General features: G+C 41.7%; 6 protein-coding genes across 11 annotated transcripts; 2 read left to right on the top strand and 4 right to left on the bottom strand.

Moving 5' to 3' along the window:
- Nucleotides 1-24,275: 24,275 nt before the first annotated feature.
- emx2 (empty spiracles homeobox 2) lies at nt 24,276-28,732 on the bottom strand. Of its 2 annotated transcripts, none has more exons than XM_032507345.1 (3): nt 27,927-28,732; nt 26,575-26,755; nt 24,276-25,269 (listed from the first exon to the last, which is right to left on the bottom strand). In XM_032507345.1, exons 1-3 carry the CDS (start codon nt 28,312-28,314, stop codon nt 25,098-25,100), a joined length of 741 nt encoding a protein of 246 aa, XP_032363236.1. In that variant the 5' UTR covers nt 28,315-28,732; the 3' UTR covers nt 24,276-25,097. The 2 variants fall into 2 exon arrangements, with proteins under 2 accessions (XP_032363236.1, XP_032363235.1); XM_032507344.1 differs by having other exon boundaries at nt 24,276-25,265; nt 26,570-26,755; nt 27,927-28,725.
- A 2,143-nt stretch (nt 28,733-30,875) lies between these two features.
- Nucleotides 30,876-39,818, bottom strand: eif3s10 (eukaryotic translation initiation factor 3, subunit 10 (theta)). 4 transcript variants are annotated; one of them, XM_032507331.1, is made up of 24 exons: nt 39,565-39,818; nt 38,854-39,044; nt 38,612-38,748; nt 38,247-38,410; nt 37,598-37,797; nt 37,131-37,339; nt 36,872-37,043; nt 36,575-36,679; nt 36,320-36,418; nt 36,105-36,221; nt 35,781-35,966; nt 35,209-35,556; nt 35,004-35,108; nt 34,815-34,928; nt 34,581-34,703; nt 34,212-34,365; nt 33,714-33,895; nt 33,043-33,152; nt 32,753-32,963; nt 32,642-32,692; nt 32,515-32,581; nt 32,254-32,383; nt 31,998-32,149; nt 30,876-31,736 (listed from the first exon to the last, which is right to left on the bottom strand). In XM_032507331.1, exons 1-24 carry the CDS (start codon nt 39,611-39,613, stop codon nt 31,573-31,575), a joined length of 3,540 nt encoding a protein of 1,179 aa, XP_032363222.1. In that variant the 5' UTR covers nt 39,614-39,818; the 3' UTR covers nt 30,876-31,572. The 4 variants fall into 4 exon arrangements, with proteins under 4 accessions (XP_032363222.1, XP_032363220.1, XP_032363221.1 ...); XM_032507329.1 differs by having other exon boundaries at nt 32,642-32,963; XM_032507330.1 differs by having other exon boundaries at nt 32,515-32,692.
- Nucleotides 39,819-41,557: 1,739 nt separating this feature from the next.
- dennd10 (DENN domain containing 10) lies at nt 41,558-45,533 on the top strand. Its single transcript, XM_032507338.1, has 10 exons — nt 41,558-41,791; nt 41,876-41,930; nt 42,271-42,467; nt 42,581-42,660; nt 42,770-42,918; nt 43,217-43,328; nt 43,436-43,536; nt 43,667-43,774; nt 43,881-43,975; nt 44,048-45,533. The coding sequence occupies exons 2-10, from the start codon at nt 41,885-41,887 to the stop codon at nt 44,213-44,215; spliced, it is 1,056 nt and encodes a 351-aa protein (XP_032363229.1). The 5' UTR covers nt 41,558-41,791; nt 41,876-41,884; the 3' UTR covers nt 44,216-45,533.
- A 552-nt stretch (nt 45,534-46,085) lies between these two features.
- On the bottom strand, nt 46,086-50,271 carry sfxn4 (sideroflexin 4). 2 transcript variants are annotated; one of them, XM_032507341.1, is made up of 14 exons: nt 50,062-50,271; nt 49,839-49,904; nt 49,691-49,747; nt 49,561-49,587; nt 48,424-48,478; nt 48,111-48,136; nt 47,980-48,033; nt 47,827-47,889; nt 47,662-47,736; nt 47,481-47,571; nt 46,773-46,888; nt 46,614-46,699; nt 46,420-46,537; nt 46,086-46,343 (listed from the first exon to the last, which is right to left on the bottom strand). In XM_032507341.1, exons 1-14 carry the CDS (start codon nt 50,098-50,100, stop codon nt 46,266-46,268), a joined length of 951 nt encoding a protein of 316 aa, XP_032363232.1. In that variant the 5' UTR covers nt 50,101-50,271; the 3' UTR covers nt 46,086-46,265. The 2 variants fall into 2 exon arrangements, with proteins under 2 accessions (XP_032363232.1, XP_032363233.1); XM_032507342.1 differs by having other exon boundaries at nt 47,662-47,730.
- A 265-nt stretch (nt 50,272-50,536) lies between these two features.
- Nucleotides 50,537-55,511, top strand: prdx3 (peroxiredoxin 3). Its single transcript, XM_032507343.1, has 7 exons — nt 50,537-50,780; nt 52,298-52,409; nt 52,922-53,063; nt 53,268-53,403; nt 53,624-53,727; nt 54,915-55,080; nt 55,367-55,511. The coding sequence occupies exons 1-7, from the start codon at nt 50,745-50,747 to the stop codon at nt 55,415-55,417; spliced, it is 747 nt and encodes a 248-aa protein (XP_032363234.1). The 5' UTR covers nt 50,537-50,744; the 3' UTR covers nt 55,418-55,511.
- A 186-nt stretch (nt 55,512-55,697) lies between these two features.
- tm9sf3 (transmembrane 9 superfamily member 3) lies at nt 55,698-69,133 on the bottom strand. Its single transcript, XM_032507333.1, has 15 exons — nt 68,905-69,133; nt 67,658-67,853; nt 67,389-67,511; nt 64,627-64,787; nt 64,257-64,334; nt 63,618-63,749; nt 63,195-63,361; nt 62,803-62,897; nt 62,530-62,660; nt 61,687-61,826; nt 60,143-60,211; nt 59,903-60,049; nt 59,640-59,723; nt 59,430-59,506; nt 55,698-57,272 (listed from the first exon to the last, which is right to left on the bottom strand). The coding sequence occupies exons 1-15, from the start codon at nt 68,998-69,000 to the stop codon at nt 57,205-57,207; spliced, it is 1,764 nt and encodes a 587-aa protein (XP_032363224.1). The 5' UTR covers nt 69,001-69,133; the 3' UTR covers nt 55,698-57,204.
- Nucleotides 69,134-69,708: the final 575 nt, after the last annotated feature.

Below are 69,708 nucleotides of genomic sequence, written 5' to 3'. Positions count from 1 at the left end.
AAGGTTAAACTCAATGCACCTTTATTGTTTCAGTTATGAAGCAACGGTGGAAGTCATTTTGTGTCTGTCATTTCTGACAGCAGCGTTCTCATCTAATAATCCCTTTATAATCCTCCACCATTTAAACACATGACATTTGATTAAATGGTGGGGGATATTTTCCCATCTAAAATATTGCTGCTGGGTGCAAACCAGTTCTTTCCTGTCAATTTTTTGTTTTAGGTTCGAATTCATCTGCTGAGTTTTATAAGTGCCCATAAACGCTAGAAGGAGAGATTTCTCAACCCTTTAGAATGCCATCCGTATCTTCAATTAAAGTTCAAATCTGGCAGTGAAGTTTCCAATAATGTTGGTTTTATTCTGCCATTGTGGTTAAATACTAAAGCTCTTTGACAGTAGCATTTCTCAGCTGTAATGTCTTAATGTGTTGTTTGTTTTTTCTATGAAAGCTCAAAGCACCAAGAGCACTTTTTCCTCCTACATACCATAGTCTTTCTTTTTAACAAGACAATTAAGACGTTCTCAAACATCAGTCACTGCAGGCTTTATTGGCATTCATTTCTTCAGGGTAGTACAGCAGCCTCCCAGAGGGGCTGCTAAATCAACCTTAAGACCTAAGACTAGTGCTTTAACCCCTTGAGTACCTCTCTCCAACTCCTCCCCCTCTCAAAGCCTGTCCTTTAGACATTTACTAATAAACAACAGGTCAGCACCTGCGATAGCAGGTGATTTATTTGACCCTGAACAACCATGACGAACGCGCCGTGGGGAGGGGGGCGCGGTGGAGGTTAAGGAGGGGAAGATCCTCACCAGAAAACCAGCTCCACAGCCCCGGAGGCCTGGAAGTCAACGCCCCCACTGTAAAGCACTTACTGCTCACTTCGTTCTGCTTCTCATCTGACTGTTTTCTTTATTTCCCTAGTAAAAGACTGCAGAATCGTACCAGTTTATCACCATGAGCTCATAAAAAGCCTGGAGGATAAAATAATCACTTATACGGCGGCTGGTTGGGGGGGGGGGGTGGCTACATCCAACCACCTCCCAAATAACTACACCCAGTCTCCTACCTGCCAGGCCAGTCACACAGGGCCACCACGTCGTGGACCAATGATAAAGGATTAAAGCATGTTTCCCCTGCATCTGTCCAATGGATTGAGCTGATCAGACAAGGTACAGTGCAGGATGTTGTCCAAGGACCTAACTAGAGCAGAATTATTGAGTAACAGGAAATTAAAAAATTCCTGCAATGCCGATCCACCACTCAAAGCAATTCTTTCGCAATCTGGCCTGCCCCCTTTCTGAACTTTAGCCATTGGGGGTTCTTTTTTTTGTTGTTGTCAACGACAAAATATCTCAGAAAGACAAAAAAAAAGCAAAGTCATAGTCCCTTTGCTTTTTTTCATGCATATTTATTGTTATATGCAACATAACAGTATAACGTGAACTAGATTCACATTCCCACCTACAGGATCCCAATGGGGCAACATTGAACCTGAACAATAACACAGCTCCCAAAAGTTTAATGATTGCATTTAGTGAGATTCTAGGTTGTCTGGTTCATCCATTTGGGGTGTTTACTTAGTTCCTCTTGCCAAATGCAGATAGCTCTCTAGCTGTTAATTCCCTGCATAATACATGGGATAAAGGCCTAAATGTTCCACCGTTCCAAATCTCCCCTGAATAATTACACTGAAAGTGTATTCAACATTTATGCCTGTTACAGACTGATCTTTTTCCAGGAATTACAGGAAAAGGAACTAATATCTCACGAATCAGACCTTCATCTTACCATGTGGGAAGTTTCCGTTTGAGTCAGGAAAGTAGCCATGTTACCAAAGCCACATTGTTTAATAATACGCCAATCACAGCAAGCATGCATGATTGGATGAACATAAAATGCCTTGACTGTAACAGTCATGTTCAATCAGTCGGATATTTTCTTTTTACATGAACAAAATCAGACAAATGGAAAATGATTACACCATGAAATGACCTCTGAGTTACTGATTTTGTTTTAATGTGGGTGTTATTATGAGTAATGTGAACACACTACACAACCAGCTATAAGTTAAAGCAGTCAACGTCTGTAAAACTGTAAGTAGGTGTGAAGGAAAACTGAACAGAAGTATTAAACTGTGACCGCAGGCCCACGCCAACCTTTTAGACTCAGTAACGTCAACCTTAAACCCGCATGTGAAATATTAACAAACGGAGGAAAAATTACAGGTGTGCTACTTTAGATTTCAGCAGCATGTGGCAACAGTTAATGCAGCACCACTAATGTGGCTTAGCTGGCTGTTCTCATTAGCAGGAGGGTTGGGGCGCAGGGTGATGGACAACATCCAGGCCTATTTGTTCAAGACTTCAGCGCACCTAAACCCTACATGAGGATTTTTTGCATTCACTTCCTACTCCGCCAAAAGGCAGTGCAGCTGGAATCACGTACATGCCCCATCAGTCCTCTGTTACCTCATTTTAACCCTAAACAGATCAGGGTCATAAAGTGTGCGAGGAGTTCATTTGTATTAAGGATCTGAGAGCACCAGATGGGCGGGGTTTACTCAACTGGAAGAGTCCAGACAGCGTCACAAAGTGTTTAATTCACAGTTATTTTCTGTAATAGTCAAAACATTTTGGTAGTGCATTGTTAATGTTTCATCTCTCACCTCATCTGGCCTCAAGAGAAGCAAATGGCATCATAAAGGTCAGAAGATGAAACATTGACACTAGAATAGTCTATTATATGTGTGCTGCAGTAAATCTTTAATTTTAGAGGCTACATCACTTACAGCACCACAACTGAGAAAGTCTTGGGAGTGTGTTTCCTCCTCTTTGTTAATTGTATTATTCTCTGTGGTGGACAGTTTTGGAAACCTTTTTCAGAATACACATTTTTCACTTCTTTAATACAGTATGTATAATTTCACACCACTTGCCTTGTATATTATGTTTGGAAACTACAAAAAAAGGTATTACAAGCTTAGCCATCGCTATGTCCACAATGACTTTAAACTTTCAACAATAAGAAGTAAACACATTTTAAGTTGTTGGCAAATGTGTTTGTGAACAGTTTTGTACACATTCTGCAGATACAGAGCAACATTAGTATGTATGTCGATTTGTGTTTCTGGCGCCTGAAGAATGTAAGTCCAATATTTACTCTCCTCATAGTTCTGTTTTAGTCTCTTTTACCCAGCGGCTACATGCCCCACTGTGTTCACCAGCAAGTTGCTTACTTTGTCCTGTTGCTGTTGAGTAGAGAATGTACTAGGGGTGCACAGTTCAGAAAATGTTCAAAATTGATTTTCGATTCAAAAACGATTCTCAATTTTAAAAAACATTCAGTCTGTAAATGTAGTTACTTTTCCCATACACACATTACAAAAAAAAAAAAGAATTGATTTTTGGAATTCTATGAATTGATTTTGAATCGGTAGAGCTTGAATCGATTCATGAATGTGAATTGAATTTTTTTTGCACACCCCTCGAGTGTACTACTACTGAGCCGTGAGACTCAATCAAAACAGTAAAGTAAAGGGTCGTGAAACCAAAACAATGAGGTGAAGACACTAAAATGCAACATAGAGCTGCAAGGAACTACAGAGACAAGTTGACCATGAGAGACACCTTTGACATTACATGTAGTCCCATTGACCCATTGTCAGCTTTAGGCAAATGTGACTAGATGCAGGTCTGCTCCTAAACATGACCTTATCTGTGCTTTACAATTGTTCTTAAACGTTCATTTCAGTCACTTTTAGATAAGCAGAAAGTTAAATTAGCTTGCTAGCAAGTCAAACTGTCCAACAATATGGGAGCCTCAATGACACCAAAAAGCATTTACTATAGTGGTGTATACCTAATGCCTCATACAAAGCATAACTGTGTTTGGCGCTGTCATTTACATTACAGCAACCTCAACCTAATTTTGTTCCATACAAACAATCATTTGGATTAATTGTCCAAGAAAATCTCCCGTACACAAACACAACAGTGAACTCCTGCCCTGATGCTTGTGTGTATGTATCATGGTAGTAATGCATGGTTATTTTTCTCTCTGTCACAAATGTGAAGACTTGAGTGGAGTGTGAGTTGTGTTTGAAAGGTGGTGAACCTGCTGAGGCTCTTTAATTTCCCCCCTCTTCACCGGCATGAGGGATGGTTCAAAGGGTGACTCTGACAGGGCATGTGATCGCTCTTCCGTCCTTTATCTGCCTCCCCACATTAGCACGTAAATGAGGCTGCACTTTGGGTTTGGGGAGCTGAAGCGTGCTCAGTGTAAACAGGAGTTGTACTGTTATCATTATTGGACAGATTTCTGACATCCTAACACCTCCGTTTCATTAACATTCAAAAGAGCTGGGATTTTGACACTGCCTCTGTTTATACAGATTTTTGAATACTTTGCAGTGGGGATTGTATACAGAATACAGAATACTGTATACATAGTATTTCCACTGTTGAGTGGAGCTATACACATCCATGTTGGCAACCCAAGCATTGCGGTGTAGACTGATGATTTTCCCACTAATGCTGAATGTTTAAAATGTTTCTTTGCTATACCTTGAATTTAAAGGCTACAGTCAAACACTAAAGATGATTTGGAAGAAATGATGATCACCTGGAAACCCTGCTTTTAGTGTAAGATGGCTCCAACAAATTAGCTCCAGTGCTATATTTCAAAGCGGCTTGCATATCGGTGTTGATGTGTATGCTGGAGTGTGTTCTCAGGCCTACAGTGGGGTGACTGCCGGGTCCTGAAAGTCCATTGTGATTTGAGCAGAGCTTATCGCATGGGAGAGAACTGGCAGCCTCTTAAAAGGTATTATATGTGCTCTCGTTCTCCTTCCCTCTGTCTGACAGGAGCCCTTGGGATGAAAGGGAAAAGCAGTGGAAAAAGAGACATCGGTTCCCGACATGGGGAAGTCTTTGTTTCTATTCTCTCCATTCCAAGTCTCTCCAGGAATCCTAATTTCCACCATTCACCTACCTATCGGCAGATAAAAGCTAGTTGAAGGGGGGGATTTCCTCAATTGAGACAGCTTGTAACCAGTCTGCATAAGGGGGGAGCCGCACAAAGCTCTGGAGTGAGAGGAGGTTGGAGCACAGATTTCAAATCGCTTTGAATTGGAACACACTGGTGAGCGAGTTGTTCTAAAGGACGTTTTCACAGAGGCTGATTTGAAACCTGGCTGGGACATCTCTGAGCTAAGAGTTTGGATAAGAACAGTGACACACAACATGAGATCTCCACAAATTCTAAAATATTCCCAAGAAACGAAAGCCCAGTTGTTGACACTGCTTGTGAGAGACTGAGCGTACCATAGCTTTGTTTAGCATTATGTTGGTTTCTTGAAACCACTCTTATTAGGGCTGTTGTCTTTTCTGGGGGGGATGGTGCTTAGATGGTAATGTCCAAGTTCAGGGAATGCCAGGCCTGGCAGCTGACGTCCTTAATGTGGCTGCTTGGCATTAGAGTGAGGGAGGGGAAAGTCCATGCCAGTCTCTGGGGAGTGGGAGGTGTTAACTTCTAATGGCTTTCTCTGCCACAGCCCTGACATCTGCAGAGCTCCCAGCAAAAGAGAGTGAGGCCTTTTTGCAAAATTAATGGAGCTGAATGCATCTCACAGCAAGGAGAGGGCTGGATTAATCAGCACATTAAGGGCTAGCTCCGGATTGGAAATAATTATTGGAGCTGACAAGGTGCAGAGGTGCCAGTGCCAGCTCCTTTCAGGAATGCCTTTTTAAAAAGCAGTTTAAAAAGCCTTCAGATGTTGGCATTATCTTGCGTGACCAAATTAGGAGCAAATGAGAAAAGTTTATCTGGCCTTTTGGAGTATTGAAAGAGCTTAGGCTTTATAAATTATACAGTGTGTGTGTGTGTGTGTGTGTGTGTGTGTGTGTGTGTGTGTGTGTGTGTGTTTGTGTGTCTCCATGCGTGTGCGCAAAAAGGGTGCAGATATGTTTTCTGTAAATGGCGGGGGGGGGGGACGTCGGCAATGAGAATTATGGGCAAATCCCTTTTCACAAAACAAACGCCATAGGTTTCAGATTAAAAGTGTGGTTTGTTTTTTTTCTAGAGGGACCGCACAAAACTTTAAGGGGGATTAATTTAAATGGGTGCTTGAAACTATCGTACTGTTTGTGCAAATGAAAAGTGGATGTCTTAACACCCTGAAAGAGCCAGACGGTAAACTGATTACTGTTGACCACCCATGAAAAGCATGAAGAAAGGGGGGAGAGAAATTATTTAATAAGCGGCATGTTTTTCTGCCTTTCAGAAATAATCCTCTAATTTTATACATTTTCTGGGGAAGTGATTGAGCATGCGTCGCAGTCATTAATATTCTCTACATTTTAGACATCCTTTAGATAATAACAGCTTCCATCTGAACAGGATCCAAGTGATGCAATCCAAGTCAAAGATAAGACCTAGTTCCATCCAAATTTGAACCATTGCCATTTATGTCATGTATTTACATTTGTTCAAAATGAAGGCCCACTGTGGCCGGGTTGGCTCAGTGGTAGAGCAGGCGCACAACGTTTGTACCTAGGTGCAGAGGTACAGGGTTTGAGTCTGCCCTGTGATGATTTCCTGCATGTCTTACCCCTTTAAATTATCTTTAAATAAATAAAGGCCCACAAATTAGATATTTTAAAAGTGAGTTAATGTGGCTATTTGGATAATAATCTGCCATTTGTATTTCAAAAATCTATCATAAAAAATAGTCTTTGGTGTCAAACTTCTGCAGGATTTTCTCAGATTGGGACAGGTTTTTTTAATGGAAGACAACATCTCCAAGTATTGCAAGCTAATACAAAACAGTACTTTATGGTCTGGAACTGCTCCCTATAAAAGCTTGAGTGAATCAAATGACATTTAGCTGCAGATACACCTTGTTATTCATAGACGTTTGATACATTTCCACTTTTTAAACAATGTTTCGAATGCTACCTGATCCGAGCCTTTCTTTTGGCTATTCTGCATAAAATGAACATGGCCTTAGCCCTGAAAGTAAACAGAATATGACCAAATAGATTACCAGCAATAATGTTTACATCTTCGTGGTGGTATGAAGACAACACCTTTGAAGAGAGGCGGCACATGACATCAAAAGTAACTCTGTGAGGAATGCCAAATGTTTAACTGACTGTTTGATCTTTAAAGCCCCTCGATCAGATATGTAACCTTGGATAGAGATCTCCATTATGGCTGTTATTCTCTTTTATCAACAACGGCTCTCCAGGTAATAGCATCGCACTCAATGACAAATTGGAGGGGCTGAGTGGCAGCAATCATCTTTACAATCGCTGTTCCACTATAATGAAAAAATCGCAATAGAAACTTTAACACTGTGAAAGATTATGATGATTACTTCAGCCAATGTTGATGTTATTCTGTTGTCTCGAATGTCGTTGTCATTGTTGTCCTTGGCCGTCGAATTACACAAAGCATGACTACAGTCGAAACCTAGAAAATAGGTGGATTTGCAGATGCAATCAGGTTTGTGATACACCCAATTGAAGGGATGCAAATTTGATTTAACTATTTCCATGTATGGAAAAAGATATTACTGAAAAGGCACGTAAATTGAAAAAATAAATAGGAAAGAGATCATCTTAATTACCTTGAAATTAGACTCATATTTCATGAAGTAGATATCAGGAATTGACATAGGTTACAGATTTCAGTTGATTTCCATAGATTACATATTGTATTTTCATATGGCGTATCAGGGATATTGTTTGTTTTAAGATGTGGTAAATTATCCAACTAAAGGGGTGAAAATACTATACAACTGAATTACTTAATATTGAAAACTAAATCACTTTCGAAAAGTGTGTGTGTGTGTGTGTGTGTGTGTGTGTGTGTGTGTGTATGTGTGTGTGCGTGTGTGTGCGTGTGCATGCGTGCGTGCATGTGTGTGCATGCATGCGTGCCCTGTAGGCACTGTGGGTGTAATGCTCAAGCTTTTACATTTGTGAAATCCAACAGGATGATTAGCACCTGTAAATGTTGCGTTAAGTTTTCCCCAAATCCATGTGTGTATGATTGTATTTCTGAGACCTTACCTCGACTCCGTTGCCTCCGGGGCCGAGACTGGGGCAGGGCTGCTGTACTCTGCACTAACACTAACTACTGAAACTAATTATCATGTTGAAAATAATTCTAAAATAAGTCAAATGAAATTCATGGCCTGATGGTTCTTGGAATGAATTATGCCTTAAGGAAATGATGACAAACTTCACAAAAGTGGGTGTTTTACGGGAAGACATTTAGAGCTTGTCATTACTGCCTGTCCCACCTACTATTTCCCCCCTCTGTCTACAGAGCAACCCAGTCTCTGTCCCGCAGTCACAGCCCCGGGCACGGCATTGTGGGTGGTGTTTGAACACACCTCTCTCTCCTCTGTTCAAAAGACATTTGGATCCTTGGAATATTTACGGAACCCTTTTTGATCTCTTTGCATAGATCCAGTTGCACTTAAAACAGAAGTCGATGGATTGATTTTTGTAATGGATTAAAGAGCTATGAGAGTGTTGTGTCTATAAGAGAAAAAGGCTCTTCTTGATGGTTTTTTTTGTGATGATCATTGTCATGTCGTTGCGTGAACAGAACAAATCAATCCCAACTCTCCATGTTCACACATAATCTGCAGCCTGCTAGGTAACATCCCAGACTAAATGAATTATGTGTAACAGGAAACATAGAGAATAACAAAATTGCAGACATTGTACAGTATCTACAAATAAATTAAGTGTAGAAAATAGTTTGACCATTTTACTGATAATCAACTGTTTTTGCAACATCTACACCTCAGTTTTCTCTGTTTTAATAATCACTTCATAACACCTTATTCCTCTCCTAACCCACATCTCCTGCTGTGTGATCAAAACGTGCAAAAATGATATGAAGAAATACAACAAATAGGTGTATATGCATGCAAGCCCTAACACAAAATCCCTGTGAGCCTCACAATAGTCTGCAATTAAACTTTCTTAAAGCTACCAAAAGAGATGTGATGAAGGTCAAGGGTTCTAGACTGGCACCATGGGTGCTGAGGGGGTGCTGATGGTACAGTATGGTGGAGGAGCAGAGCTGTGATAAAGGGCAGCTGCTGGCGATTTAATGAGGGAGCAGGGGATGCGGCCCCCCACCGCAACTCATCGCCACTTAATGGCACCACTAATCCCTGCAGCGATGGTGCTGTACACACAATTGGTCTGCCCTCCATGCAACAGCAACACTTTCTCACACCCAGCACCACCAGTTAGCTGTTCACAATCACTATGAAATACTGCCTCTCTCAAAAACATTGACAAAAGCAATGATGAGCTGGCTGTTGTTTCTTGCTAGGACCGCCGCTTCATCCAGTTTATAACTAAAGACATGGCTTGCAGGTGTGAAGGACTAGACGTTGTGAGATGTGTCCATTATTTTTCACTGCAAGACCCTCTTGTGTACGACTGCTGTTGGCCACATGCTGCTAAAGTGCAGGGCAATGAGCGTTCATACTTTCACAGGTTTAGTGTGAAGGGTTGAGACTGATCTATCCCCAACCTTTGGTTATGTTCAGATGCTCTTGACGTTCTTTAAAAAAATCTTAATCAGCCCAGAGCGTGAAATGTGATCTACGAGCTGCTGGTTCACTTTCTTTTCACAACACTCTGCTATTATAAAGCGGATAGTCCTCTGACCTGTTAGCTTTGCCAGGAATTCTGTCCTACATTTTCCCTCGCATCTGTTCAACAAGAGCCTCAAGCCGTTGCTAAAACACCAGAAATGTGCATTTACAGGCCTCCTTTAGTTCCCTTGTCAAACGCAATGATTTCGCTTGTTTATATATGGCACGAGCAATTCTCCTGTCTATATTTGAACAGAGTCTCAGTAGGATAGCTGAGAGAAAAGAACTTGAATTTCTGGTACGGCTCACCACTCACACACACATAACGCATCAGCCCAAATTCTTATCCCAAGCAGTTACAAAGCACAGATGGAAATTGATTTGCAAGTAAAATTCTAAAGCATGAAAATCCAAACCACACTTCCACAAAAATATTCCACATGTGAGTTTGGTGGTCTCGAGGAGCGAGAGCACTTTGCAGCGTCACAGATCCTGAAAGCTAATGTGTCTAGCCGGGATGTCAAAGCAAGCATGTTTCACTTGTAAAACATCTCAGTATGTTAGCATGAAGTGCCCAATAAACATGACTCGTAAAAAAAAAATATGCATGCAGAACACAATCAGTTTCATTTCCCTACTGGGAGCTTGTCTCTTTCAGGAAGAGAGATACGTATTCCCCTTGTCTGGATAATAATTTTCCGATTTTTTGTCTCACAGAATACACACGTTCTTTGACTTAAGTTGATACGAAAGTCTCAGTGGATTTTTTGCTCCTCAGTATGTTTTTGTTTATGAGCAGTTACCTCTTCCTGGGAATTCACCCTGTCATGTTGGGACACAGAGGGCATTTTCTTCATAGTTCAGAGGACATGCCCATACATGTAGTGCTGCCCACCTGCCCAACACACACAAGTTCTCTTTTTTATAACACTCACACACACTATCCCTCCCTCAGCCTTGGATCCAGATGTGCTGTGCTCCCGGCACAGTTTGAGCTGCCAGCTGAGGCGAGAGCATTACTGTGGCAAAGAGCAAAAAGGCCAGATGAAACAGACAGAGGGGGATTAATGCTCTCCTCCCATTTTTATTGGGAACCTGCATTTTGCAACCACTCCCCACCTACAGCGGGACCGAGCCATTATGCATTTACAAACTGGCTAGTTCCCGACTTTAATAAAGAACACCGTCTTAATGCTAATACACCACAAACATGTATCTTCCACAATTATTGATTTAGACAGCATTTCATAACTGATTAAATTCTGTGTTAAATCCTTGCAGCAGTAAATTATTGCTTATGATTATTATTTATGATATTGTGGTTTGTGGAGACATAGCCGACTGCTCTGGATCTCAGTGTTTTATGGTGCAAGAAAGCAAAGACTTTAATCATTTGGGCTTTATGAGTTCAACGAAAGCTCTTGATGGCAAAGATGAATCTTATACTGCGTGAAAGGAAGACGCAGGGCCAAAGAGTGCAAACCTAAAGGGGTGGTGCTTCATATTTCTCTTCAATAGGATTATGGGGGATTTTGTACACAGACACCTCTCAAAACCAAAAAAGGGGCCACGGTGAATCATATATGGAGTGCTGGAGAAATTTTTTATTTGTTTAGTTTTTTTTTTTTTGTCTGGTGTGTTACATTTATTTTGTTGTGATAGTGTAATTAAAAAGACAAGGGCTGGAGTGTTCAGAACTCGATGGACTTCATGCACAGCTGCTTTACAGGCAGACGGGAAAAAAACATGCAATTTATTTGCATTTGGAAAAGATTTACTGGTGAAAAGACAAACCAATGTAATCTTTATCCCGTGGCTGTGAGTGCATATGATGAGCCACCAGTGAAAACAGAAATGGAGGGAAGCTCTCACTGCGATTGCCCCCATCAGCCTTGACAAATGGAGCCGCAGTAGAAAGGCCTCTTTGAGTGAGTTGTAACTTTCGGCAGCCCCTCGCAGGTGTGGTAGATCTTTCATACTCCCAGTCCTCCTCCTCCTCTGCCTCGACGTCCTATCTCTGGCCTCCATCAAAAGTGAACGTGCTGCCCCAGGTTCAGATTAACTCCACTCTGACAGACCAAAGGCTTCCCCTCCTCTTGCCCCTTTCCACCTCGGCTCACACATCTCCTACAACAGGGGAAATTAGGGCTAGTTTAGCAGATCTTACAGCACCACTAAACACCGCCCCAGATCGCTCACTGATTGCCTGGCTCAATCCATTGTGTGCCCCCCACCACCTCCACTCCCCTTCGCTTATCTTTGCCTCTGGCCAAAAGCAGCTTCTCTACTCTGAACCCACCTCCCCTTACTTACACACACACACACACACACACACACACACACACACACACACACACACACACACAAACACAATCCTCCCTCCAGCTTGACCAGAGAAAATATGTTACTAACTTATTGTGGACAGTCTCACAGCAGGGTCAATAGATAATATCAGTTCGGACTTTTGCCATGTCACACTGTGTGCTTTGTGATTTTGTAGAAAAAAACACTCAAAGTTAATGTTTCTTTTTATTGTGGATTACTAAAATGGATGGTTTGCTGTGTTTATGACAAACTTTAAGAGCTGCTTTACAAGTTAATTTCCCAGGTTATTCCCAGACTGGCTGCAGCGGTGACAGATTTACCTGGGTGGCCGATCGCTCTAAACAAAGTGATTACCTATCTGTGATAAACAGTGGAACATTAGTTATGGAGAATATACAGAGGCAATAGGGTACTTGCTTGAGGAAAGCTCCATTTTCAAATTAAATCTCGCAAGACGTATCATTTAAAGACCCTTTTAAGTATGACTCTTGCAGCAATTATGGATGATCAACCTTTGTGGCAAAATGCTTGGGTGAGACCTATCATTTGTCTCTCTTGTCAGTTTCCTGTTTTCCTGAGCAACTCCCCTGACCTGGCTGGCAGGCCCTCCTGCCCTGAAGAGCACTTTCCCTTTCCTCATTCTGCATTGGGCCGGCAGGGAAGAAGGGAGGGAGGGGTGGAGGTTGGGGGGGGGGGGGGGTCTAACTCAATCTGACCCATTGCTCAGGTCAGTGAGCTGCTTACCGGGTCTATCCAAACATAGGGGCTTGTTTTGCTAAAGCTGTGGAAAGAAGAAGTACCCTCTTAAATCAATGCTTTACTCAGAGCTGTGCAAGGTTGTTATGCGTGAAACCACAGGAGGCAGAGCTGGCACACAACCAGCAGCATGCTCCTCTCCTTCGTTACTCCTCTCACCATGAAGGCGAAGAAAAAAAGAAAACTCTCCTCTGTACACGGCCCAAAACTTTTTCAACATCACGAGCTGTATTGCTGCATTTTTAAAGCATATGAAGTCTGTTCAACAATTTCCCTCCAATTGCTATGATGCACTCAATTGCAACAGCATTTTCATTTAGGCCTTACACAAGCGTGTGCTCTTCCTATGACAAAAGGGAATTGCACTCTAAAATGCATCCAGCTGTGTGTACTTATCTTTTTCTCTTGACATATTTTCACCAAAAAAACCCCGTCCAGCCCTGATTTAATCATGACGCTGCAGAGAGACCAGACTGAGCAGCACACATGTATGTTTGTTGTGCACAGACTGGAGCTGTTCAGGTATCATAAGATCTAAAGAGGAATGCAGAAATCGGCCAGATTTATTGTTCTTGTTTGACTAAGCGTTTGCGAAGGCAAGGAAAGAATTGTTTCCTCTGGCTTGAGGAGGCATTGAAGGCAACTTTGATGTAGCCGTAAGACTTCTCAGGGCAATAGCCTGCCTTGTTACAGAGAAGATCAGATGCATTGCACACCATATAGGTGAATTGTCATTTAGACTGATTTACATGAGCGCCCAAAGGCACTTCTCTCAAACTGACTCAAGGGTCTGTGTTTTCAGCAAGGCTGTTATGAAGACTTCCTGGAAACAAAGAAATTCACATTATCGTATGTCTTATGTGCAGTTATAACTTAAACACCTGTGCGAGGTATGTTCCCAAACTGAGGTATCACAGGTGACTAAAGAAGCACGGTAAACTTGAACCCAGGTTATACTTTTGATAAACACTGGCCACTGGTAAAAGGCTGTGGTTGTGACTGTAAACAAATGCTCTAATTCACCATAATGGTTCTTTGGGTCCAACGCTCTGGGAGATGCAATGGCCAGTCTCAGTAGCTTAATTATCTTTCTAATTTGTATTAGCACTGGCTATCCTCTCAGGGATAATTATGTATCTTGTGTGTGAGCGAGCTTAATGAGGTTAACTTAAGTCTTTACATGGAATAAGGGTTCAGTCACCTTATGAAGAGAAAAAAAGTCCCACCGCTGCTGATTGCTGTGTTTTTCGCCTATATAGATGATGACCATAAAGCCTTGCTAATCCCAGTGGTATGCAGAGGTGCAGTGGCCTTATTCTCAGAGGTAACACCAGGCAGAGGAGGCAGGAAGTTAGTTTGTGGTTCTGGTTGAAGGAAGGTCAGTTTAATCGGTTGAGAGGAGCGCTTTACAATAGCTAAACCTCGGCCATGTTGACCTGTTATAGATCAAAATCAAAGAATGTTCCTATCAGATCAGTATAGCCTCGCTATCATTCACCGCGTTGCCTCCACTCCCCCTTCCAGTGACATTTTCAAGAAATCTCAGCACTTCTACCAGCCGAAAGTCACTGTGCACTGAAGTGAATCATGTTAAGCAGGTATTGATAAGGCTGATATAACTCTAGCCTGCTCCTTGGTATCATCTGAGTTCCCAGAGTCCTGTGATCATGCACCGTTTCCCTCTCACTTCATACATGATATACTGCGCACCACCAGCACAAAGAACTACATGTTTTCTCTTATGACTGTGAGTGTAATCCACAGCTAAAGAGCCCTCATTTATTTGCTGCACCCCTCCCATTTTTGCTTGCTCAATACTTAGCTGTTTTTACTGCAGGTTAGGAAGGGAAACCATCTTATCTGTGACTGGGGGGATTTATTAGTGCCAAAAAGATAATTGCTATTCATAGGCCACTGGGGGTTGATTTACAACCACTAATATTTAGGATTCCTCAAGCCGTTTTTCATCTTTTTTTTTTTTTTTTTTTATCTCTAGCCCTGCCTGCAGCGAGGAGGCGAGAGAGGTCAGGTTGGACGATGAGGGATGGGCCGGGCAAATTTGGCTGAAGACTAATGTGTGAGGAAGTAGCCAACATGAAAAGGACTCGTCCACGTAGGTCTATCTGAAGCTGACAAACACCTGTTGTACTTAACTTGTAATGAGTCTGCAGCTCAGACCTGTCTTGTGTCCGCGGGACTGTTCCTACGAGAACATTAAATGGCAATAAAAGGGAAACATTATGAAGAAAAGTATTGCTTTAAAATCTACTCGCTTCTGTTCAAATATAAAGAACAATATTTTGAATGACCTCATCAATAGCTATACATTGAGCATGACCAAAACCACCCCTCATGTTCTCTATTTACCTTTTGGCCCTTTTCTTACAAAACTTGTCCTCAAAAAGGCCATACCTTGTTTATGTTGATTATATTACCTGAAAGACAGGTAGCGTTCTGCTTTTTTGTATTTTTGTTTTGTAGTTTGGGAAGGGTTGGTTGGAGGAGAAACAGGAAATGAAGAGTTTTGGGCCTGTCTGTCTGCGCTGATCCTCCAGCTGACCGGGAGGCAGCGAGGGCTTCAGCGAGAGCACTCAGATGTGAGGTCACGGGTTCAAAGCCCAGGTGTTGTGCCTCGCAGCAGGACACTTCCCAGTCTAAACAGTGTCAATGATTTTAGAGAATGTCGAGGTTAACCCGAGATCAAAGAGATCCACCTCTGAGGGGGCTTTTTCTACTGTATCTGTCAAAGACATCAGTTTGAAAGCACCCTTATCTGCTCCTATCTACTGTGTGTGTGTGTGTGTGTGTGTGTGTGTGTGTGTGTGTGTGTGTGTGTGTGTGTGTGTGTGCGCGCATGTGTGTGCATGTGTGTGTGCGTTTGTGGTTATTTAGGGGTAATAATGTGCTCTTCCTTAGTGTCTGAATACAGCAGCTGTACATTTTCATATTCACAAATCCAAATTGCAAATTCAAGTAAATCTCACCACGGTTCTATCATGTTTTGGTGGACTAATGGAATTCTAGATAACTTTAGATAAGAGCTAAACAATTATCATATTTCATTTTCAATTTGTTGTCCAAATGAAAAGAGCGTATCAGTGGATGTAAACTGTGATATTACAGCACAACAATAAAAAGAACCGGAGAATCCCAAGAACGCCCAGCTACATCCTTTTGATTCCCATTTCATTGATTTAATTTCTCATCCTTAAGAGATGTCACTTTGTCTGAAAATGTATTCATCCTGCATATGTGACTCTTAATAACGCTAATCTTTTTGCCAGAGCAGAAATCTCATGGAGGGATAATCTGAGATAAATATAGTTAATTGAGGCCAGGTGAACTTTCTTTATCAGCAGCACAGTCAACCAATCTGAAGTTAATGTGATAATTAGAACGGAGATGTCTTCACTGAGAACAGAGCGTGGTCTTGTTCCGCAGCCATTTCCCTCATATTATATCTGATTTCACGACACATCAGGAAATCTATAGCAAATTAGTCGGGTAACAAATGCAGTAATGTTTTCCCATATACAAACACGATCATCTGGAAGCAATAAGCAAGAAAGACATCTACAGTTCTACGAGCATTTGTTGCTGATCTTAAATGACATTGCAAATATTTAACATAAATGCTATAAGTGCAACATCAACAAGATGTACCCTCTCTCTGAAAGAAAACAGATCGGAGAGGAAAAAAGAAGAGAAAAAACAGGCCCTCCTCTTTTCCTTTCCTTTCCTGGTGAGGTATGAAAGGGTGCTCTCTTTGGCCATACATGCAGCCTGTGCTCCGCCTGACCACCATTAACACCCCTGAGAGACCACGTCCTAATTACTGATTCAGCCTGACAGAATCTCCTTAATTACGAACTTCATTAGCCTGCAGGACTTTGTTTTTCTCCAGGAAAGGAGGGAGCAGGGGACGGCTCGGGCCAAGGTGCAGTGGAGGCGAGGGGTAGGGGCTTTAGCGCCTTGTTCCTCCATGCTTTTCTTTTTTTCTTTTTTCTTTTTTTTCAAAGGAGATGTTAAGACCTCAGTCAGAGATCTAATTAGATTCATGGTGAGAATCAGACACCTTTTAACTAGCCTCTGGAGTCCCCGTAAAAGGACAGTGAGATCCAGGGTAAGAGAGGCACAGAGAATTAAATGGACCTACTACTGCCTTTCATGTGTGAAGTGGTCTGATTTGCCATGTCCTCACCTCGAAATACAAAATAACCTGCAGCACTCACACACCGTGCTGCCATTATACCTCGCTTATAAACACATAGGACTGCCCGTGGGGGAGCGGGGGGAGGACAAAAGCTACAGCAAGACGATGTGCGGTGGCTTTGGCTCTTGCAGCAATTGGACTTGAAAAGACGTATATTACCATTACCTCGTTTATATTTTCTACACTCTGTTTCTTCTTACTGCTGTTTTATAATCCCGAATCATTAATTTGAGAAAGTGATCCACACCAGTGCAGATCATCACACACCATCAAAGTTACCCGCCAGTCATTTCTGTGGCTTACATGCATTTAGAGTTCATATGTTCACACTGCATCCACTGATATGGTACACAGCACTTTAGCCACTGAGCGTTAGCACCAGTTACATTCCAGTGAGGCGGCTGCTGATGTATAATGGAGAGTTCCCAACCATCGCCGGTCCAACTTCAAAGTCCCTCGGTGTAGGAGAAGTGCTGCTGCAGCGGCTGCATGAGGAGTAATTATTTCACCTTAAGCTTACATAAACCCTCCACAGGAAGTTATGCTTGTTATTAATTAGGAAGGCGGCTCTCAGAAACTCCAATTGAGATCGTTAGACAATGTTAGCATCACTCTCCTTCAATGGCTAAGCTCTGCCGTGTGGAGGAAGAACATCATGAGTGAATGAGAGTAAATGATTAGCAAGTATAATTTGGGTTAGTTTCTCTGTGGAGGTGTTAAGGTGTTCACTGGCCCGTAATAGATGTCACAACCTGAATTACTACTACCAATCATTTACACCGCCTGTCAAGCAAATGCTCCAGCTCTCAGCAGCCATACTGAAAGCCCATGTTCATACTCGGAAAAAATAGCCAAACAACTTTTCTTCTCTTCCTACTTTGCTGTGTTTGGATGTCAGACACATCCGCACACGTTTTGAACACGTGGCCGCACTGCTTTTATGAAGGAAAAGTTAAGAACATCTGCCGCCAAAGGAAAGAAGGAACACACATAATCCTTTTCTTACTTCTTCCGACCTCATGCACTGTATATTACCTTCATGTTTTGTATCCAACTTCATCTCCGCTGGAGCTGCAGCCTTCAGCCTTCAGCCCATATATAGGCTCATGAGACAAAACCACTTCTTTATTTCGGGGCTTGTGCTGAATGTACAATCAAAATGTTTGTCGCCTCAACCCAGGACATCCAATTTTCTTGAAACAAACCCACAGACTAGTTTGTCGAACGGCTTTTTTTTTTTTTTTGCTTGAAAGAGCACAGAATGCAGAGATACCCGCAAATGCATATGCACACACACACACACAAGAGATGCCCACGCAACCCCCACTTAAAATATTGTTTGTGAATATTAGTCATGTGGAAACCAACTCCCAGCGCCTGTTGTGCAGGGGGAGGATTGTATTATGACAGCACTTACCAGAGAATTGGCACAGCTTTGCATCAACGCCACAAATATCTCCAGTGTTTCATGAAAAGCTAATGAGAGTTGGCGTAAGAGTTGGGTCAGCATTCATGGAGACGCTGCGTGAAGCTGTGGACAAGTTAAAACTTCATGAATTATCATGTCAAATCATAAAAGGCCTGCTTGTGTTATGAATGTTGTTTGTTTGTAAATTAGGCTTCACAGAGAATAAATCTGGTCAGTGTTACTTGTCACTCAAGTTTATACAGGGACATTGTTTTATTATTTAAAAATAGAAAATAATTTTAAATAGCTAGATATAAAGCCTTACATATGTGTGCAGTAAGCAAACTTTGCAGTCTGAGTCTTAACATAGTGAATGATAATGTATATTTTGAAAATTATTTCTATTATCCACAATTGTAATACTCTTTCATTGATTGTTAATAAAAACTTTTGTTTAAAGGTCCTATATTGTATAAAGTAATAATTTATTGTATAATTATAAAGCAGATTGAGGTGACATATAAACACTGTGGAAGTGTCAAAATGCTCAGTCTACAGAAATAACTGGGCTTTTTTGGGAGGAGGGCTTAAAGAGACAGGTGCAAAAAGAGAGAGAGGGTAAATACAGGTATATTCAGATTGCTAAAAAAATAATGTTTTGTTTTTTTACTTTGAAGCATGTAAATATGTTCTAGAAACCCAAAATACATGTGTAAACGTATGTCCCTTTTTAGAAAAGTTAAAATGGCAAAATAGCACCCCTTACTATGTTGTCAGGCAAGTCTTTTGTAACTCCATGCAATAAGTGTATGGCAATTACGTTATCACTGTTTGTGTTAATGTGTTGTTTTTTATGTATTGTTATGTCCGTTTTGTGTATTCTAATGGTCCATATATAGTGTGGCATTGCCAACTATACTATAAATGCTATGGCATGGTTCATTGGGCCATACTTGTCCCTAAACATATAGCAATACATTTTGTGCAAAATCATGTGTGGAACTTATCACAAGCACTGGAAGAACAAACTAATTAAAAATATGTGCTATAATAAATAGGATTTACTGGTGTAGGGTTTATGTTTCACTTAGTCATCACCAATCTATTATAAAACCCTTAAGGAAAAAATCCTAAGATCTTAAATTACATTTTAAATATACTGTATGTCTCAGGCTCATTGACCCATTGAATAAGAGAAAGCAATGCACCATCTACTGTCCAAGTGCACACTCCCTGTCCTAGAAGTCCACCACCAGTATTTTATGCTGCCTCACTTTCCAGACACTAAGCACTCAACTGCCTTTAGACTCAGCCAACAGAAACTTGATATTTCATGTTTTTTTGGAGGTCGATTTTTCACCCTCCCGGCTACCAAGAGGGGGAGACACAGCGAAGCTCACAAGGGTGCAAAGCAGGGACAGAAGAACAGGTGCCCACAATTTCACCTGTCTGTTCAATGACCCACACACCACCAGAGACGTGGACTAAGGCTCCAGTTTTAGATGTAAGCTAATGTCATTGGATGGGATCATATCCGGACATGGAGCGACACACAGCATAGACAGCAGAACTAGTAGCCTTCATGTGGGTTTCAACAGAGCAACGTATTCCTCCAACATCTGTAGCCTGCAGCAGGTAAAAACTGGAGCTTCTATAAATCTATGGTATTATTTTTAAAAGTACCTGCTGGTTGAGCCATGGCACCGGCCAGCAAGCGGATAGACCCGTATCAGTGCTGATGATGTGGGAGGGGACTCGCAGGTCAAGAGACACAAAATAGCTCAGCGGGCACATGTGATATATTTAGTGAGGCCATTGTTTGTTTTATTTAGGGAGCGAATTGAGGATTTTCCAAACTGCAGGGCCCCTGAGGTATTTTATCAGGTGTACAGTCCACCATATGTTACACATTAGTGCACTGAGGGGAATGCTGGTTGCAGATACAACCTATAAAATGTTGGGAGTTTGGAACGCCAGTGGACAGGGGGTCCACAATTGCTCCCTTCAGAGTTGGTGCATATGTGGGAAACACTTATATGCAAATTAAACTGCATCACTATACAGCCCAAATCCCCCCTATCATTAAAGAAAATAAACCTTAGGAATCTATAGGCTAGCAGCTGGTCATAAGAATATTCATGCCTTGGAAATACATGTTTACGGTTGCAGCCGATGAAATAAAATAAGAGGAAAAAACTTTTTTAGGCTTCCCAAACGGAGCTGTGGGCCAAGTTCAGGGCAGATGCTGGAGGTGTCTCCGCAGGGCATCATGGGACAGAGGCCGAGGGCCGACAGAAGGAGAAAGAGGCGTCTGTGCAGGTGGAAAAACGTTTAGTGTTCCTAAACCGCAGCTCTCGATGAATATTTCATCGTGAAATGGCCATTTGTCACTTGTAGGTCTGCGACATCTCTTGGTCATACGTTGTCTGTGTGCTGACCTCAGTGAACATGGAGCACCAAGGCCTGCTGAGTGAGACTGCGTGTGTCTGTCAGAGAAGCTTGTAATGTGGCTCTTGGCTTCGTTCATCTATTAACAATCACATTTTGGTGCCAGGCTCTTAGTGTGTGTGTGTGTGTGTGTGTGTGTGTGTGTGTGTGTCTACAAGCTGTAACCCTGCTCTGAATTCATTAATTGTGATGGAGGATAAAAAGGGACACTTAGCAGGCTCATTAGGGCAGGGACAGCAACATAGGCTAAATACTGTATTCAAATGAAGCTTTACATATATTATTTACATATTACTGCCATCATTTGATTTTTGTTCCTTTTAAACAAAATATTTACTTGTCTTTTGTCTTAAACCCAATTAAGTCAAGAGTTTAGGCTTTAACGCGAACGATGTATGTCAATGAACGCAGCAGGCCGATGTATGAGGCGTTTAAGATCCCAATGTGAGTGTCTGTGTGTGTAATCGTACATTTGAACGCCCCATCTCCTTCAAAAAACTAAAGTATAAATAAATCAAAAATCCATAACAGAAAAAAAGAACATGTAACTAAAATGATTAGCTACTTGGTCAGTCCGAGTCAATAAGTGCTGACTGTTCCCGATGGCGAATTGGAAAATTGCTGCGTTTGGAAAACATAATCATCAGAGCACATCATGGCTGCAAAGGCCCCTCCCTCGTTATTAATAATAGAGAAAGAAACGGAATCCGAGGCTCCGATGTTTAATATATTATTATGTAAGCTATTTGAAGGGTGATTGTATAGTAATTGCTCATTAGTCTTGTATATTTATCGCTGTACCTTATGTCAAGGCCAAGGGAATTGTGTGGGCTTCATTCTCTCGTTTCAAGGATCAGTTTCAGAGGTAATTTGTGAAACCGGACGGATCAAGTTAGTCCTGACGTCGTTTTGTGACAGGCCCTGCCCGGCCTACAGGTGCCAGCTCTTTGAAAAATAAAACTAGAAAGATGACATGGTCACAAACTATCCCCAGACATCCACTTCTCCCAACTTTAGAGATTTTTTGCGCGATCAATTATTGACTTTTCAGCACTAATACCCCCCCAGCCTCTATCCACATTAGTGGTGTCAGCGGACGTAATTATACCTACTAATTGCAGATTAGAGGTTTTGGGTCAGAGGGGTCACTTGATAGGACCGACTACTCTTTTCAGTGACGGCTAATCATTTCACGTTGCAGACTAAATGTTTCATGCAGCGGGGCTTAGGTCCAAAATGTCCAAACTGGCTCGGTCGTGAATATTTAAGAAATAATCCAACTGTTCAGGAGCTGTGATGATGATTTACGGAGAGTTTGGCCTCTGGACGGACCGGAGCAGCTTAAGTTTAGATAAGCGGGTCACCAAAGGGCCCCACAGCTGGCCCTTAACGCACAGCACGAGCGTCTGGAAGAGAGATCTGATATGTGAGGGCCCACTTCACATCATAACACACACACACACACACACACTGTTTGAATTTTGTCCTAAGCGATTATATTCATATGACCTTACTCTCAAATTGCGCTTGATTGAGCCAAGAGCTGGAAAAAATGGCGCGCTGAATTTTAAAACATAAATATGTTAGCCAAGCTGTGGTTTGCAGCAACCACGCGCAGTGCAATTCCTTTTTCGATCATTTTGGATTATTTTGACGAAGACTATATTGCCTTACAGAAAAGTGCTAATTCGTTTTTTAAATGCCTCTAAGACTCACATAAAATGAAATATTTGGGTGGTTCCTTCCGAATAAGCATCCATTTAGACAGTCGGCCGTGCTCTTAGTTTGGTAAATGGGGATATAAATGTTTTAGCTCAACCTAAATGATCAAATCCGTAAAAAGAACAATGTATATCCATAAACAAAGCTGCCGCTACATTAAAAAAAAATTTAAAAAAAATAAAAGAGAGAGAGAGTGAGAGAGGGAAAGAGATTTCCAGGTTATAAACAAATGCGTTTAAATGTATCAAATTGTGCCAGGCTCTAATGAGCAGCCCGTCCTGTCTCCTGTGTCCATACAGGCGCACAGAGGGGGGGTGGGGGGGTGTGCGCCAAATTTGTTTGCGGCGGATCAAGGCTCACTGCACTTTCTTTATCTTAATTCCAACTTGAAAAGATATAATTATCTAGTTTGAACAGGACTGCTATCAAATCCTTCTTTAGAGGCAGGGTAGGGAAAAGCTCGAGTGGATTGTGAGGCTCTGAGCCGCTCGGTGTTGCTCGAGATAGGAGTAATGAAGTTGTGGAGTCCGGAGATACAAAGGGCATTAACCTCATTAGCATGAAACCTTTTCTTCTAACTATTGTGGGACCCTTTCAGTCCTATAATCCCCCCTATTTCAAAGCTGGGTTTGTAATAAAGCTTTTAGGTTGTTTTTTTTCCAAAGCTAATGGTATTCTCTAAAGATTTTTATTGCTGTTATAATCTATGGACCGATTAAGAATTCCCTATATGCCATGCCCCCCCCACCCCCACCTGAACCACAAAAAAGCTTTAGTTAACAATTAAACATAGCCTACACATGCATCTCGCACGAGAAAACACTAAAGTTAGACTTGTTACGTATTCACAAGAAGGAAAATAAATCATAATCCAGTTTAGAGTTGTCTGATTTTTTTTTTTTAATTGGCTGCATTGTTTTGCTTTTCTGTGCGTGTCTGTGCGTGTGTGTGTGTGTGTGTGTGTGTGTGTGGTGTGTGTGTGTGTGTGTGTGGTGTGTGTGTGTGTGTGTGTGTGTGTGTGTGTGTGTGTGTGTGTGTAAAACAGAGAATCCTATCCTGCTGTAAATAGCATCCCTTAAGTTTAGCCTGAAGGAGGGCTGTAATGTTCCCGTGCAGACCCCAGCAGCAGCTTGCACCATGACGCAGCCTACAAGACAAGGTTTTAAACAAAGATCCCATTTTGCGGCACATTGCAACCTTCCCTTATCGCGTCGCGAGGGCTAGTCAGATTGGACTAAATTATTTCCAACCAGGCCCCTTTGGATCCGTGGATTAAGAGATTAAAGTGGACCACTGGGCAATGCATCCCCTTTCCCCCTCATATTACCCGCATGATAATTGCCCCAAACTGATTTGCACTTTCACAAAAGCTTGTGGAGACTCTTTGTAGCGGGAGCGGAGCAGCCCCTCAAACGCACCACACCACTGCAGAAAGCAGTGCAGAGCTGCCGGAGGACACGCGGCTCCCGGCCGCAGCAGCAGGCTCTCTCGGCGGCTTCTCACGTTAAAGTCTAACGGTTCCCGTCCATCCCAGCTGCTCTACATAATCAAAAGCCTTTACGTTTACCGCGCGCAACATATTGATAAAACTTTATTGACAAAATATTGACAATTACATACTTCTTGGAAGTATAATGTGTGTTAAAATTGTAGCAAACTTAACACAAACACAAACATTATTTACAGTCTGTAAAAGAGGGTTTAACAGAAACATTAACTTTTAGCATTTCTGTACATGGAATACGCTCAGTGCTTCTTCTTCTTTTTTTTTTTTTTTAACTCTCAATGCTTGCATTTAATCCTTGGTGGCAACTTTCACTGGGGGGGGGGGGGGGGTCCTGATAGCAGGCTGCGTGGGGCCACAGCGACACATTGGTAAAAGCTTTAGGTTAAAGGGATGTCCTGATACCTTCCCTTTACGCTCGGATTTACTTATTAGAAAGGGGTTTTTTTTTTTGTAAATCGAAATTCATTTTTTGTTCTATTTTCTTAAAAAAAACTAAAAAAAAAAAAAACACTATAACGCAGCACCGCTACTTCATATGTTTCACAATCACTTTTACACGAGAATCATTAATTAAAGACTGCACACTTTGTAAAAAGGAAGAAGCACGACATCTCTGTTTGAAAATAGAGTTCAAAACGAAATTGATATTTTTTTTTTTGAGTAAAACTTGTCAAATTAAAACAACTACCAGGAAAAAAAAAACTATACCATGCAATTCAAGTTTTACAAAAGCATTTGGTGTTTTGTATCTTGACGTGGAAACGTTTTCGTTTGTTGAAAAAAAAAAAAAAAAAAAAAGAAGAAAAAAAAACCTTCTGAAGTGCAAACGTCCAATATGAATTGGAGAAAAAAACGAGGTGGTAGATGGGAGATTGTAGTGGTGGTGGTTGGTGCGTGGAAGGGTTCAGGTGAGTGGACTGACAGACCCACGCGGTGACAGCAGTGCCACCAGTCGGGTTTCTCTCACCCTCAGCTGCCGATCTCCGGAGATCAGAAATGTGACATTGGCTTTTTACCCCTCACTGTCTCTCCAGGCCTCCTTTGTCCATGTCCTCCTTCCCTCTGACGCTTAGAACAGAGTCTGTTTGATTTTTAATCGTCCGAAGTGACATCGATCTCCTCTGGGCTCCCCTGTTTAGTCGCCATCCTCCACCGGTTTATATGATGCGATCCTTTCTTCTTCTGCTGAGACTCCGAGCCCTCCTCCTCCAACTTCTGCCGCTTGAACTTCGTCCTCCGGTTCTGAAACCACACTTTTACCTGAATAGAGGGAGAAAAGAGAAAGGAGAGAGAAAGACAGGAAAAAAACTGGATCAGTTTCATGAGATAAACCGCGATTGAGCAGTGCGTAAAACCACGCATAAAAGGCCCACTGTTTTTGTAGCAGTGCTAAATACAAGCAGACAGCGGGGACAGGAAGGTAAACCGGGTCCTGCAGTGGTGACCACAACGTCCACCTTAAATAAAGATCAATTATATCCTCACGAAACGCATTCAAATCCTCAAATTACAATGGTTGGTCTAATGTGTAATATTAATTCAAATCAATCGAGAGAATATTTAAATCGCATTTGGGCTCACAAGCCAAAAAACTTTGGATGCGTCAACTAAAGTAGGCTAGGTCAGAGAATCCCCCCCCCCCCCCCCCCCCCCCCCCCCCCCACACACACACACACACACACACATTTTAAGTATTCTGCCAGCAAGTGAACGTTAAAAGAAACACAAGAGTGACATCCATGTCACATAGTCTATTTAACATATATTTCCACGCAGTCCTTTTAATGGCCTGAGCTGTGGTGCTGTGGGGAATTAACAACATCTACATCGATAAGTTGTCTGCTCCTGCTTTGTCACTGCAGCCCTTTTAGCTCTTAAACGGCCACTGAGGTGCGTTTAATGAGCCTTCAGTGGGCCAATTAAAGCAGGTGACGGTCCATTTTCCCCCTCAGTCCCTCCAAAGGCCCCGCCGTCCAGGGCACACACAGCGGACAAAAGACAGCGGCTGACGGGCTCAAACAGCATCCTAAATATGGCAGCCCGCCTCGGTCTTTGTATCGCCAATCCCATAAAATGGTTAACTGGTTAATTTGCCCTCCATTTTGAAAGGCAACATTCTCTCCCCCCCCCCAAAACAAAGTAATCCAACCCCTCCTAAAATGAGGTTAGGCCTATACAATGACAGTGGATTCGATCCAACAGAAAGCCCCTGTCTTCGATTGACAACACGCATTTATGGACCCTGGTGCGTAAAAAAACCCAGCTGATTATTTTAAATGAGTGTTTATTCTTTGTTGTCATATACGTTGAGATGCTTCTTTTTTTTTTTTAGCGCGGTCTGATTTAAAAAAAGGCTCCATGACGCATGGTGCCACGTTAAAATATATAATAGATAAATATATATTAACAACATAAGACTGTAACGTGCAGTCACGCCAGAACATGGCACAACGCACCAAGAAGCAGTCCGCAGCATTTCAAAATAAAATGCACGCATTGCCCAGGTGAAAGACAGCGATGGGGGGGGGGGGGGTTCGATGTTGAGGACATGATGGTTTTCTTACCTGAGTTTTCTGTGAGGCTAAGGCTGTGGGCGAGCTGCTTTCTTTCTGCTCCCACCACGTAATGGTTTTTCTCGAACGCGTGCTCGAGGCGCAGGAGTTGCGAGGGTGAAAACGCTGTCCGGATTCTTTTGGGCTTTCTGGCCAGCGCGTTGTGCAAAAGGAAGCTCTCTGGACTCGTTTCGTTACCTGGAATAACGAGCAGAAAACGAGGATCCGTCATGACCTTTCTTTTCTTCTATAAGATATTAACATCTCCATAACAACCAGCAGGCCCGCTCACAGCAAAATGGACCCATGGTACTGGGCAGCCTGGAAACACGGCATGATAATAATAACCAAAATAATAATTATAATAATACAAATGTCTGAGGAGAAGCTGGGCACAAGTCAACAAATGAAAATAAGTGATCGAACCCGTATTTATTATAAATAACTGCCTATGGAGGTTTTTTCGTCCTACGTGTGTGAGACCCCCGCATGAAGGAGAGAAGGACACAGCCCAGCAGAGGACTAATCCTCGGCTTAATTCAATTAGCTCCAAAACACAGAATCACATCAGGTGAAATGGAAGCAGCAGGAACATGTCTAAATAAACTGCGGCCACACACATTTTAGAAATGAATTTCGAATGCATTCCTACAAAATGTGATGAATTTGCTTTTATTTTTCAGAAAATAAAACTAATTCTCACAAATATAAATACCCTAAAATGAGCGAAGAAAGGCAAAAATAATGAACGAATTTTCTTATTAACAAGTCAACGTAATTAATAGGCTACAATCTAAATTACCCGACATTTGACCCATGTCAGCCTTACAAAATGAGCTAAAGGCTAGTCAACTAACCACCCAACATGTTTATTTTTAATTTTTTCTCCTCTAAAACAAAATTATTATTTTTTTAAAATTTAATTGTGAAATAAGTCGTATAAACCGCGGAGCAGCGAGATCCATTTGGTTTGTTTTTAAGGCATGGATAGAGATGATATAGCCAGTGCTAAATATAACCTGCAGGACCAACAGTGTATACACACATGTCAACATTTCTACTGGTCTTTTTTTAGCCTGAATAGACTCTCCAGGCAGCAGACAGCTACAGAAGCCAAGGCAACAATTCCTTCTTTTTTTTTACTCGAGTTTTTTTTTTGTAAATTAAGAAATGAATTACAGGTTTTTTTTTTCCAGCGAAATAATCCACTAAATAAGTGTCTATTTTGGCCTGAGAATTGGAGGTGATAGGCATTAAAACTGCTCCGCTACAGCTTCACTCATCCTGCTGTCAGACACGTCTCTAACCGCTCTGCAGCCGCTCGGCGTGTTTCGTGCGTAAAAGAGACGAATGATTTCTCACAACTTACCTTGAAATCTGTGACCCAAGTACCTATATCTGTGTAATAACCAGGGGTAGAAAGTTGACGGGTCCCTTTGCTGGCTGGCAAAAAGAGGGTGCGGACTGTGTGAGGATGAAAGCGGGTGAGCAAGAGCGTGCGGCGGGGCCACCGAATGCACCGGGACAGCGGAGTTTTGCTGATGAGAGACCGCCTCTGCGAACACCAAGTCCGGGTTCGAGTAGACGCCCCTGCCGCCAGAGTGAAAGCCGTTGAGGAAGGGGTTGATCTGGCCGGAGTTTGCATAGCTGAGAGCCGCCGGCCTAATGGGCTCCTCTGTGCGGGACACCGGTACGGGATTATCCTTCGCCACTAAAGACTCTATAGTAAAACACCTCTTGGGTGTAGGTTGAAACATGGTCTGATAGTCCAGGTTCCCCAGTTTAAGTTAAAGTTGTCGTTGGTGTTCTCGCTTAAAAAATACTCCACAACCAAGAAAAGAGGGGGAAAGTTTCTGCGCAGTAGAATAAGTTGGGAAAAGGCGGCAGTGTCGAGGAAGCCAAAATAAAAAGTGCTCGGCTACTCCCAGACTAATCCATGGATGTGATCGTTTTCCTCGCCGGGTTCGTGCAGGCAGATTTGTTAGTTCATGAGCCTAATTAGCGCTGCAGTCCCATAAACAGCTTCCTCTGAAGGCTGTAATGGCATGGTGATTGGTCGCTGCTGCTGCTGCTGCTCGCCTTAAGGTGGAGAAGGGGAAGACGCTTAAAAAGTGCGTCAATGGGAAGCAGGGGCGCGGAGAGGCGGACTCGAACGCGCAACACGGAACGGATTCGTCCAGAGAGGAGCTCTCCCCCCCCCCCCCCCACACACACACACGCGTGCACACACACACATACCCACGCGCACATATCTCCAGGACATTTAACATACTCATCTGAACCAGTAGAAAAGGCTCCAGGTAGCCTGCTTATTTGCATTTAATGGCTATGGCAGCTTCAAACTGATTTTTAAGGGTGGGGTGCGCGTACTGGTACTAGCAAGTGATTATTTGTTTAATTATGCACAACAATGTTGCTCCATTAAAGTGTATTGTCAGTGCTGTGCGCGTGATTAAAATGCAGCACCAGTTTAATTGGCTATCAGTTGGCCTTCGTTTATTTCTCAATTGTGTTCCTGTTTTTAGTTTTCTAACTGGATTTAATGTCGAGAAACCGTTCTGGTTTCGTCCCTGCTCATTTTCATTTTTTTTCAGATTCTATTAGGATAACTTTCAAATTGGAGACTCTTAATTTCTGCTGGATTGGGCTGTTTGGGAGCCAGCGGACACACACACACAATCTTTAGCTCTATAGATGTAGAGCTTCTGTTGTCAACACTGGACTCCGCGTGAACACTGAACATCCGAAAAATCTAAAGCACCTTCCCACTGATGAGTCGCTGTGTGTCAGCCAGTGTTAGTCAACGCAAAGGGCCCAGGTGTTTATTAGAGAAGCTACCTGGGACTGTGTGTGTGTGTGTGTGTGTGTGTGTGTGTGACTGAGAGCAGTAGCCGTGGCCGCGCACCGAGGGCCTTCCTAGAGAAATGATACCCAGTGATGTCTCACCGTGTTAATCATCATGAGGCTGCTTAGAACTCAGACATGCAGCCCTGGAAATCAATAATCCTGTATACGGGTTTTAAATTTTATTTTGATATATTTCTATGTTTTTCTTTGTTTGCATGTTTTTGAGTGTTGATGGAAATTTGTATAAAAGGTTATCAGATGTCAGAAAATTAAAGAGATGAGACTGAATGGTAAATATATTTATTGAAGTGTGAGATTATTATTATTATTTTTATTATTATTATTATTATTAGGCTATTATTATATTGTTGTTGTCGCCAACTTGTAGTCCAGGAAATATACTTGTCCTTCCAACGCTTATGGACCAGTCTAGCTGCTGGGTTTATTTGTGCGGGTGGGTTAAGGGTCTGTGTGGAATTAAATACAAACCAGACTAAACTGGGTTTGCCGAGCTGTCCGAGCACCAACAGCTGGCCAGCCCATAACACGCCCGATCAACGTGGTAAAAACGTGTCAGCACGTTGTTTTCGGTTTTATTAGGAATCATTGGGAGTTGGCAGTTTTTTATGTTTTATTTGAACTCGCTCAGCCAGATCCTTACGGTAACGCCTTTTATTTTGTATCATCACCTAATAAATAATAAATATCACTCAATGTCTTACACATGACACATATTATCTGTAGGCTATTACTATTATTTTCGTTATTAGCCTCATTATTTTTTATGGTAGCCTACATCGTAAATTCGTCAACGTAAGCCGAACTCGAAGCCATTTGTTATTGTTAATAGCAGCCAATATTAAGAAGTTAATCAGGGGTGAGATTTTTTTTAAAGCCCAACATGATGTTACTGGTTTGCTAAGTGAGTGCACACCGACCGCTGTCTCCTGAGTTTTACAGTTAGCTGCTGATCACGGTGGGTGAACTAACGCTCCTCGTCCCCTCCACGGAGCTTTACCGACCTCTAGTGGTTACACGGTGCTAGTGTAGGAACACGGTAGGCTACCAACACTCCGGGGCAAAGTGGCCCTAAAGGAAGAGAGATCCAGCTCGTCCCCAACAAGATGAATGGTTGGGTTTTACTGAGGCAGCTGGAGCTAATACCAAAACTCTTTAAGGCTACCCATACAGTCCCCAACAATTTGGAGTTTTACACAGTTTAGTTTGTCAATTTTATTTAATATGGACTGCCACAGATACCGGAAGATATTTTTTCATCTCAAGTTAAACGCCATGTTGTGTGCCCCATCCGTTTATCCCTCTTTATATATAGTTTATGGATTATCCTCTGACCCCCAAATTGGGAGCTGCTGTCTCAAGTTACTTTTTTTTTTGTACACCAACCATAAACTGATAGGTGTGCTGCAGTTTGTAATGGTGACATAACATTTGAGACAAATGAACGATTAGGTGGTGCGCAAACATCTTTATTAATAAAGGCTTTATCTGTAAACATGCAACCTGGTTTGACAGCATTGATTGCTGCAAGAAAGAGCCCCACACTGGATATCAAGCGTGACCAATGGAATACTCTAAGCATGCACACCAAGATGGACATTCCACTAGTTCTTTAACAGGTTAAGAAGCATCTGAAATATTAGATCACAGAGCAGAGATTACATTAGCATATGACAAATTCCTAGTCATTGTCATTACAAAAGTTGTTGATTTGTGGCACAATATAATATCCATGAAAAATTAGAAGAGACGTTGGTGATGCACTGAGTTTGTATTGAGAGATGTAGCGGGTACATTTGGTTTTCAGTTGAGTCTGTTTCACTTCATGTAAGATAACCATTCAGGGCAGTCTTGTTTACATTTGGGATGGTTGAGACCAAATGCACACAAGTTCATTGGTTGAAGGTTTTTTGGGTGGTAAGGAGACTGGTTCAAAATGCTGAAAGTCAAAATAAAGATAAAAGGGAAAAGAAATCCCCAGGAAAACTACGGTCTACAAATATTTATTTCAAAAGGAATAACGCATGAGTATCAGAAGCGTGTGGCCATAAATTCACCACTGCGGCTTACTGGCTGATGGGCTACCGAATATTAGTTTTTTCATAACCACCTCTTCATTAACCGAGCCAATTGGATGCCGAGGTTACTGCTCAGCGGCGGACAGTGGTCCAGCCATCATCATCGGTTTCGTTCTTGGTGCGACGAAGGTTGTCTTTGTCAGCACGCCATCCCTTTTCTCCGTCAGGCTCAGGATCCCTATCGCGGCTTCTGGGCTTCTCCTCCAGCTTCTCCACACCTCCACGACGCCAGCCTCCTAAGGAAACATTGAGACCTGGTCAAGCAGGAACATGCTGATTTCACAAGTATAACTAGTTCAAAGAGTATAACCTGGCGGGTATCTTCTAAGACACCCGCAGTTACAGAAGGTAAACAGCGACCTCTGCTGGGAGAATACAACACCTTCAAATAGTCTAGCTAATTGTTTTGTTAGACAAGAGGGCTAAATAAAGTTTACACACCTACCCTAACCCTAATATGCATGTGAAGGTTACATCCAAAATCCCACTCTGCTCACCTTCTTCCTGATCTCTGGGTGGGGGTCTTTGTTCACGGTCATCCCGGCGCTCGCCACCACGACGATCTTCTCGGTCAGTGTCCTCTTTGCGAGAGTCTCTCCAGACGCTTCGTCCTTCCTCTGCGCCTGCTTTCCTCCAGGTAGACTCCTCTCTGTGTAAATAAACAGTGACACCGATTAACAGAACTGTGATATCCTCTGCATTTATCACAAAAATAAATAGACCAGCACTCTTGGCCTAGTCTATCAGGCCCACCTGACTGGACGACTGTCTCTCAAGCTGTCTCTGGATTTTCCCTCTCCTTCGGCATCATCTCTTTCCTCGCTGGCATCCCGGGGAGGACCCCAGCTGTCCTCTCGGGCCTTCTCTCGCTCACGCCAACCACCTGCAACATAAGCATTGGCTCATCATCCTGCTTGACATTACATGTGAGCACAGAGTTGCTGAGCAGTTTGATTATTCAGGTAAATTACAAGATGTCTCTACTTATTTGAGGCTGAGTGGCTGCAGGCTTACCAGGCCTGCCCAGGGGCTTCCAGGGTTTGAGGTCATCGCCACCACGCCGTGGCCCATCATCCATGCCACGTCTTCCACCTCTGTCATCATCTCCTCCTCTTCGGGGACCCCAGGAGTCGTCCGTGCCTCTACGGGAACCTTTGTCGTCATCAAAGCCACGCCGGGGGCCGCGGTCGTCGTCAAAGCCACGCTTCGGGCCACGGTCGTCGTCACCACCCCTTCTTGGGGCGCGGTCATCATCAAAGCCTCTACGTGGACCACGGTCCTCGTCCATCCCTCTGCGTAGAGGACGGTCATCATCACCGCCACGGCGTGGGCCTCTATCGTCATCAAAGCCCCGACGGGCGCCTCTGTCATCTCCGCCCCTGCGGAAACCTTCTCCTCGCCTGAAGGGCCCCTCTCTCTCGCGCTCCTCTTTGTCATCCTCACGGCCCTCCTGCCTCCACTCCCTAGAGCAGGCACGGGTATTGTTAGAGTAGCCCCTCATGGTTTTAAAAAGGAGGACTAGATTGGGTTACCAACACCTACTTGTCAGGCACAGAACGACGCCACTCTGATTCGCCTCCATCCGTACGCCTCCTCCATCCTCCTCCTCCTCCTTCCTCTTTTTCAATCTGCTTCTCATTCTCACCCCAGTCCTGTATATGAAAAACACGTCAAGACACATTGTGCCATTACATTATCACTAACCTAATTTGTTACTACAAGGCACTGTAGAGTAATATCAGTTATGATCATTAGTATGTTTTGGCCTGTAGTCCATTACTCTGCACTCGGTCCTTGAATTCATGTGACAATTTATTTGGGCTCCCTTCCATCACACCTTTATATTAGGGATGGATCAAATCAAAATTTTCACAAAATGTTATGACTAAATATTGTGCTAAACTTATATTATGTCACTGATAGATAGGCACCACTAACTTATTTATACACAGGTGTGACCTTTACTAGGTGTGACCTTTTAAAAGGCATTTCACAATCCAGTAAAAGAAAGTTAAGCTCTTACAGATTTTTAAAAAGTCCTTCTTTAGACTTTTTACTATTCTAGCCATCACAATATCACAATAATGCTGGGTGTTGTATCATGATTGACTCTAGCATGAATTACCTGTGATTCCCACCCCTTTATATTTGAAACGTTGGCCGACTGTTTGGTTCAGAACATCAGTTAGAAAAGGAAAGAGGCTAATTTGTACCTTGACTTTCTCCTCTGGGGGGACTCTTTTCTCCTCCTCACGACGGCGTTCTCGCTCCTCGATCTCCTGCTGACGAGCGCGCTGCTTCCGCTCCTGCTCCTCGAGTTTGCGCAGACGCTCCTGGTACTCCCTCTCCTCCTCCTCTCGCTGCTCTTGTTCCAGGCGTTCACGGTCCTCCCGCTCTGTAACAAAAGCAGCATACATATAACAGGTGTTCAAACTTCTAAAAGAGTAAGAGCTACTGCATCATGCTCTGAAAAAAAAATGCAGGGTGTGACGTGGCTGCCATGATTGGAAAAACATTTTCCTGACTGAAACTTTGTCATGTCCAATTTTGCTCACCATGCAAAAGTCACCACAGCCAAATAAAAACTCCCTGTAGTAATAGTGTCCCTCAAAACAACCACTTTTACCAAAACCCACATCTTTTTCCACCACAATTTCCTCCTCCACCCTCCTACCAGGACTGTACCAGTGCACATGTGCAAAAAGATTTACCTTTCTTGAGCTGCTCTTCATGGATACGCTGTGCATCTTCCTCTTTTTGACGGTAAAAAGCGTTACGTCTGTCCTCTTTGCGCTGCTTCTTCCTTTCTTCCAGGCGCTTCTTCCTCTCCTCCACCAAGCGCTCCTGGAAAGCTTTCAGTTTTTCCTTCAGAGAGAGAATAGTGAAAAACCACAGCACAAGTTATACAGTCATTCTGCCACTCGGTCCCAGAAACAGTTATGGTTCTATGCAGCAATATTACAGCGGCACCAGCAGGGGGCACTTCAGTTTATTTGCATTTTAATTATAACGCCCACAAGTTGTTGTTGTGTTCGCCCCCCACCCAAGCTTACCCCGATGGAAGTAACAACTGATCTTACCTCATAAATGAAGCTACGAGCAGCAGTGATTTTGGACAAGAAGTTTTCTTTGTCCTCCAACATCCTGAACATTCGCTTCTTGTGCTCCAGAGCCTTCTCCCGTTCAACTTTCATGTTACTGATCTACAACAAAAAGAAAAGTCTTACAGTCTAGATACTCACCAGGGTCTATTCAATTTCACATGTATGCATGTCATTTTTGAATCACAAGGTTTTTTATGTTTTTTTGCGTACCCTCTCTTCCTCCTGGAGCTCCCATAGTTCCATGTCCTTGATGCGCTGCTCCTCATAAGCCTTTTTGATGAGAGGAATCTCCTCGAGACGTTTTGCCCTCTCAAAGTAATCAATCTGGAGAAAACAAAAGATTAGTGTCCAATTCACACCTAGTTGACTGATATTTTCATGAATGAATCACTCGGTTACCTTCTTCTCCTGGTTCTTCAGACGTTCCTGAAGTTCCTTCTTCTCCTTCTCTAGCTGCTCCACCTGTTTGGCCATGATGAAGTCAGGATCCAGCTCCTCCAGGTCCTGTACAAAACAAATGTGTTAGTCTCACCTTTGAACCTCATATTACAATGACCTATTTCTGCAATATGAAGTTCAACCTAATGAATCAATCTATATTTACCTCAATATCGATATCCTTAAAGGCCTTAGCTCCAAGTTCAGTCTTCTTGATCTGCTCCAGACGTTCACGGACCGTCTTTTTCTTGATCTGCTCATGCTCCTGCATGATGCGCTCCTTCTCCCTCTCTTTGGCCTCCAGGCGCAGACGCTCCTCCTCAGCCTTGCGTACCTTCTGCATCTCAGCTTCTCGCTGCTCCAGCTCCTCCTTCTCACGCTGAATGTTCAGGCTCTCCAGACGCTCCTTACGCTCCTCAATTGTCTGTCTACGAGCCAGGATGCGCTGATGATCCTTGCGAGCATTTTTCACATAGGCGGCGATGGCCAGCTGGTTCTGCTCCTCACGCTCTTGCTGAGAAGGGACAAACACATCAAAATGCAGTTTAAAGTTGAAGAATAAAGCAGAGTGCACTGTCCCAAATGACACTAATCATGAACTGGAGCTTAATAACACATGAAGATACCTCTTATGTGTCTGCTAGTATTGTGTAAGAGTATGTAAAAAGCTAATGCTGGTTACTGATCAGGTGTGTGTGTGTCTCTATATACGAGAACTCAGTAAGAAGCTAAACTCACCAGGATGGAGGCAGGCCTGATGACTTGGATGGCCTTGGCCAAGGAAGCCGACATGGCAGTCAGCTGGTTCCGTATCTGCTCCGAGGGCATGTTCTGCAGGAAAGGACCAACAGGGGCATCCTCTTTGGTCGAGTAGTTCAGGTCAGAGCCAAAGCTCAGAGTTCGAGAGGTGTGGTCTATACGGACCTACAGGGGAAAGAGAAATGTTAGATAAGTTGTGTAAAACGGTAGCATAAACACTCTTAATAACACTTTTGTTGGTTTATCAGTAGTTTATTTTTTTAGGAGTAACAGCAATGCAATGTCTCCTGATCTTGACCTTACCTGCAGATCACAGTGGCGCGCAGCATCTACAATGGAGCGCTCTAGCTGGAAGGCATCCACAAATGGAACCAGGGAGGCCAGACGGGTGAACTCAATGCTTTGATAGATTTGTGCAACCTGATATAATGAAAGCAGAATAGTGAGATTTCTACCATTACATTGTAGATGTGATTTAGAAGGGCATTCCAGAGAAATGAAAGACTGAAGAGAATTACCTGTTGCAGGAGCCTCAGGATGGTATTACTCTGCAGGTGAGGGACATACTGCTGCAGATCAGCCTCCTTCTCAGCTTGGTCTCTCACCCAGTTCAACACCTAGTAGGAGAGTTTGTTACCATACACTGGGATTAGAAAAGACTAGTTACTTAATTAATTTGATTAATCAATTAATTATTATATAAAATGCAACTCATACAACAATGAATTGTATATTTTCCTTTTTATCAAGCGGTTTGCAGCCAGACTGTTTACCTTGGTCACTCTTCCACACAGCTTCAGAGGATGAAAGTCTACTTCAATCCAGTTGTAAAGTTCTTTTATGTCAGGCACAACATACTGCAGCAAGTTAAATCTCACCTAAAATAAAAACATAAACTGGTCAAAGCAGATATTAATTTCATAAATAAAGCCTTAAAGATCAGGTTAAAGGTTACAAAATCTGTACTAATTTTCCTAAAAAGTACACGAGTCTCTTCACAAAAGAAGAACTTACTAATAAAAGTTGGCACTGTTGAAACCTAACAAAGCTTTCTTATGCAGATAATGTACCATGTCATTGATGAGACTCTGCCGGGTTGGCGGAGACTGCAGGCCCAGGAGGGTAGCCAGCCTGCGGTGTTTTTCTACAATGATGCCATCCATGTCCAGCAGCCGAGCAATATCAGTGCGCTCGGGGGTGATTGGAATAGACAGTGTGGCCAGGAGGACTCTGGTGGACATCCTGAAGATCAAAAGTAAGCACCATTACCAATTTGGTCAATACCAGAGTAAAACGTGTGCATTTATCTTCAGATAATGAATAACATACCTCTGCATCTCATCTTGGGTCAGATTCTTACGCATTTCCCTTGAGAGGTGATAGAGCCGGTGGAGGGTGCAGGCGTGGAACAGAGCATTGCCAGATTTCCAGAACACAGTAGAAACCTTGTTGTAGTAGTTGGCCATCAACTGGGGTTTGGGAGGCTTCTTAGAAAGAGCAAACAGGCCATGGATGTCTTCAACCGCCTTGAATGCTTCCTGTAAAAAGACAAAACCGCGTTCTATATTAGCAACAACATCATCTTCTCTTTGACCATGTGTCACATATTTAATTACACTTGAGGACATTCAAGTACTAAGCCAGTGTTTAATTGTTCTACCAGTCATATACTATTTATGTTGACTACTTTCTAAAGCATTTATGAAAATGTTATAAATATATGTTTAAATTTTTAGTAAGTAGACAAATGCATTTTAATATTGTCCTTCAAGAAATTCACTGTTAGGTGCACAGACCTGCCAGAGCTCCATGCTAATGGCGCTGTCCAGCTGCACCAGACGCGTCTCCAGGTGCATCGACTGACTTTCAGGGTTGTTCAGATTGATGGCGGTGCTCTGGTTGTGGTGGCGCTGGATCTGACCCAGATGCATTCGCAGGTTGTCGCACAGCTTGCGGAATTCGGCTTTACGGGTGTACTGAAGGCAGAACTTAAATGCTGCAGAAAAGATGACCAGATATTATTTACACCATTTAGTATGTAACATGTAATGGTAATTGTAATTTACGGCTGAGTTTGTATTTACTGAATTATTTTCTGTGTTACTTTACTTTAATGATGCCATATGGTATAATCTTATAAAAATTAGGTAAATATAAAATCAATATTTACATTTGAATTTTAAATATTTCATGATGGGAACTAAAAACATGGATTCCCTCATTACTGGATGAAAATTACAATTTATCATTGTATAAACGGTGCCACTGCCATCTTCTGTACCATTGTATTGTACCATCTGAATCATTCAGTAACATCTACCTACATAAAAACAGACAAACTATTTAAAAAATTGTAGTAACTTAAGCAGCCTTAAAAAATATCACTCAGTAAATTAAATGAATACAAAACTTTTTAAAGATGGTATTCAGTGTGTGTGTCACTACCTTGCTGGGCAATGTCATGGTACAGGCGCTCCACCTTGGAGTTGTTCCGCAGCAGGTCCAGGCACTGGCGGTAGGACTCCCACAGGAACTTCACCCAGGGAGTGAGCAGCAGGCGATCAGTACGATCCTGAGTGTCCTCTCCACTCACAGCACTCAGGAGAACACTGAAGTCACAACAAGCTCAATGTTTATAATCCATTTTAAAATTATCAAGCACACGCTAATTACCTTATACCCTCAGCTGTGACAGCAATATACTGTAAAACAATCATCCGACCACAATAAGACATCAGTTTAGATTCTGTATCAAATTAAAAGGAAATCCAACGACAAATATTTTACCCATAACATTTGAGCATCCTCACCTTTCAGGAGTCTGGATGTTGTCCAGATCCTCGATGTCCAGGACCATCTGCTGGGACTCACCCTTGGCTGTCTCAGTCTTCTCCTCAGCCAGCTTCAGGTAAGCCCTTACCACATCCTCCAGAGATTTGATATTTACCTAAAAGCAAAGAAAGAAATTACACTTTGACTCCAAAAACACATGATGAGTGGATGAAAACAACTACCCGATTTGTGCAAACATCACAGATTTCTTCTCACACACCTGCTGGCAGATGTTCTTGTACTGGTAGAGACCCTCCTTGGCCAGGTGGCTCTTGCGAAGATCCACGCAGAGCTCCAGGTACTTGAGCATGATGGGCTCGTGGATCTTCTGCCATGTTCGATGTTTCTTGCTCTTGATGACATCGTACAAAACATCCAAAGCTGGCTGCTTCTTGCCAACCTCAAGAAACTCTGCGTAAACACATCAAGAAATAGACACACATAAGCTCTATCACATGTTAATGGTAGCCGTGTCCACATATCACTAAACCTTAGCATCTCGCACCAAGCCCACAACTGTGGTTAGCTAAACCTGTCTGACATTGTTAGGCCCACTGTGCTTGGTTAACGTGACATTAGCATTAACGCTTTAAGAATACAAAACACTAACAATTTGACAGCAGCTAAGAGGCATTGTCAATAACGTTTTCAACCTGAAACGAGTGTTAACAGTCATCTACTAGCCAACTAAGCTACATTTCTGAAATATCACCGACTTTACAAATAGTCAGATCACTAAACGGCCTAGCTGCCGGTTAGCTTAATACTAACGTAGCCGTAAAAAGGCGATATAGCGCCCCCGCCATTCAAGGTAGCATTTAGCCTAGCTAACGGTGCGTTCGAAGGCTAACGTTAGCATAGTTAGCTAACGTTAGCATAGTTAGCATGAATGTCTGACAAATGTGAATCATTAAGTTGTATTTCTACTCACCGTTCGCTCGTTTCAGAGCATTCTCTGGCCGTTGAAAATACGCCGGCATGTTGGTGCCGTTCTAGTGAACCTCAAATTGGCTGCCTTGAGTGAATTTTGACAGATTTCACCAGTCCATCAACGCCACGCACTCAACCGCTGCAACGGTGCTGGCTGAGAAAGGAAGAACCTCGTGAGCGGCCTAGCTAGGGTTGCCAGGTGCGTCACACACTATCCCCCTATCACGGTGTCTACCCCCGTGAAGTGAAGAACTGAGAGCGAAGAAATTAAATTCTGTCTCCCGAAATTAGGATTAACGTGTTCAGGGTTTCAATATAGTTTTTTTGTTTTATTGTATTTATGATCAAATCTTGATATATATATTTATAATTGTAAAAATCCATTTTTTTGTGGGTGATTCTGTATGTGTTTGTACACACATTTAAAAAGTGTAGCTCCCTAAATTATCATTGACATAAGTATATAATTGATACAGATGAAATATTCCTCAGAGGGAAAATTCAGTTGTTGCAGCAGCACAAGACAGAGATGAGCACAGATAGAGAAGTACACAAAATGAATACATAAAAAAGAATAAATAAAATGAAATAAATGGAATATACAACTAGTAAAAGAGTAAAAGTAAATGAACTATACAAGATTAATTAAAGACGTATTACGAGGTAACGTGACATAAGTGATAAATTAAAGTAACAGGTACGAGGTGAAGTAACATGGTATGATATGATTAATAGCAACGAGTGTATGACAGGCTATACGTAAACAGCGTACACCAGAAATATAATGCAGTATAAGATGTTGTAAGACATTGTAACATATTAAAATTCCAGTAGTGTAGTATAAGGTATAAGATATAGTATTGGTGCATTGTAATAGAAGTAATAATATACTACTACTACTACTATAATAATTATATGATGATATAGTATAGTGTAGTATGTATACCATTGGATATCAATGTAATAGCCTATTAAATATTGGATATGACTACTACGTCTAGTTTAATGTATAAAGATATATCGTATATAGCAAAAAAATTTAATAAATCAGGTCAGAGAGAGTTAATGAAGAGGGAGTGGTGAGAGAGTCCTGAGTGTGACAGACACTGTGGGATATACATGGTTATTTATACATGGTTAGTTATACATGGTTAGTTATACATGGTTAGTTATACATGGTTAGTTATACATGGTTACACACTTTTATACCACAGCCACTGACTCTCTGTAGCTTCTCTATGAGCTAATATGTTGGAGTATCTTAAATTTGCTTCTTCATGTATGTGTTTGCATATAGTCTGTAATTCACTGTGTGACCATGGGTGTTAATTAAAAAAGATCAAATATAAAAGTGTGGGAAATAAGATAATGGGAACTGTTCTGAATAGTCTCATCCTAAACTATTTGTTTTTTAACAAATAGTTCTACTGTAGCATGATAACATGAATAACAGCGTCCCCATAGCCTCCTAAAACCTACAAACGGGGAGTTTCAACAAACCTGGCAGCTCTGGGTGTGTAATATTTCAGCATGCGCTCCACTGAAGGCGTGTTCAAGTCATTTCGTTAAATGTCCATTATATCTATATTGCTTCTTAAGTTACTTGTTATGTGCAGATTAGTTAGTTAGTTAGATCAGTTTCAGCAAATATTTGATAAAAAAAAGCATCGTGTTTGAATTAACATGATCAGGACATGTATACTTTTGACTCTGCGTGCTATTCAAATGAGAAATGCTTACAACATTACCAATTTAAAGTTAGATCATTATTTAATTGTAATCAGCGCACATTTAGGCTATCCGCTGATTTAGAAAATGTGACTGATCCAAATGGAAATTTAGGCGGCATCGTTTCTTTGCATTTCCGAAGGTTTTTAAGTCCTGAATGAATAATGTTGTATAATTTCAGTAACCATGAACGCAACATTAGCGCTGACGTTTCACCAGCTATGATTGGTTATTTGCAGCGCGTCTCCTCCCGCACAAGCCTCCTGTCCCGGAAGAAGGAAGCGATTTCGCAGGGAGAGGGAGGGAGGGAGGGAGGGGGAGGGGGAGAGAGAGAGAGAGAGAGAGAGAGAGAGAGAAAGAGAGGGAGAGAGAGAGAGAGATAGAGGTCTGTTGACAGCAGAAGGAAATCAATCACACCCAGGCCACTGACAAGTTTTGACACGTTCTACTTTCTTATTGAATCTGCATTCTGTTATTTGGACGTAGCAGGAGCAATCAAGGTACTTCACAGTTGAATTGCTGTCCAGAGAAGGAGCTGGTTGGGGTTTTCTCTCCAGGTAACTTGTGGTTCTGAACTCTTTCAGGGATGGAATATGGCAGCAACTGAATCGCAGCTTATGTTAAGCGTCGGATTAATCGGTAAGTTTCAGCTCACAGGTCGTTCCTTGTTTGTTATTCGTTGGTTTGGAGCGAAGTTGGTGCCTCGGAACGTGTAGGAGAATCACATGATACCAGTGTGACCCGAATGCCTCATCAGCAGGGCTCCATGTCCCTCATTGGTTAATTACTCCTGCATGTTAGACTCTGTACATGGTTATGGATTGGTTCCTAAAATCACCCAGTCACACGGACCCCCATGTGATAAAGATCTGGTCCCAGGAAGCCCTGTCTGATGTGATTTTTAACGTCTGCCCAATCTTCTAATATGTTAAGGTTCATATGTGATGTTGAATTGTGGTTGGATTTTTACTCTTCCCAGAGAAAGATGTGAATGGAGACACACTGTGGGTATGGTGCTACCCCTCTGTGGGCTCAGACCTGAGGCTGGTCCTGCTCAGCAAGTGCTGTCTGACACAGGACAGCCGGGATTTCCACACCTTTGTGTTTGGTCAGTTCTGTCGCATCTGGTACTACATTACCACAGCGGAGGTGCAGGAACCTACAGCACTAAACAAGGTACGGCGTCCGGAGACTTTGCTGCCATTAAAATCCCCGACAAGGAACAATGAGAGGGAAGCATTTCTAATATCTGCGTTTTTATTTTTGTCTCTTGTTTGTTCCCTTTTAAGGTCACTCATTTTTCAATAGTTGTTACAGCAAAAGACTTCAACCCTGAGAAGTATGCTGCACTTAGTAGAATACTCTGCAGGTACAGTGTTCAGCTGTTTTCACACTTGTCTTTAAAGAGTACTTTTCTTCTTCTTCTTCTTCTTCTTCTTCTTCTTCATTTGAGTGGTGTGTATTTGTTTATTGCCCAGGATGTACACCAAACACGGCAGTCCAGTGAGGATGATGGAGGCTTATGTCACCGTGCTCACCAAAGGAATTTGCCAGAGTGATGAAAACGGCTCGTTTCTAATTAAGGATTATGATGTTCGGAAAGCGTACTTGGCGGGTTCAGTTAAAGGTAAGACGGACCACTAACTAGTATTTGGTCAGGTGACATGTCTGGTTTTCATGCAGCAATTCCTTTTGACCCGTGAGACAATAAAAGCCAACCTTGACATAAACAGCGCCAACAAGCAGGTCATGTAGGTTTTTTATCACTTGTTTGCATGATAAAAGGTGATATTTTGAATCTAATGCTAAAAGAAAAGCAAAAAAAAACACAACTTCAATGGATTGTGGTTCATAAAAAATAACTTGAAACACAGTCTACATTATTGGGGGGTCCAGTTTACGTCCTTGTTTCCGTTCTATCTCAGATGTTGTGTCTCAGTTTGGAATGGAGACAATCATCCTGTATACCGCTCTCATGTTGAAGAAGAGGATCATCGTCCATCACCCTCGGATTGAAGCATTGTTGGAGTTTACAAGGTGCATTCAGGACATTAGTTCAAAATATTTGGCTTGGAACTTTAATGAATACCTTGTAGTGGAGAATATTATCATCCGTGGGTTACTTTTTGTCCGTTTCCCCTCAGAGTTCTGCCGACTCTGACATGGCACAGGAAAGACTGGTCCATCCTGCACCCGTATGTGCACCTGACTAATACTGAGCTAGAGGATCTCAAGAAATGCCCTGGTGAGGCTGCCTCCTGCTTTATTTACTCTACTGTCTCCTCCCCGCGGTTGGGGATTAGCCACCATCTGCACATCATCTCATGGTGGGGAATTAAATTATTTATGCATGAATATGTTCGTTTTCCCCGCAGGATATGTAGCAGGATTTGTAGATCCGGAAGTAAGCAACAGATCAGACTTGTTTGATGTGTACGTGAACCTCCCAGACAGTGTCATCACAGTATCCCAGAGTGCTAAAGGTACAGTGTGTTCAAAAAAGAAAGCAGCATGTTTCTAAGAGCGCTTTGATTCTTGAGAGAGAAGGACAGCGTTTCCTTCAGACTGATGTTAGGTGTCTCACCACAGAGGCCATGGCTATGGGGAAGTTGCACAAGGACGTTGGCCATCTCATCGTCCAGTCTGCGGAGGATCCCGAGAGGTCAGATAGCCAGGTCATTAAGGTGAGAACTTCCTCAGAGCACACCTCTGTATTCAGTCCAGTCCTGAATCTAACATGACTCATTCATTCACAGGATATTTCTCTCAAGACTAAAGAGATCCTTGCCAACTTGGTGGCCCTGGCTGAGGAGTGTGAAGACTCTAAAATCACATTGGAAGGTTTAAAGCAGCGTCACTTCCCCCCGGCGACGGAGAACTTCCTCTTTCATTTGGCAGCGGCCGAGCAGCTCTTGCGGATATAGACCTGTTACCAGACACCGTGCTGCAGGATGACGTTACAGTCAGCAGCGTGCTGTTGCATTTGTTAGGATAATTACTGTTGTCTGAAAGGCTTCTGCACATGCCCACTGTTATCATTGGTGTGTGCACAAGCCAATTTTCTCACAGTAATCTCCATGTGAGGTAGGAAGGTGTCCCCAGCACTGTTGTGCTGATATGTGACATAAGCGACATCAGGATGTTTTACATTATAGCATGAAAGGATAGCCACAGGCTAGGCTATGGAAGGATCATGTAGAGCGAGAGGGTCATACTGCAAAGTAAAGCCGTCAGGGTGATGCAGGACCCGACAGGAAAGGGTTCAAACTGTAAAAGTTGACCCACTCACTCTACATTATCCCACTTATTACAAGACTACTAATTTTGACCCACAATTTTGATTTCAAAAATATTTTAATTGATTTTAAAACTGCCCTGGAGAGTCTATGATCTCAACCTGGTCTGTAGCAGCTGTCTGCTATCCAGAAATGTCAGGCTGTAGAATGGCCTAATTGACCAATCAGAATTGAGTATTCATTGCCAAATAATCCCATGAAAAGACCAAAACCAACAATGAATTGATACTCATTATTTCTTAATTCTAATAATTATAATATATCTTATTCCTTTAAAGGTCCATTTTTGTCACATGCACTATTGCAGTTTGACATATTCCTTCATTCCCATGAACATGGGTACTGTAGTTCATTTTGAGTCACCTCTGCTGCCATAAATACTCACTCCAGCACCAAATGTCTATTAATCTGCAGCTGACAATAGTCCACAGACAAATGCACTATTTACTGCTATTTTAGTAATCTTTGTTAAATATGACAGTGCCCAGCTGATTTAAGAAATTGCCTTGTTTTTAATGAAAGTATACATTTGTGGCTTGTTTTTAATGACTTGAGTCTTCAGTAGTAACCAGTGGGCTTTGAGCTGTTCCACAGACAGTAGAATCGTAGACTAAACTAACACACTAATTTGCTGTTGATTTTGGTCTTTGAATGGGATTTGGCGACAATAAGAAAAAACATAAGATTATTCTTACTTACTGTCCTTTAACATCCGTAGTTATGGATAATTGTCTATAACTAGTGTGTGTGCACGCACACACACACACACACACACACACACACACACACACACACACACACACACACACACACACACACACACACACACACACACACACACACACACACACACACACACACACACACACACACACACACACACACACACACACACACACACACACACACACAACACACACACAACACACACACACACACACACACACACACACACACACACACACACACACACACACACACACAGTAATTGCAACTGAAATGGCTCGGATGTATAACTAACAGTTGTGCATAGTTATCAGATAACAACTGCAATAGACATTGCACAATGTGTGGGTTTATTTACGTTTTTTTGTTTTTAGCAATGTCACATTTTGTATTTTACTAATGACTTAAATACAAGCAAATTGGGTTGTGTTGTATGAGACTTTTTCAAACAGTGTTTTAGAAAGGATGAAAAAAAGAGCTGTCCCTCATCAATCTGCATCTGATCCAAGAACAGGTGTTGCTGCCATGTCCACATTGATTTTTTATTGCATTATGTCTTACTGTTATTAATGATGTATAATTAGCGCTGTTGTTTCACAGGTGAGTGCATTTTCAACCACATTGCCAAAAGGATGTGTTGGATAAGACACAGAGTGCAATACATATAAATGCTCATGTAACTTTGAAAACTAATTGTATTTTCATGAATTTATGTAATATTTCTATCTATGAAAACATAATATTCCAACTAAATAAATTTACTATCAAAAAGTAGCTTCTTGCTTGTTTAAGGTCAAACTGTGGAGAAAAAGCTGCGTTTCACCTGTGAGTCTGTTACATGCATTTCCCATTTCCAGCTGCGTGACGTTAACGAAGACATTTATTGTCATGCTGTCCAGTAATAACAACATACGCTGGGGTGGATTTGGTATCTGCTGCGTGAAACGGCTCCTCAGAGTCCTCTGTGGTAGTAGAACTGTCTGCCGTCTGCCGCAGCCTGCAGCTGCTCCTCCACGTTTTCCTTCTTTATCTGTAAAACAAAGTCAACGTCAGCTGGAGTTGATCACAAGGAAGCGGTTGCAGCACAGGAGGATGGAGAATCTTACCGTTCCCAGCTGTGGAAAGAGACTGAATGAGACGGGGATCATCAAGCCCAGAACAAACGCAACACTAATGTGACGGAGAGGAGCGGCCAGCAGAGAGTTCTTCTGGAAAAGTCTTGTTCTGCAAAGAAAAATCTATTCGGTAAAGTCTGAAAGATTTGTCCAGGTAAATAGAACTGAATGCCAGGTTCACTGACCTCTTCAAGAGCAGAACCAGGAGGTTAGGAACAGCGGCGGTTGTCCCAAACAGTGCCGCTCTGGACAGAGCCGTTTCCCTCACAGCCTGGACAAAAAGAACTTACTGCAAGGTTTCAATGACAAGACTTTCATTTGCTTCTCTCTTGTTGTGTTTTTACCTTCTCTCCCGCTGCTTTAGAAAGGCCAACAGGATTTCCATTGGCGTCAAACACTTGGATCCCCGTTTCCAACTCCTCACTTCTGACAATTAACACGTTGAAGACGGCCAGAGCAGCTGGAGAGTCACACAGCAGGTTAGTATAAAAAGTTCTACCTGTTACTGGATCCTCACCAGCTGACTTAATATTAAATCAAAAGAAAAGGAAAATAAGCTAATTATGTTATGTACCTAGTATCTATTACCTGACATGAAAAACACAAAACGATTTATGCTGTATTAAAGGACCAGTGTGTTATTATTTAGTGGCATCTAGTGGCAAGGTTGCCTATTGCAACCAACTGATTACCCCTTCCATCACCCCTCCTTTTCCAAACGTGTAGTAGTTCAGGTAACGTAAAAATGCAAAAGTGCCCTCTCTGGAGCCAGTGTTTGGTTTGTCCTTTCTGGGCTGCTGTAGAAAACATGGCGGTGCGACATGGCGGACCCGCTCCCTACATTGATATGAAGGGCTCATTCTAGAATAACAAAGACGTGATCCTTAGTTTCAGCTGATTATCCAGTGAGAGGAAGGGAGGCCAGACTGGGTCTAAGCCCGCGCTCAGGCCTCAGAGTCGGCCTCCCTGCCTGGGCCAACCACCCCCTGATGGATGTGTGGACTTTGCCGTTTTTTTTCTTCTAATTGCACATTTCAGAGATAAATCCATACCTGACAGTGGGATTGGGAATATCGTCCTAAAGAAGGTCTGGATTGGTGTGCTTCTTACACCAAGACGGTTAATGACAATTTGAGGAAGGGCCTGAAACCGACCCAAAAGAAAGGCTTTAAGAAGTTATCTTGAAACATTACAATCAGCATGGCACACTTGGTCCAATCAGGTTCCACACACCCCTGCACATGTTGCATAGGAAACTGCTCCAGCGATCAACAGCAGCTGCTTCAAAGACGTCGTCTTCTTCTGGTGCTGAGAGATAAACAAAAGATAAAGTGAAGCAGAAACAGAGGGAGGACAGACTGAAGATTAATTAAGGATTCATACTAATATACATATTACCTCCTCGGATGAAGAATTTCTATTTGCATAGTTGAACCCAGCAGTGTAACTCTGCAACAAAAACTGAAATAATGCATTGTTTTAATTATTATGAAAGGTACATTGTGTTGTAATATACTGTACTTTTAGAAATATGATGAATATTCTTCATACCTGCCAAAACAGAGCGGGTTTGACACTGCTGTGGGGCAAAAAGCTGGCAACCACCTGGAATAGAAGATGTTCGTTTGTTGCATATTATCAAGAACAAAGTGTCAGATTTTATTTATTGGATGAAAACGTACCAGAGGGGCTGATATTGGCAATAATGCTGGAAAGAAAATGATAGAAGGGCATCAGCATCTCTTATTCAAATGAATAGTTTTTAGTGGTACAACATGAGGCACTGTATATGGGCAACTTTTTTTTTTTTTTTTTTTTAAGAGATTTTTAAAGACTTTATTTGCTATCAAATATTATAGTTTCTATAACAACAGTTTTAATATCTATTGATGATTGCATGATACAGATGCACCAAGTTCTTTTGGATGAGATTTGGATAAGATTCTTATAGATGGAAACTATTAGAATTTTGAAAAAGTCGAGTTTTTAATGTACCTGCTGGGCGGAAAACTAGTGGAAGAACAGCACCAGAATCCGCGTGGACAGACGACTGTGAAGACAGAGCAGTCATCAAGACTTCTCACAAAAAGAAGCACATTAAACATCTTCAAATCACAACATCTGGACCCCAGAGCCTCCGGAGGATACAACATCTGGACACATTCAAAGATATAAAACACATTGCTGGAAAAGAATTCTTGATTGTACAAATGTTTAAAGCTCAGTGTGTTTTTTTTTGAAAAAGTCCAAATGCGGACATACATCCACAGGTGTTTGGTGGTTTTTGCCCCCGACATCTCCTTTCAGGCATCGCGGCAATGGTTATGTTTAGGGTTAGCTGCCTGGAAGGCGACGTTGGAGGCAAAAAAAACACCATCGAGCACATCCACACAACAAAATCAAACTGGCAGAGGGGCAGACCTAGTGCTCTATACAGTCTATGGGGCAGACATAAATTGATTTTAATGCCTTAATTAAAAGAATTACAAAAAATCCAACCTTTAAAGGACACCAAATTTCTTTGTGAATGAATAATGTATCATAAATGAATATATGTTCTTCCTTAAAATACAGGGGGCATAAGTATACACCCCCCTATGTTAAATTCCCATAGCGGCAGGCAGAGTTTTATGTTTAAAGGCCAGTTATTTGATGGATCAGGATACTATGCATCCTGCTAAAGTTCCCTTGGCCTTTGGAATTAAACTAACAAACATATCATCACATACCCTTTACCATAAATAGAGATAGGTATGGGGAACTTTCCATGAAATCATCTCTCAATGCAAATCAAACCAGCTATTAGGCTAACTGAAATTACCCCATGCCGATCTCTAGGTATGGTGAAGGGTATGTGATGATGTAAATTTATTTATTTACAATACATTATTTACTCACAAAGACAATTGGTGTCCTTAAAGGTTGGATTTTTCCTATTTTTTTAATTAAGGCATTAAGATCAATTTCCAAAAGAGGATTTTTTTTCCCCCGTCTTTTTAGTCAACTTTAGCATGGGTATGTACACTTATAAGCATACAGTTGTGCTGCACAACTGTATATAAAAGTCAATTTAAATTTTATCCAAGACTAATTCTATGTTATTAGCAGTTTTGAGTTCCTTGTAAGACTTACAAGTGAGAGGGTCATTGCTTGTCCATCCTGGAAGAAATAGAACAAACTGATTTAAATAACTCGGTTCATAAAGTTGCCTGACCACTGTGCAGGTAAGATTCTTAAATATTTATATATAATATAATCTGACCTTAATATTTAGGTTCTCTCCACCTCCAAGAAGACTGTGGGCCTTCTGTATTTCAGCCTGAAGAGAGCAGTATCAATAGTTAAACATCATTTACTTTCTACTCATCTCCCCCTCACAGAATAAGATCAACGTAGGGACTGGTTCTTACGTCAGAGGAGAGCAGGTGAGTTGGATCTAGAAGATTAACCCAGATCTGTAGTCGACTGAACAGAGACTGAAACAGAGGAAAGGAACAGGTCGACATCATAGACCGTTAATATTATACAGTCTATGGTCGACACGTATCAAGAAGCTCAGAGGAACCAAGATGCAAACACGATTTCATTGTGACTGAATGAATGAATCACAGACGATGCTCTGCACGTTGTCACCTGTCCCTGGCTTTTCCAATACAGCAGATTAGGATCCATTAGAGCAACGAGTACATTTACTTCTCATCCAATGAATAACTTACAACAACATCACTACAGTACAAAATTCCCCAGCAGCAGCTATTTGGTGCTTTTGAGGTCATGCTCTATTTAGGAATTACTTCCTCCTTCAACCACGTGTTCAGCTGTGGGCGGGTTGGTGCTGCATTCAGGTACATCGAAGATATTGGAGGTTCTACCTCTGTCGTGTCCAAGTTGAGTCTAGTTAGTCTTCACAGGCCGTGTTCACGCTAACAAATAACGCAGTTTCCCAATAACGGTTTGCTAGCTTAAAAACAAAACAAACCACTAACTAGAAATCTAAAAATGACTTTAAAATGCAATTTTGAGTTACATTTTATGTGTAGGCTATATTATTTGTCCATTGCTTAGCAAAATATTATTGTTTTATGCTATTTCCTAGGTCGTGTTTAATGAAGTTCACGAGCACATGACGGCATATGTTAGCGTATTTATTTATTTATTTTTAGGGCATCATGTGTACCAGCCAAACACTGTTTTTGGTGCAGTATATCATACAAATAATTTTATATTTCATACAGTTGGCGTTACTGGGAGCACGTGCGTAAATGACGCAATAACCTGGTCAAACCCCTAACCGCCCTCTACTGTCATAATCCAAAATGGCAGCCACCATCGGGAGACTACTCAGGACCTCTGTAAGTGCAACTTCGTGCAACATATCATCACATTTGATATCGACACTTTTTCTCCTTACTTCGGTATGAATGAATCAGTAATATACTACTGTCGGTAGCAGGTAATGATGAGTAATCTACACCTGCACTGAGGCGGTGTTATAGCATGTGTGTCGCACATTTAAACCACCAGTCCGGTGACAAACCTCTGGTCCGCGGCCGCTGTTTTACACCAATACGGTCCATAAGAAATATTCACTTCATTAAAAGCTGTTCGCAGAGTAAGTAAGGGTTTCATTCTGAACTGCTAACACAATAACAAAAAGTAGCTTTGCTTGGTAGGTTACTATGTTATATTGACCATTTGATACATTGCCGTACTGTAAAAGCGTCTAATGTTGCCATGTTTCTGCTGTGTGACCCTCTTTCAAACCGCGCACGTGCAATGTCAAAGCGGGAAAGCACCGGTGTAATTGATGACATTAGTAATGGTGTCTCTGTTATTTAAAGGTTGCAGTAAGACAGTTAGCAAGGAACACGTCTTGTTTTTCTCTTGATGCTTTTATGTTTTCTTTGTCAGTTTTTACAGAGTAACCGTTGAATCTTTCAACTTGAACACTATCCTGAAACTAACACACCTAAATGGAACGCAGCCATCATTATTATCAGCTATAACTGTGCCTTTCTTTGCTTTAACGTGTCAAAATGTGTACTGTGGAAAAAAGTATTTATGGTATGTGTGCAACGTCCTTGAGCAGACATATCTTGTTGTCAAAAGGGACACTACAGGTGTTTATGTGGAAGTTAACACAATACCAATATAAAAGTATAACATGTAAGATTTCATATATAAAAAATGCCTGCTGTGAAAAATTCAAAATTAGCTAAATGATCAAGGAAGTTAGCACACTAGTAACTAACCTGTCAACACTCAACAGTAATGTGTCTTTTTTTTGTGTAGCCTACACAACTACTGTGTATACAATTTTTTTTATTATTATTCCAGAACAAAATCCACATCAGACCTTTTTTAGAGGTATTTTTAGTGTGGCTGTCTTCACTCCTGTTAGTAACAGCGGGGAACTGTGTTGTCACAGCAGGTATTCTGCTCTTAGCAGCTGATGGAAAACCCCCTGCTGTGATATCACTGTTTGGGGTGAGGTCACAAGGGCTGACCTTTTAAACCGAAGAGTCACACCAAGCAGACGGCAAAGAACTAGCGGTGATGAGGCCTCCCGTTGCCTGTGTCTAGAGCACCATGTTGCACTTGAACACATCGCAAAGACAACAGTCGATGGCCAACTAGCAAAACAAATAGAAGGACGCATTTTCCCTTTTTATGAAGGACAAATTCAACAGTTTCACTACTTTACTAGATTTTAGACCTATTTTAGACCTCATGTTGAGGACACACAACATGGCTGGTTTAACCTTTAAAAATAAGTGTTGTCAATTTACAAACCAAAATAGCGTAAGATTGTTTTCCAGTGTATTTGAAGATTATTCATGTTGAATTCCTGTCTTTTTTTTTTTTTAAGGCGAGGGTTGCAGCAGGAGGGTTGGAAGTGAGAGCAGCCTGTCAACATGGATCATCTGGGGCTGCAAGGATCCTCACGGCTCCTCTACTACAGAGAGCCTGCTTCTCTACCAGTATGTAGTCAGAGAAAATACAGTCAAATTATGATAAGATGGGTAGAGCAAAAACGAATAATTGGTTGACAAAAAGATTCTGCGAAAATTTAAATGGCCAAGCATTTTCATTAGTTAATTGAGAAAAACTGGCTGGTTTTCTATGAACATTTTTTCTATGTATTTTGTCTGTTTTATCAGCAGAATATGTGTTGTTTGGTGGTGGGGTTGTTAAAGCTCAATATCACAATACTATATATTTTTTATTGAAATATATTACGATAAGGTAACTACATGCATCCTAAAATATCCAAGTTGTAAAACTATTTTCACATTGGTTGCATATCCCGGCTTCTACAGTATCAAATTAAATAGCTTGCATGTTTCATCAATGTTATCTTCACTTTAGATGTAAAGGGAGATTGTTTAGAGATGATTCCTGTGTGATGTCTATCTACCTTAGTCTGGAAGTTACCTTGGTTTCACTGAGCAAAGAGTATGACTGAATAAACTGTTTGGCTTTTCTACATCAGGCACCTCCAGATGGAGCCCTGCCGTCACTCAGCCCGCTCCCGCTTTTAAGGGCACAGCTGTCCACAATGGGGAATTCAAGGAGATGAGCCTCGCTGATTTCAAAGGCAAATACCTGGTCCTCTTCTTCTACCCACTGGATTTGTGAGTATTTGTGACCCGCACACAGAGAAAGACATGATGGTGTTCTCGACCTTTTGATAAAAAATGCACATTGAGGAATGTAAGATGTTTAAGTACCTCTACTGATAACAGGTCACACAGGCCACGATAGATAGATAGATAGATAGATAGTAAAGATTTTACTCACCAAGCCTTTTATTTCTCTCTGTGCTTGTCATATCGTAGCACGTTTGTGTGTCCAACAGAGATCATCTCATTCAGCGACAAGGCCAGTGAGTTCCATGACATAAACTGTGAGGTGGTGGGTGTGTCTGTGGATTCTCACTTCACCCACCTGGCATGGATCAACACGCCCCGCAAGGTACTCCTCCCCCCCCCCTCCCTAACTACTTAGTAACTAGTGCAAAGCTCAACGGTGACTCTTTTATTTTTTTATTTCCTCATTTGATGTGTGCCATAGAAGAGCTTTTAGTGAATGGAATGACTGACCTGTGTCTGGAAGACAGGATTGTTAACAGCATAAGCAGCAGTAATCGTGTCAGTGTCAGTCTAACAGCTATTGTTTCGTGGTGTTTTGTCAGACTGGAGGCTTGGGCAACATCCACATCCCCCTGCTGTCTGACCTCAACAAGCAGATCTCTAGAGACTATGGCGTGCTGCTGGAGGGTCCCGGCATTGCTCTGAGGTAGGCTCATCCTGCGCTCTCTGAACTATTCACAGCTGGCAATACAGGACATGCAAATGTCACTGTTTTTTTTATATTCAAATTTTATTTCCAACAGCATTTACAGGGATATCATTGTCTTGACTAGCGTTCTTCAAAAATGTGGTGAAGAAACACAAAATAGACAAACCAGTAGAGATGTAATGTGGGCAGGTGTGATAAGAATACTGAAGTCTCCTAGTGTTGTTGTTACATCCACCATTACTGATGCTATTATTGGTCACATGGCTAACATCACTGTCAATTGTAATTATATACTTGTATTAGACCTTTTTAGATATTCTTGGTATTTATTTATAATATGGTATGTTGTTGCCAAACATTTTTTTTTTTTTACAATATCAATGCAGAGTGTAACAATCATACTTACACCCACATTGGCAATACTGAAGTTTGTTTTGCACTGCCTCATATGTATTTGTTGTTGAGTTTGATGTATTATAAAGTGGCGATACATAACTTTCTGTTGGTGTTGATTCTAGAGGCCTCTTTGGACCAAAGCGCTAGTGTTTTTACCACACATGCTGTCGTAAAGCTATTTTCTTTACGCTATATATATTTATACTGTGGAATACTGAGTTAGTGTTGCCAAGAGTTAGTGATGGTGACTATTTTGTTCAGACATAAAATCATTCACAATAAGAGAATATGTTACAGGTGCATCGTTGCATTTCAAGTGTCTCGTGAGCTAAACACATCACTGTCACGAGCCAAAGCTTAAAGAGATTGTTGTTGTAATAACTTATTTAGTGGATTTTATGAAACCCACGGGCGCTTTACACAACTCCAGGGGGACAAGGGAAAAGAAAATAGTCGGCCAGCACAAAGACGGACTAAAAGAAATAAAACATCCACGCTTGTACTGGCGTACCACTTGCGCATTGTAAAGTTATTTTCTGAATGAAATCGACAAATTACATACCTGACGGCCAATTCTGGGACCTTTTTGAATCATTTACAATCCCGCAATTCATTCTCTGCATTTAACCCCTCCCTCAAGGGAGCAGCAGGCAGCCAATCACAGCGCCCGGGGACCTGCTATTTTTGTATCCATTGTATTTGCGCATTACTACTGTTGTAACTACAGTACTAATTGTTTCTTTAAAAGTGTTAACGATATTAAGATATTGTTTGTTAATGTGTTTCAGAGGCTTGTTTGTCATTGATCCCAACGGTGTGGTGAGACACATGAGTGTCAACGACCTTCCAGTGGGCCGTAGTGTTGAAGAGACACTTCGCTTGGTGAAGGCCTTCCAGTTTGTGGAGACTCATGGTGAGGTGTGTCCGGCCAGCTGGACACCCGAGTCCCCAACGGTGAGTTCTTTCAACCTCAAACACCATCTGTAATGGCTCCCTAAATAGAGTTTCTCAAACACAATGCATTTCAGCCCAGTCAGTACTGATCTGAACTCTTCTCTATTTCTGTTGCCAACTGTCTCTTCTTAGTTAATCATGGTTTTACTAGTAGTGTGTTCAGGGGCTGTCATTTAAAGAAGCTGCTGGGCTTTAAAATGGATATTCTGTACGTCATTGCTCTGCGAGGCAGCCGCAGTGGAAACTAGTTTGTAAAGTTGATTCTGTGGAACTGTTTACTTTTCAGATCAAACCAACACCAGAAGGATCCAAGGAGTACTTTGAAAAAGTCAACTGAAGAAGGCAAAGTTCATAAGTCATACACTTAGTTTACAGTTAAGTTGTATTTACGCACAGCTAAATACACTAATAAATATTCTTTATAAATGGCAGCTTTGTTTTGATTAATGTGCAGATTGTGGTGTAGTCGTTTTCATTTTAAGGATAACTGAATTTAATTCACCTCCCCCTCAACACTACAGAAAACGTACTACTGTTAAGGTCAATGTGACCAATACAGTAAGTTATGAAATTCATTACAAAAGTAATTACCCTCAAAGTCAAAACCACGCTTAATAACCCCTGTACATAAACATGTTTATTTTCTCTTTTTACAGCAAGTTAATATGCAGGTTCAAAATGTCTATTCAGACATTGGTACACAACAGGAGGTGCCAAAATCAACTTTAGTGGAGAACTGGAAATTAGAAAAAAAAAGGCATTGCCACTTCTCATACAAGTAGGGTACATACTGTATTTACACAAAACGGGGAAAAGCCTTGGAAACGCTCCGCGTGTGTGGTTATGAAAACATCTAGTCTTAAGTGTACATAAATCTCACTTTATACAGTGTGTGGGGAAACAAAGCAATCGCCTCATTCCTTCTGACATTCACAAATGATGTTTCAGGTTAGGCAACAGAACAAGAGGGAAATGGCTTACCAGAAGATGTAGACCGCTTGAAGCTTCAAATAATATGAAATCAAAATAAGTGTCCGTAAGCAGACCTGTCACCAAAATGCAGTTTACATTTTGAGATTGAGAAAATGATCATAAGGAAGGGAGGAAAAAACGACAGTGCTGACTGAAGAGAAATTTGATGAGCAGATTGTTTGGTGAAAATTTCATGCAATTTCAGGCAAGATGTAACAGCCCCATCCCAAGCACCAAAGAAAAGAACTTGTTTTTAACTGATTTAAAAAAAAAAAAAAAAACACCCTGTAGTAAATCTGTACAACGAAAATACATTTGGGATCTACATCTAAAGGTACATTAAGGTTATATACATTCCCACCCATATCCATATATTATCTTTACAAGTAGACTTCATTCAAACCCAAACATTAAGAAAACCCCGGCTAAACGGGGAAATGGGATCACATCAAACATCCATTTAAAAATCTGTTCTTACTGTACCTCAACCATTGATCAGTCCCTCTGTTCTCGTCTGTACAGTAAACTACAGCAGGACTAAAATCTCCCTCAACTGGATGGATTGCTACTGTAACGGAATTAAGAATCATCAAAACGGGAAAAGGATTCTTGAGTGACGACAGCTTCTTATGTCATCTTTTTGCAGTGGAAGTAAATCGGAAGCAAACAACTTTTATGTATTAACGATATTTTGAGTGACTTCAAGAATACAAAATAAAAATCCAGTCAGAACACGGGCATGAACCCAACTCTCCAATATTCTGACCCACTAGAACAAAAGGCTTTCAATACACTTCGGCCTCTTCACTGAAGAGAGCATTCCATCAATAAACATGTATGTTCTCTGGTCTCAGGTGGGACTAGGGTGGAAAAGAGAAGCCATGTCAGCCATATTTGCCCCACCGTTTGTTTGAAAGCAACTGATAAAAACAGAACCTTTGATATCTCTTCCGCAGATTTGCACTTGTTCCGAGTTGCGGCGTTGAAATTCATTCAGAAAATGGAAGAAAAAAAAAACTACATTGTACAAAGCGAGATTCTCACAAATCTCTTTGCAAGAAAGAAAAGTAATAAAGAATGACTTGTGCCCGCCGCTTTTCAGAATACACATAGGAAAATCCATTTAATATCCCTGTGTTGCTGCTTCGCTTCTTAGTCAATTTTCACATTTGTGTAGATCTTCCTCACGAAGGCACTTGTTCCCACGTATCCAACGGCACCTGGAAAACAAAAGAGTTCAGGAAGTTTCTTTTTAGGTGACCGGGCAAGTCTTTACTCTACTCTCACTTTGCAGATAAATCCATCACAAGATAAACTGGTCACTGGTAAAGGTATCCAACAAGGTACATCTTACGTCTACAAAATGAGCAGTCAGACATCCAACAAACCCAGACAGCACCCTGTAGACGTGAGCGCAGATAGAGAACGCTCCACAAAAGGTGCTTTAAGGTAGCCTGGAAATCCAGACCCAAATCCTAAAGGATTAAGGGTTTGGCATTGAATAATGAAAGTCGCCCATCTCGAGGGGCGGCACCAAGCGTGCATTTGAAATCTCACTGCACGCAATTGGATAACACTACGACCAATCACAACAACACACTGGGTGGCGTATCCAGAGCCCCATGCGCGTAGCTATCAGCAGAGATAACTGGTAGATCAAACTGTCATCCGTTTAGCTCGCCTCTGGCCCGCCTATATCAGATAGACCATTGTGATTGGTGCAGCCCGCCTATATCAGATAGACCATTGTGATTGGTGCAGCTCGCCTCTGGCCCGCCTATATCAGATAGACCATTGTGATTGGTGCAGCTTGCCTCTGGCCCGCCTATATCAGATAGACCATTGTGATTGGTGCAGCTCGCCTCTGGCCCGCCTATTTCAGATAGACCATTGTGATTGGTGCAGCCCGCCTATATCAGATAGACCATTGTGATTGGTGCAGCTCGCCTCTGGCCCGCCTATATCAGATAGACCATTGTGATTGGTGCAGCTTGCCTCTGGCCCGCCTATTTCAGATAGACCATTGTGATTGGTGCAGCCCGCCTATATCAGATAGACCATTGTGATTGGTGCAGCTCGCCTCTGGCCCGCCTATATCAGATAGACCATTGTGATTGGTGCAGCTCGCCTCTGGCCCGCCTATATCAGATTGGTGCAGCTCACCTCTGGCCCGCCTATTTCAGATAGACCATTGTGATTGGTGCAGCCCAGCTACAAGGGAATAGTTAACGAGCGAGGATTTAAGGTCATTTAAGGTGCATGGAGCCCTCCTTGGCTGATTTAGAATTTTGCCTCCCTCCACAGGGTGAGAAACACTTGTTTGATTTAAAAATGAAAAACAACTTAATCTGAATGGATTTCTGTGAGTTGTAATTAGCTAAAAAGGACTTTTCGGTTGTCCATGTTTTCATCCAAACCAGTACACAGCTGCTATGGATACAAGTCGTTGTCCCGGGAAACGTCCTGCGCTGCACCCGACAGTGTAACACCACCTGCTGTGTGATATTTTCACATCCCTCTCCATGACTGTCCCTTTGACCACCTCCCATCTAAATCATGGGCTGCTTTGGTTTGGCAAGATGTTTTTTAGCACCCAACTTGAGGTCAACCCCTCTCTCTTAATCTCTGTCACAGTATGATGCTGCTCTAATAACATGCCATAGTTTGGTCTCCCCTCTGACTTCTAACACTGCCACGTTTTTAATTAAACTTGTGCAGGAACTGCGTTAAACAGGTTTTTATACTGTAGGTTTTTGGGAGATCGTTATGCTAATGATGAAATCTCACGAACGTGCTCCTCATGAATAGGCGGCAAGTTAAAACAGACCAGTTACTAGATGTTTGTGCAGTCTGACCTGAACACTTAAAGAATCAACCCACGCAGAAAAAAAGTAAGATTTAAAAGGGACAGTTGACCATAAAATCTAAAATACATGAGTCCATGGTTGGCGGATGTAGTTCGGTACAAAGAAAACAGTTCCTACATGAAACTGCTCACAGCTAGGACTGGATTGTCTTCAGTAACCAAGTCCTGCTTTCTGGAAAAAGACATTGTTGACTGTTTCAAATGTATTTTATTTAAGTGCCATCTAGTTTTATTTTATCGGAGAGAAGGCAGACATCTCTACGGCCGACAGTTCCAACACTGGGCAACAAAACAATCTAGATTGAAAAACAGCACTACGGGTAAGAGAAATAAGATGTATATCTGATTTTAGGATGAACTGGCCTTTTAAGAGGACCTGCAACAGACTTTGCAATTACACATTTCTGACTTAATCAGGAGTTCATAAAAGCTGATTTCTTTGAATATTATCTGTCAAAGAGTCATGCGTTTCTTTAGATCAGGACAGTCCTGAAGTATTTAAACAACTCACCACACATGATTCCCAGGGCGGTGCTGAACACAGCCATGTAGCCAAAGTAGAAGGATGTCTGAAACAGCCCGTACATCCTGAAATACCAGGATACAGCATGTAAGCAATGCAGTTGATGATTTAAGTTGTTTTTTGTTCTATGACTTTTTAAAATGTTTTTTTTGCCAACAGTACGACTTGTGGGTATGTGGTTAATATACTAAAACTTACTTAGTTTTGAAGAAGTAGTAGTAAAAGGAGTACATGTAGACATAAACAGCAGTGGATGCAGCCGAGAGGAAGCTTGTCCATTGCCTAGAACAAAAGACCAAAGTGAGTAAACAGCCACTAAACAGTAGCATAGGTCACCTTTTGAATCAATAATTCACTCAGCTCTGGGACTGAGGCAGGTGAACATGAGGTAATATTATTTTCCACCAATAAGTATGAATGTTTGGAAAAATATTCCAGTGTCAAAAAATGACCACACTCACCATCTGTAGTCCTCAGCGTTGAGCAGGAAGTACGTACACACGATGGTGACGCACACAGTCACGATGCACAGGATGACCAGGACCAGCATCATGAAGCCGTACACATAGTAGATTTTGTAGGCCCAAAAGGACGTGAAGATAAAGTACCTGAAGAACGAGGACAGAAAAAAACGTCACTGGCTGTAAGGTTATCTCCCAACACACACTGTAAGCTCTCTCATTATCACAGCACAAACTTACATTTCAATGAAAATCGATCCGAACGGAAGGATTCCTCCGAGGCAGACGATGACGGCCGGCTCCATGAACCTGACGCACAACAATGAATGTATGAATATGACTGTACATACATTGAACACTATACAAGTGGGCACATCAGATACACCCCCCCCCCCCCACTTCAGGGCAAAGGTACATGACTATGGGAAGAAAGAAGGAAACCGGAGACACAAAATTGGAAATCCAAGCAAAGTCTGACAGCGGCCTAGAGTCACATGGATCATTTCCTGTTGGCAGCTGGCAACAGTGCTTGGCAGAAGGTCGTAAATGTTAATACACTCAGTTTATTGCTTTGCTATTATCATTACCATAACAGTTTGTATAGACAACAAAGCCCTTTTCTAAACTGATGTCTAACACTCAGTATTAATGTCATGCTTTAAGCACAACTTCCTCACTGCTGTGTGAGTCATTACACTTCCCATTACACACCTCATGCCATTTGAATGCATGGTCCACAGTAGTGCTCAGGTAATTACTTCATCAATACACACATTCAAGTTTTTCTTTTTTCCTTCATTAATGGCTGTTTAAACAGATATGAAACAGTATAATTCCAACACCAAATGTGTATTATCAAGTATATGTATTAATTTTAATCTGTTTATTGATCCCAATGGGGAAATTACAATTTACACTCTGTGTAAACACTTCTCTCCAGCCACCAACCCACACTCCCTTCTTTTTGGTCCACACGGGGACTTGAACAGTGACCCTCCGGTTCCCAACCCAACTTCCTATGGACTGAGCTACTGCCCCCCCAATTATCCACATTTGAAATAGTTTTGAACCCAAAAGAAGAATTTAATGATGAAAACCTCCACCCATCCATCTAGAAATTGCAGGTCTGCTTATGTTTTATGTGCGTATCTCTCAAACCATTAGTCTGATTGACTTCAAGTGCAGTGCCAAGTTTGAAGAAGAAAAAGAAAAAGAAGCAGACATTGGCTTTTTCCGCTCTAGCCGCTGAGTGTGGTGGAGCTGCTGTGCTTCGGTGCGTTCTCCATGTACAATACATCTCTTTTCTTGCAAACCCTTCGTACAAAAACATATCTGTAAAGAGGACGTTCTACAACCTAAAAGCATGAAAGACCATTCAAAAAATATAGAGTACTCCTCTCAGCCATCTGACTGCCTTGTGGCAGGATTTTCCAAACTTTTTAAACATGTATCTAATTCATCCCACAGAAACCCAAATTTGCAGGTTATTTGCCGTTTTTCATATCAGCTCTGTTTCATATCGTAAATTTTAAATATTTGGGTTACTTGTAAAAAGGTATGTCATTTTCATAAACTAAATAATGAACACCGTCAACTATTAGCATAGTAAATATTCCTTGAACAATAATTGGTTGTCCCAGTACTACTATGGTATGTGCAGATTATGTGTCATCTTTGATCAATGGTAAGTTTGAATGTACATTTTTGGACTGTGTGCACGTACCACAAAACATTTACCTTACTCGGACACTAAACGGACCTTGCCTGTGTTGGGTCACACCTACCATTTCTTCTCAGGGATGGGGCGCGGCACGGCGTTCACTCGGCAGGGGAAATTTGGCTGGCCGGACAGATTCCTCCCCAGAATTGTTCCCACGAGGTTAAGCGGCAGAATGACAAAGAAGCAGATACAGCAGACAGCGACCTGCAGGAAACATACAATATTCCGTGTTGTGGTGTTTTCAGATCAACCCCCCTTCTTCATTCCGCTCATTTAATAAAATTAATGATTAACTGGTTTCCCAAAGTCCTTGTAGCAAAAAACACTAGTGCTCATTAAATTAGACTGAAATCAAATGTATCCAGGCTTGTTGTTATTATCAGATCTAAAAACTGACCCAGATTTCTCTTTTACGTCTGTTGAAATATGTTTGGCAAATGCAGTTGGTACATGGCTTTTTCATGGTTTGATTTCAAGAGCTTTACGTGACACTTCCATTGTTATGCTGATAAGACAAAAAACTCTTGAGTGTTGTGTCACGCCAACAAACAGCTGCTTGCAGTTTAGTAACCTAAGAGACTGCACTGAGTTAAGGGAAACAGTGTCATGTGGAAAGTGTTTTATAGGATGTGATCTGTTTTTAATGATCTTCAGATGAGGACAATTTCCCAGCCTGTACCATAGAAACGTATTTTCAACAACGAGATGCAGTTTAATCACTTGGGCCTGAATCCTTGCTACACTATGGTCATTACTTCATTCGTCTATCAGCCTCATGACTGATGAACTCTACGTCATATCACTTCCCCCCCCCACAGTGCAGCAGCACAGCCCCACTGATTAACTGGAGCCGTTGACTCAGAGGAACTCTGTGGTTTTTAGGGTGGTGTTGCTGTGTCACACCCACCATGGTGCCAAATGGGATGGCTCTGGAGGCGTGGTAGTACATAGCGATGAAGTTGATGAAGAAGGCAGTCCCGCACACCATGGCTGGGATCAGGAAGGCCCCAATGAACATTTGCTTAATCCATCTTCTGCCTGTGTTATTCAGACAAATAAACAGCATAATGTGAGAAATGTATGATAACTTTGAAAAAGGAAATAAAGCTCTTAGTCAGTATACAGAAAAGAGAGAATGTGATGCAAGGCCTATTTTATTTTTTATTTATTTTTAAATTACCTCCTTGTTTTGCATACAAGCTTCCCCCAAAGTAGCCATTGACAGGGGAGGTGGCAGCATACACGAAAATGGCTGTGCTCAGCATGGATCCTCTCCTGCAGAGAAAAAAGATGTGAGTGTGCAGTCCTGAAAAAAATCCGGAGCTAAAGAAATGACGTTTTTCCTGATGGATTACGTATTTGTTTTTGGCAAAATGATTTGAAAAGTAGTCTTAGGCAATAGGGGTGGGAATCACCAGAGGCCTCACGATACAATATCACCCCCCCCCCCCCCTCCCCCAACAGATCTACCTTTTTTATGGAACTGGATCCAAAATGGAACCTGCTATCTGAGCCTAACCCCATAATTACAACAAAAAGTTACAACCAGGCAGTTAGCTGCCACCGACTCACTCTGTGTACAGATCCTCGACCATGGCGACGATGATGACGATGAAGGAGACGGAGAAGATCTGGCAGCCGGAGCCGATGAGTGAAGAGAAGATCAGTGGGTGGCTTGACGGCCGAAACACGTCGCCATGTACCTGCTTCCACCCGTATTCATCTCCCAGGTCTCTGTCCTGATGGTGCACGGTGACAACATGAGAAAACTGGGAAGGCATTTTAAAAATGTTCTTGCACACCATAAAGCCACCCCGTACAATACTTGTATTGCAGAAAGAAAATAACTAAAAGAATTCAAAAACAAACTGTCCAATCACTAAAACCCCAAAAACTAACAAGGATGACCAAACCTTACATTTGAAAACTCACAATTTTACATTCAGCAAATAGCAATTTGTTCAGAGCAAACTGCAAAGTCAATAAAAAGCATACCATGTCATCCATTTCCTCCTCTTTGCTATATCTGGCGTAATCCTTTCTTAGTGTTCTCATCAGGATCATGGACACCAGACCCACCAAGAAAATGACCATCATGAAGGAGTTGAAGATGGAGAACCAGTGAATCTAAACAAAAGAATGAATACAAAAACAATTAAGTAACTATGGTACAAAGCTTATTAAATCAAAGCCAAATACATCAAATATTTAAAGCTCCAATTAAGGAATAGAAACCATTTAGTGGAGTGAAAACATTTTCAGTAAAAATTTGCTGAATGCATTACTCGGGATATTTAAGGTATTTAAAAATCACACAAATACAAGTTTAGAAAATCCCCGCTCTCAGCTGGCTCTGGTTCTGGGTACAAGCCAGGGCAGGGAACACATTTGTTCATCCACCGGCTGTAGTAGCTAGTGGATTACTTAATTCAGCTAAACTTCCTACTATAGAGAGCCCTGGAGGAGGAGGGAGTCAAGGAGTCAGCCAAAAGTTACCAGACTGGTCAATTACACCATACTTAACTCATACCTTCTGAAAGCTCATATGCAAGGGTGCTGTCACAACAAGCCCCTGGCGTTCTTGGCTTGCATGATGAAGCACCAATCTGACACCAAACCTAACATTCAACTCACCCTGTGCTGGAAGAAGGACGGATCAAGGTACTTGTCGAATCGGTCTTCAAACTTCACATCTGACTTCTTCCACTTCACCTGTGATAGGAAAGGTTCACATTCATATATTGCCTGTATCCTAACACGTTTACATGACGGAGGGGACTGGTGTCGCAAATTAGCTTTAGCTGTACAACATGCACGTGTCCAGTACATTGGACACTGCCTCTGCAACTGTCAATGTTTCTCTGTACTTGTCCCATACATATAAACGGATAAAAAATGTTATAGAAGAAAAAAACAGAGCCCCGTGAGATTACAAGATACATGCGACAGACATAAAAAGGAGTGTTTGCATAAAGAAAGGACCAGTGGATCATTTAGTACTCACAGAGTAAGACATCGCAATTCTGGTGTTTGGCACGAGTCTGACTTTGCCTTCACTGGTCAGATTTACATCAACAATTCTGTTGCCATTGAAGCCAATCTCCAGTTTCTTGTACGTCCACAGATAATGATCTTCCCCGTTTTCATCCGCCTCACCCACAATACCTTCAAAGAAATTGAGGTTGACTTAGACATTGGGTGTTTACAGTAATGGTCAAATGTAAAAGGTGTAAACGCTGGGCCTTCAGTTATGTAAAATTAATAAATCAGGGTGTGCAAATAAATGCCAAATACAGGCCACTTGCTACACTGCTGCTCATTAACTTTGTAACATCACTCGTCTGTATTAATCTGTTAAATACCGTCTGTAAACAATCTCTGACTCAAAGCAAATCAGTTGGATGCAAAACAATCCCGCTGAATCCACTCCCAACTGGCTGCCCGTTATTCTAGGTCTTAAAACGCACTGCACACGTATCCTTCTGTTTTTCCACTGCATCGGCACATGACTAATCGTTAACATAGAAATTCAATGCTATTGCATTGTGGCAACACGTACCGTAGCAGATTTGAGGCCACTACAAAAAATAAATATATAAAAAGGCTCACTAATGAGAAAGTTTTTCATGAATCTCTCAATATAAGTGTGCCTCTTCAGGGAGTATTACACCTCTTCTGATTTTAGTATGATATCTGGTATGGTTATATAAGTCTATAAAAAAAAATAAAAAAGCACATTATTTTGGATAAGATGAATAGCCCAGCAACTATTACTAGTGGTGAAAAAAAAAAAAAAAAAAAAAAAAATAGATACAGCATAGCATTGCGATATTTTCAGTGGCAATACTGTTTCGATACACAGGCGCCAAGTATGGATCTTTTATTATATACGTGTTGGTCAGTTTGTCTGCTTGACAATCCCATTTTGCAGCAATAAAATTGAAGTGATATTAACAAGGAGAAATGTATCACTCTAGATAAAACAGATGTTGACAAAGTTTCCTTTTGGGGAGATCATTTGAAATTGGGAAAAATCTGAAGTTGGGGGGAAAATTGCAATATATCGCAGAATATTGCAATATGTTTAAAAATCGCAATAATATTGTATTGTGGCATAAGTATCGTGATGATATTGTATCGAGAGGCGTCAGGTGATTCCCACCCCTAACTATTACGTGTCTTGAGAAAAATCCCTGGGACCAAAATGTCGACCAATAAATCAAATGCAGAAGGAAGACTTGAGTGTGAGAATTCTATTTTCATTATTCTGGATCACAAATTAATGATGGCAGGCGATGTTTTTAAGTCCATTTTACCAACATTGGGCAGGTGAGCTGACTCCAAGTTAAGACATTGTAGTTAGTGGGGATTCTTGTCTTAGGTTTAAAATCTGCTGCTCCGGGCTTTTTATGAATAACCCAAACCAAACACGTCTCAGACTAGATACGTGCACGGGTTCAGTTAACACGCTGGCAAACCGGACATGAGGTTAAAGTCTATATTTAGTTATTGTGATTAGGGCAGGAGTATGTAACATACAACGTAGAGAATTGTCTAAGTAAATGCCAGTGCCCCACCCACTACCAACATCAGCTAACACAGTTATGTTTGATCACCTGTAGGAGTGGCACCACTGTACAAACTACTACCACGTATGTAAGCGTTCCCAATGATAGCGTGTAAGAATCGCAGCATAAACAAGTGTCTGAAATTAAAGTGGGTCATGAAAAGGCTTCTTAGCACAGAACAATGAACACTTCCCAATAGGGCTGGGCTATATATCGATATATGACACTAGATAACGTCTTAGATTTTGAATATCGTAGTATGGCAATATTACATCAGTGTTGTGTTTTCCTAGTTTTAAAGGCTGAATTACAGTAAAGTGATGTCATTTTCTGAACGTACCAGACTGTTCTAATATTTGCCTTTACCCATTAGTCATTATACCCACGGTATTGGTGATTGTCATTGTGTTAATATATTGTGAAAGCACAAATTGTCAACCCTACAATATCATCACAATATCGACATTGATGTATTTGGTGAAAAATATTGGGATATTTGATTTTCTCCATATCGCCCAGCTCTACTTCCCAGTCAAGGTTAGTGTCAAAAGTTTTTTTTTTTAATACAGTGCACAAATACTACAAATAGTAAGCTGTAAGGGTGTAATTAGTCGCAAAATTCAAGGTTTGATTTGGTACATGATAATTATGATTTCATAAGTAAACAGGTTTTATCTGATCTGTTTAGAGGGGTTCCTCTATCACAATATATACAACTAGCTACAATATAACAGCCAGACAAGATGACAGTAACTAAAGACAGCAGCTAATCAAGCAGAGCACTGCATTGTCCAAAACATGCTGAACTGTACCACACACACAGAGTCGAGTGCCTTTCAGTAAGCCATTTCATACATGATATAAAAGGGTACCATCACACCCCTAGTAGAATGGCCGAGGACGAATGGACAGTCCGGCCCATGAATAAGAACTGGCTTAACTTCTCCAAAACGAATCTGAACACACTGATACACAAGACGCCAGTGTCGTTGCAACCCTTTGTGAGAGGCTAATGAGCTAATAAGTAACGGAGAGAGAATGGAAGACACGGATAGACGAGAGTCAGAAAATACTCCTGTAATACTAATACTACAAATCACAGGACAACTCACAACAAAGACATTTTTCAGTATCTGGCAATATCTCAGGAGGTCTGTCAAACACAAAGGCAGATTGAAAAAAGAAAAGTATCACTTACCCCAGATGGGCAGGTCGTCTATGTACATTTGGTACCAGTAGTGATTCTTTATGGCATAGACAAAGGCATCCCGTTTTGCTTTGTCCAGGTCAATTTCACAGTATGTTGTCTGCAGGACTTCATCTACAAGGGACCATAAATACAACATTATTTTTGGTAGGAAATAAAGTGTGAAAAAATAATAGACCCACAGACGCAGAGACAATTATTTCAATGCCGTCATGGGTTTGTATGTACTCAAGGTGAAAGTCGTAACAGTAGAATAATACCTTTGAACTTGATATCGAGGCCGCTGAATTCAAGCTCCACTCCTTGCAGTGCCTCTCCGAGCGTTTCATGGTAATGACTGATGGTCTTCTTGTTGCCCGCGCAGAAGGGCAAAGAGAAGTACTTGTATGTCTCCTGTCGGTTGTGGTAAGGGCCCACTGTGTTCATCCATAAAACTACCTCTTCTTTATCTGTGTACTACAAAAGGAAAAACAAGGACTCTTTTATTGTTAAGTCCAGTAATGCTTCACCAGTTCTTCTATTCCTACTGGTTTCATGTTCTAGGAGACATTTAAATAAAAAAAAAAAGTGTGTGACACTTAAGTAACTTTCACTACATGTCCACACTGATATTACTAACAAAACAAAGCAGCTAGCTACAGACACATTCCATTTAGACCGGGTTAAAAGAAGATGGCTAGTACACGGTAACGTTATCCCAACATTTGCACTGAAACTAGCGTTATTAGCTACTGCATTCAAATTCATGCAAACAATAAACTGTAACACACTTATCGCTGCATCAGTGTGACACTATAAAGAGTGGTGTAACGTTACGCTAACAATGTTTGCTTACAATAGGTGAAGTTAATTTCAATGTATATCCGTTTCCTGTCGCATTATGTGATAAAGACAATTATGTAATACACACTATGAACTTGTAAATCAGTTGTAATTAGCGCACCTGGGTCTGACTATAGCGAAGAAGATGAAGAAATAGCGAGAGGCCCTGGTGTTTTACTGGTGTTTTAACATAAGGTAACGTTGGCATGGCAAACAGGATATAATTTCTGGAAAATCCTGTTTGTCGGGTCGACCTTGAGGCTAAAGAATTTACGTGTTTATTATGCCAGTTTTGGTTTTGTTTAACAACTAGATAGGCTAGCTAGCTAGCTAGCTAACTAACTAACGCTAGCTAGCCTAACTTGAGCGCAGAAAGCTTGTGAAGACCAGAGTGGAAGACGTGCTAATAAGCTAGCAGGCAAACGCTAGCCATAAGCACTTAGGCCGATAAGTGGTGACAAGTTAGCTAGCTAATGTAATTGAATGCCTATCTGTTTGATAGCTCGTCAAGTAATGGTATTAATACATAACCCAACAGACCAAGCCATGCACTCTGTCGTGTCTGTAATTCTGTTTCCTTGTATGCAGCTAGCTAACGTTACAGTTAGCAGGTTACACAGAGCACAATCGTCCATTATTTTCAAGGCTCCCTCTTCTCAATCGGCCTCTCAAAACGCCGTCTTACCGTGTGGTCATGTTCATCTGCGTGTACAGGTAATAACGAGCCCACTATAGCGAGGAAGGCCGTGGCCGCTGCTACCTTCCACCTGGAAGATCCCATTATTTTCGGAGAAAGTGTGCAGAAAGATTGGGGATGTTAGCTTTGTAGGGCTATCCCACCTTCTTCCTGGTTGTATGACAGAGGCAATTTTAGGGATGCTGTCGTACGCATATAGCGTAAGCGCTTTTCTAACGCACATCGCACGCACATTGGATTGGCTGAGTTGAATCACATGACTCACAGCCTCCAGTCCTGATGGAAAGCGATGGATCAGACGGTGAATAAAGAAACTCTGTCAGCGCACCGCCCGCAACCTTCAGCCACGTCATCCGACTGCCAAAGACTGGAGCTTCACATCACCTTTGACAGGGCTGGTGAATGAAACGCGATCCACGTGCACAATAAACGGGTCTATTCACTAATGGGCCTGAAGTTGTCTGATATCATTGTCTCACTTTTCATGCGTTTGAATGCATTTTAAGGCATTCACAAAACCATTGTTTTGGACGTCCCTCCCCCGAGGATAGTGCGGATAACTTAATACCGCAGGTTAGGACCTTCCAATTCATAGATGGATTATTGAGACCATAATATTTAACCTATGACGGCTTCACGTTCTAACTCATTAATGAAGTTGGTTGTACTTCTCTAATTAGAACTACCACAACCAAACACCATAAAAAGGACTATATTTATAACAATGCTCCATTTACTTTACAGCAGTAGTGAGGTGCTCCAATCGTATTTCTCTTTCAAGATACTGTTCTG

The sequence above is a fragment of the Etheostoma spectabile genome, unplaced genomic scaffold (assembly GCF_008692095.1).
Source record: "Etheostoma spectabile isolate EspeVRDwgs_2016 unplaced genomic scaffold, UIUC_Espe_1.0 scaffold00002169, whole genome shotgun sequence".
Taxonomy (NCBI): Eukaryota; Metazoa; Chordata; class Actinopteri; order Perciformes; family Percidae; genus Etheostoma; species Etheostoma spectabile.
Note: the sequence above shows the minus strand (reverse complement) of the source record. Positions and strands in the feature narration are given on the sequence as shown.

Coding starts and splice junctions, on each gene's coding strand:
- emx2 (XM_032507345.1), bottom strand. CDS start 28,314: ATGTTTCAACCTACACCCAAGAGGTGTTTTACTATAGAGTCTTTAGTG. Junction 26,756..27,926: donor CTTGGGTCACAGATTTCAAG/GTAAGTTGTGAG, acceptor TCGTTATTCCAG/GTAACGAAACGAGTCCAGAG. Junction 25,270..26,574: donor AGCCTTAGCCTCACAGAAAA/CTCAGGTAAGAA, acceptor TTCTCCCTCTAT/TCAGGTAAAAGTGTGGTTTC.
- eif3s10 (XM_032507328.1), bottom strand. CDS start 39,613: ATGCCGGCGTATTTTCAACGGCCAGAGAATGCTCTGAAACGAGCGAAC. Junction 36,419..36,574: donor TGTGTGGAAGAGTGACCAAG/GTAAACAGTCTG, acceptor CTCTCCTACTAG/GTGTTGAACTGGGTGAGAGA. Junction 35,967..36,104: donor CGCGCCACTGTGATCTGCAG/GTAAGGTCAAGA, acceptor TTTCCCCTGTAG/GTCCGTATAGACCACACCTC.
- dennd10 (XM_032507338.1), top strand. CDS start 41,885: ATGGCAGCAACTGAATCGCAGCTTATGTTAAGCGTCGGATTAATCG. Junction 43,329..43,435: donor GCATTGTTGGAGTTTACAAG/GTGCATTCAGGA, acceptor GTTTCCCCTCAG/AGTTCTGCCGACTCTGACAT. Junction 43,775..43,880: donor AGTATCCCAGAGTGCTAAAG/GTACAGTGTGTT, acceptor GTCTCACCACAG/AGGCCATGGCTATGGGGAAG.
- sfxn4 (XM_032507341.1), bottom strand. CDS start 50,100: ATGGATCCTAATCTGCTGTATTGGAAAAGCCAGGGACAG. Junction 46,700..46,772: donor CTAAAGCAGCGGGAGAGAAG/GTAAAAACACAA, acceptor CTTTTTGTCCAG/GCTGTGAGGGAAACGGCTCT. Junction 46,538..46,613: donor CTGGTTCTGCTCTTGAAGAG/GTCAGTGAACCT, acceptor TTTTCTTTGCAG/AACAAGACTTTTCCAGAAGA.
- prdx3 (XM_032507343.1), top strand. CDS start 50,745: ATGGCAGCCACCATCGGGAGACTACTCAGGACCTCT. Junction 50,781..52,297: donor GGAGACTACTCAGGACCTCT/GTAAGTGCAACT, acceptor TTTTTTTTTAAG/GCGAGGGTTGCAGCAGGAGG. Junction 53,728..54,914: donor GGTCCCGGCATTGCTCTGAG/GTAGGCTCATCC, acceptor AATGTGTTTCAG/AGGCTTGTTTGTCATTGATC.
- tm9sf3 (XM_032507333.1), bottom strand. CDS start 69,000: ATGGGATCTTCCAGGTGGAAGGTAGCAGCGGCCACGGCCTTCCTCGCT. Junction 67,854..68,904: donor CAGATGAACATGACCACACG/GTAAGACGGCGT, acceptor TTCCTTTTGTAG/TACACAGATAAAGAAGAGGT. Junction 64,788..67,388: donor AGACGACCTGCCCATCTGGG/GTAAGTGATACT, acceptor ATTTCTTTGAAG/GTATTGTGGGTGAGGCGGAT.